Source organism: Rutidosis leptorrhynchoides, unplaced genomic scaffold, assembly GCF_046630445.1.
Source record: "Rutidosis leptorrhynchoides isolate AG116_Rl617_1_P2 unplaced genomic scaffold, CSIRO_AGI_Rlap_v1 contig355, whole genome shotgun sequence".
NCBI classification, from domain to species: Eukaryota; Viridiplantae; Streptophyta; class Magnoliopsida; order Asterales; family Asteraceae; genus Rutidosis; species Rutidosis leptorrhynchoides.
In genome coordinates, this window is record NW_027266592.1 from 1028 (window position 1) to 72937 (window position 71910).

The 71910-nt window shown below is 33.1% G+C and overlaps 7 protein-coding genes and 4 pseudogenes across 7 annotated transcripts; 9 read left to right on the forward strand and 2 right to left on the reverse strand.

Annotated features, from left to right (window-relative positions):
* Positions 1 to 939: 939 nt before the first annotated feature.
* On the forward strand, positions 940 to 2711 carry LOC139883106 (probable pectinesterase/pectinesterase inhibitor 21; annotated as a pseudogene).
* Positions 2712 to 3599: 888 nt separating this feature from the next.
* Positions 3600 to 7120, forward strand: LOC139883115 (protein SEEDLING PLASTID DEVELOPMENT 1). The gene is made up of 9 exons (XM_071867331.1): positions 3600 to 4082; positions 4411 to 4625; positions 4897 to 5047; positions 5150 to 5341; positions 5488 to 5650; positions 5759 to 6000; positions 6198 to 6374; positions 6467 to 6628; positions 6833 to 7120. The coding sequence occupies exons 1-9, from the start codon at positions 3600 to 3602 to the stop codon at positions 7118 to 7120; spliced, it is 2073 nt and encodes a 690-aa protein (XP_071723432.1).
* Positions 7121 to 7970: 850 nt separating this feature from the next.
* Positions 7971 to 11293, forward strand: LOC139883116 (glycine-rich RNA-binding protein RZ1C-like). The gene is made up of 3 exons (XM_071867332.1): positions 7971 to 8081; positions 10457 to 10959; positions 11050 to 11293. The coding sequence occupies exons 1-3, from the start codon at positions 7971 to 7973 to the stop codon at positions 11291 to 11293; spliced, it is 858 nt and encodes a 285-aa protein (XP_071723433.1).
* An 18159-nt stretch (positions 11294 to 29452) lies between these two features.
* LOC139883107 (uncharacterized) lies at positions 29453 to 31896 on the forward strand. The gene is made up of 8 exons (XM_071867326.1): positions 29453 to 29485; positions 29595 to 29854; positions 29921 to 30034; positions 30545 to 30665; positions 30767 to 30843; positions 31168 to 31288; positions 31616 to 31663; positions 31765 to 31896. Exons 1-8 carry the CDS (start codon positions 29453 to 29455, stop codon positions 31894 to 31896), a joined length of 906 nt encoding a protein of 301 aa, XP_071723427.1.
* Positions 31897 to 33233: 1337 nt separating this feature from the next.
* Positions 33234 to 35072, forward strand: LOC139883108 (protein NUCLEAR FUSION DEFECTIVE 4-like). Its single transcript, XM_071867327.1, has one exon. The coding sequence runs from the start codon at positions 33234 to 33236 to the stop codon at positions 35070 to 35072; it is 1839 nt and encodes a 612-aa protein (XP_071723428.1).
* Positions 35073 to 37804: 2732 nt separating this feature from the next.
* Positions 37805 to 39544, forward strand: LOC139883109 (probable transporter MCH1). Its single transcript, XM_071867328.1, has 2 exons — positions 37805 to 38634; positions 38749 to 39544. The coding sequence occupies exons 1-2, from the start codon at positions 37805 to 37807 to the stop codon at positions 39542 to 39544; spliced, it is 1626 nt and encodes a 541-aa protein (XP_071723429.1).
* A 326-nt stretch (positions 39545 to 39870) lies between these two features.
* Positions 39871 to 44734, forward strand: LOC139883110 (DEAD-box ATP-dependent RNA helicase 28-like; annotated as a pseudogene).
* A 2305-nt stretch (positions 44735 to 47039) lies between these two features.
* Positions 47040 to 48794, forward strand: LOC139883111 (uncharacterized; annotated as a pseudogene).
* Positions 48795 to 49526: 732 nt separating this feature from the next.
* LOC139883112 (receptor-like protein EIX1) lies at positions 49527 to 54621 on the reverse strand (annotated as a pseudogene).
* Positions 54622 to 54778: 157 nt separating this feature from the next.
* LOC139883113 (probable pectate lyase 5) lies at positions 54779 to 59253 on the reverse strand. Its single transcript, XM_071867329.1, has 5 exons — positions 59111 to 59253; positions 58205 to 58728; positions 57723 to 58102; positions 56789 to 56994; positions 54779 to 54974 (listed from the first exon to the last, which is right to left on the reverse strand). The coding sequence occupies exons 1-5, from the start codon at positions 59251 to 59253 to the stop codon at positions 54779 to 54781; spliced, it is 1449 nt and encodes a 482-aa protein (XP_071723430.1).
* A 10720-nt stretch (positions 59254 to 69973) lies between these two features.
* Positions 69974 to 71697, forward strand: LOC139883114 (SHUGOSHIN 2-like). The gene is made up of 9 exons (XM_071867330.1): positions 69974 to 70126; positions 70233 to 70270; positions 70350 to 70458; positions 70588 to 70611; positions 70712 to 70780; positions 70876 to 70914; positions 71008 to 71110; positions 71217 to 71274; positions 71403 to 71697. Exons 1-9 carry the CDS (start codon positions 69974 to 69976, stop codon positions 71695 to 71697), a joined length of 888 nt encoding a protein of 295 aa, XP_071723431.1.
* Positions 71698 to 71910: the final 213 nt, after the last annotated feature.

Sequence of the window (71910 nt, forward strand, 5' to 3'; positions counted from 1 at the left end):
AAACAGGGTTGAATTGTCTATGAAATTACTTCCATTACCCTCAACCTACTCGCCCATTAACTAACTAAACAAAGGATAGGAGGGTATGTTTGGACTTTGGATAATGACTTCTGTTCTTATTGGTAAAAGATTTCTGTCTTAAATAAAAATGCCACTACAGGTCCTTAAAATTTGTTAACTTTTAAAATGGAGTCTATTAACTTTATTTTCTTAGACTTGGTTCCTTTCATTACAGATTTTTAGCAAGAATAAAATCGATGAGATGGAAAAGAGAGCGAGCCTTGGCGTAACAAGTTTGTGGTTATGAAAACAGACTCTTTGTGATTGTAGGGGAAAAAATGGTAGCTTCACAAGATTTAGGATTTTGAGAGCTCCTCTCTACTGCCGAAATGCCACTACTCTTTGCTAACTGAAAATTTTCAATTTGTAATACGGCCGTCTGCGAGAGAATTGCGTTTCGTCATGTGCAGCCAAAGTGAATTCCTAATGACCTGTTTACTATTAAAGGCGTTTATCATTTTTAGAGATAACCACAGAATCTTATAAATGCTAATTACAAAAACTGATGATGATCCCAGATGGAATTAGAGGCTTGTAATAAAATCAGGACCTCCAAAGTATATTTCACCATCCCAAATAGGTGTTGTCAAATCAAACCTCTCATCCATTCAAACTAATGTGATGCTAAAATAAAGGTCGACGTGTATTACTACAATTTCCTAAAAATTCCTAGCAATGGAAGCATAATGTGAATAAACACATGGGATAGGGAGAAACTCTATCGTTTGATCTTTTAAATAAATAAATCTTTCTCTCCGATCATATTTCGTTCCTATAGGGAAGTGTAGGAATCTTCCGGCTATGATCCTGTGACTGGAGAGGGAAAATTGTATATTACAAAAGAAAAAAAAGGGTAAATAAAAGAAAACAAAAAAGAAAATGGTGAACAAAGTAGCCGTATCAGCTGTTTCTGTAATTCTGGATGTAGGTGTGGTGATTGGTGCCGTAACCATCTCGAAAAATGGCAGCAGCGATAGCGACAAAAAGAATCTAACGCCACAGATGAAAATGGCGACGACAATTTGCAACACGACTGTTTACCAGGACAGATGTAAGGATAGCATGAGCAATGTCTCGACGAGTGACCCTAAAGAATTCATCAAGGCTTCTATAGTTTCAACAATGGCCGCTGTCCAAAAGGCAATGAATTTACCGCAATCTCTAGTCAAGGAGGCTAATAACGATCCAATGTCGACAATGGCCTTGAATGATTGTGAGGATTTATTGAGTTACGCGGTGGAACAACTCCAAGCAATTCTTAACGACTTCGGGGATGCTAACGTATATACACTAGCAAGTAAAGGTCACGACCTTCAGAATTGGTTAACGTCCGTGATTTCCTATCAGGAATCGTGTTTGGATCAGTTTGACCCTAAAGCTCCTGTGAAGAAAAATATGAAAGACGGTATGATCGATGCTAGAGAACTTACATGCAATGCGTTGGCTATTGTTGCTCAAATACAAACGGTTCTAGGCTCATTGGGGCTCCAACTCAACATTCCTAAAGCTGGACGGAAACTCCTAGGCCACGACGGATACCCGTACTGGTTTGCTGCTTCCGATAGGAAATTGCTGGCGGAGCTACGGGGTGGCAATCTCCCGCCTAATGCAGTCGTGGCACAGGACGGCAGTGGACAGTTTAAAACGATCAGTGCCACTCTTGCCACGGTTCCAAAAAAAGAATAAAGAGCGATTCGTTATTTATGTTAAATCTGGAGTTTACGATGAGTATGTAACCGTTACAAAGGACGTGAGCAATGTATTTATGTATGGTGATGGACCCAGTAAGACTATTGTTTCTGGACGAAGGTGTAACAAAGATGGAATCACTACTCAAAATACTGCCTCCTTCAGTAAGTTTTTTGTCTTTCTTCTAACTAGTGTAAATCTAATAGCCCGTCAAACGAATACGAATATCTGACTGCAGCAGCTGAATGCATGCAGATGTTCTTGGCGACAATTTCATCAGAAAGAACATGGGATTCCGCAACACGGCTGGAGCGATAGGACACCAAGCCATCGCGCTTCGTGCACAAGCACAGGACGTGGCTTTCTTCAATTGCAGGATGGACGGTTACCAGGACACATTGTACACTCAAGGGAAGCGACAATTCTATCGAAACTGCGTCGTTTCGGGTACAGTTGACTTTATCTTCGGAGACGCGACCGTGGTGATCCAAAACTCAATGATCATCGTGAGGAGACCGATGGACGGACAGAAAAACACCATTACAGCGCATGGCAGGTCTTACAAGTATGAAACTTCCGGATTGGTGTTACAAAACTGTAAGATTGTGCCGGAACAACAACTTTTCCCCGATCGGTTCAAGATTGAGTCATACTTGGGCCGACCGTGGAAGGAATATTCTAGGACTGCGGTTATGGAGTCTTTATTGGCGGATTTCATTCAGCCGGCTGGATGGTTACCGTGGGACGGTGATTTTGCCTTGAACACATTGGAATATCGTGAGTGTGGCAATACAGGTCCTGGTTCTGATACTAAGGGAAGGGTCAAGTGGAAGGGCTATAAGGCCATTCCCAATACCGATAAAAATGAAGCATTGCAATACACCGTGGGAACTTTCCTTGACGGAAACAAATGGCTTCCGGCCACCGGAGGTGAATTCTTTGCAGGTTTCCAAAATAATTGATTAAGAAAAGAAAAATGTGTATATATTTTGTAGGTCGTCTCTTTGGAGTTTGGAAGGCGATGTCTCCCCAGACTTCGACTTAATTAAATTAAATTTTGTGTAATTTCACAAGGTGCAATGAAATAGGCGCAAGGTCTTTAAAATGGAAAAATAAAGTTGTCTGTGTGAAAATTAATTCGAATAATAAAATTATTTATACTGAATATAAACACATGATTGCACTTGGTAAAATACAAAAATAAGGGAAATCTCTGGATACATTGTTGAAAATTGAAATGCTCCAACTCTCTCCAACAGAGAAAAAAAAAAAAAGACGATTCCCAAATCAATTTAGGGATTTTAACCATCCTAGGGATTTTGACTTTTTCTGTCCAAAACACTCGCTCGTTGGTTGGCTTTGGGCCTGATAGTCTCCGAAATTATTTCATACAATTGTTTGAGTCGGTTCAGAGGACCCATCAAACCAAATTTCAACTGATTTACATTTCATGGTATGGTAGTTCTTACTAATTTTAACAGAATAAGCTAGACCTAAATGTAAATCGATTCATGACTGACAACTCAGAATTCAATAACCAGAACCGGTCCGGTCCACCCAAGATCAGACCTGGTGAGAACGAGCAAGCGTAGCGTAATAGTTTAGTACGTTAGACTTCTTGGGGGAAGAAAAATTGTGTGGACAGAAATAGACACGTGTCCTACTGGCGGTAAGACAGTCGTTAAAACTCTTTTGTTTGCGAGTGGTTACGGGTGAGCCCGCCAAATGGTAGGCCCCACTTTCCCTCCCAATCTCAGAGTACATGGAGTTGATTCCTATCGAATCTTCTTTTTCTAAACTTCTTCATAATCATCTTCTTCTTCTTCTTTCCTTCACAGAAACAATAAAAAATGACGACTTTGAGTTCGCAGTTTCTTCTGTGTGACATCATCAATTCATCGTCCCCCTCCGTGAATCTCAACCAAATCCCAATCTCCACACTCACTTACCTCCAATATTCCGTCTCTGCCTCATTTCGTCGAACCGGTCGCGTGCATAAACGAATTGCTTCTTCCAAATCGTCTGCACAGTCGATTTCGCCCTCTGAAATCCGTAGACCATCAGATCATCGCCCGTTGAAAAATGGGTTGTCGCAGGATTCTGGGAATTTGACCTCTACTTCGAGCTCAGATGTGGCTGCTGAGCTGGAGACGCTTTTAGATGTGTTGCCATTGAGTATGAGGAAGGAGCTTGGCAAGCATGGAGAAATTGGGGAGTTGATTGAGGTTGTGATGGACTTGGGAAGAAAGCCTGTGGCCAGATTTCCATCCGGGGATTGGGAGGTTTCGGAACAGGTGGTGAAACCTGAGGATCTAAAACATGCGATATCAAAGGTAGTTTCATTGAGCTCCAGTGTTTGATTTGCACCATGGTTAGTTATATAGTTGATGAAATTAGGTACTGCAATGGGATTTTATGATTATAAAAAGGCTTTCTGTCGAAAAAGTTAGTTAACTTAGTTAAATAATCCAATTAAATACTATTTTTAATGTGAAAATGCAATTATCTTTTCTTCATTAAATAAAGTAAATTTTGTTCTTTGTCGGATGATTTAATTTAATATACTTCTGTGACGTGTGTTTGCGTTATATGATTAAATTAAATGATGGGGATTTTTGGTTGATTTATTCACTAAACTGTCAAGCTACCGGTCTGCCTTAGGTTGGCGATTTTTCAGATGACAACCGTTCGGGTATTGATAAATCTTTACATCGTATTAGTGCTATTCGAAACCGTAAAACACAAATTATTGGCCTTACTTGCCGGGTGGGTAGAGCTGTGTCTGGGAGTGCTGAGATCATCCGTGACTTAGTTGAGGGAGGAGGCTCCATCTTGGTCATAGGACCACCTGGAGTTGGCAAAACTACATTAATCAGGTACAGATTTCAGTTGTTAAAACCTTTAAAGAACTTTAAAAGAACTGAGTTTAGATTCTTCTTTAGAGCTGGTTCATGTTGCTTAACATAGTGATGGTTGAAACAAAATCTTTTGAACATCTTTGTTTTCTGATCCCTATGACTCTGTGTGCCTTCTCATAATAGTACTGCTTGTTAATGGAATGAAGTCCGTGAATTTGTCTCACTCTGTAATAAAATACAGCTTATGTTTAATGTTTTTTATGTGTTTGGATACTTTTCTTTGATGCAGAGAAATAGCTAGAATGTTAGCCGATGATCACAAGAAAAGAGTCGTCATTGTAGATACATCAAATGAGATTGGAGGTGATGGCGATGTCCCTCATGCAGGAATTGGTCGTGCAAGAAGGATGCAAGTTCCTAATGTCAATATGCAACATAATGTATGTGGAATTCATTCCTTCGGTTTCAGTTTTCATAGAACCACCAAATATATACGAAAATAAATTTATTTAATCCATTTATCCTCTTTAATCTGCATGCAGGTGATGATTGAAGCTGTGGAAAATCACATGCCCGAGACTATTATCATTGATGAAATTGGAACTGAACTTGAAGCTTTAGCCGCAAGCACTATTGCACAACGAGGAGTTCAGCTTGTTGGGACTGCTCATGGAATGACCATAGACAACATTATTAAAAACCCTTCTCTGCAAATCCTCGTCGGTGGAGTAGAGGTGCCTAAAAACCTCAGTTGTCTTTCCTTTTATGCTCTTCCCTCAGGCTTAGATATATTCCATAATGACTATGAAGATTGTTGGTTGCTGTTATTTTAATGAACTGTACAAGGTTTCAAATGTGATTTATTTACTACTGAAAACAGAGTGTCACACTTGGTGATGATGAAGCAAGGAAAAGAAAAGTGCAGAAAACAATTCTTGAAAGAAAGGGCCCACCAACATTCACATGTGCTGTTGAGTTGATATCTAAGACCGAGTGTCGTGTTCATCACAGATTAGATGCAACTGTAGATGCTATTCTAGCAGGTATTTTAAATATTTTTGTCTTGTTGCATTCATCAATAATGTAGTTTTGATAAGCTTGTCTTAAAATAAGTAAAAGCAACCTTACATGATTGTTAATTTGTAAAATAGGAAAATCTCCTATGTTTGAGGTTCGTCAAGTGGCTTCTGGAAGTGATGATTCTGTTAAAACTGCTCTCATATCGAAACAAACCCGCAAAGAAGAACCTGAGAAAATTATATACAAAGAGCGACCAATGGAGGAGAAATCTGATGCTGAAAATGAAGAGTATAATCCTACTCATTCTAAGAAGTGGAGCCCTAGTAAATCAGTGGCCAAGAGGAGTTCACCAGTTTATGTGTATACTTATAACGTAAGTTCTAGAAGTTCCCATGCCATGGATTTTCTCTACAGCTTATTGACTTTGCAACTAATTTAGGGAACTTAATTAATATTCATATCTGTATTTGTTGATGATTTGATTGCTCTTCTAAGTCTTCTTCTGTGAAAAACTACTACTGTTTGTTTTGGAAAGATGTTACTTATACCATTTTGTCGAATTTTTCTTAGATCCTTGAAGTTGATCTATTACAAGTAGCAGAGGTAATGGGGCTGGAGGACGAGATAGAAGTAACCGATGACATTGCAGCAGCTGATGCAATTCTGGCAACTAGTTCCGAAATCAAGCAGATACCTTGGATCCGAAGTGTTGCTAATTTCTATCAATTGCCTGTTTTTGTCATCAAGGTATCTTTCTCTTTTGTCTCTTTCTATTTTTACCCTTATTATATGAAGGCATCCATCAATGCTCAGAATATATACACCCTGATTTTCTGCAGTCCAATACGATGGCACGAATGGTTAAAGCTGTACGTATGATTCTTGGCAGAGAATCTTTTGGGCATAGCTCAAAGAAACCACACAAAAATTCCCTTGACATAGAAATTGAAGACGATGAGCCAGAAAGAAAACCCACCCTAGAAGAGATTGATGCCTTGGAGGTACATGTCGTATTGTGTTGCATTGCATTTAGCAGTTTCTGAATGATTGTTGGTTAGAATACATAAATGAAAGTCAGAAATCCTATGATTTTGCTACATTTGATTAGAATAGCTTGTCTAACTGAAGAGAATTAACGAGTAATAACTTTTTAAAACTCTCGTTCTTATGATCTCAAGACACTAAAATCCCTTTTCTTCTTGAAGGAGGTTCGACTCGCAATCGAGTACATAGTTATTCCTGGTGGAGAGGCCGTGGAGCTTCTCCCGAGAAGATCCGAGATAGTAGCAAGACAGCTTGAACTCGTGGAAAGCTATCATTTGGCTGCTGAAAATTCCGGTACTGAGCAAAACCCACGTCTACAAATTCTTCCTACTACATTGAAAAAGAAATCTTCATCAAATTTCCCAAGGCCAACTCCAAAACAAACAGATTCACTAACTTGCAGTGATGCTGGTACTAGTGTCAACAGGCTGCCGTTGCTGCCTGAATAATTTGCCGATATCCACCACAACTGTATGTATTGTGTATCATACATTCATGAGCATTCAGTTGATTCATCATACCTTTTTGTACAGTCGTAAGATATTGTGTATCTCATCTCTTTGTAAATTGTAATTAAATCTGTTATATGAAAAGGAAAATCGGATAGTTCGTTGTTTCTGACATCGGAACTGGATCATCAGCAAGGTATACATGTATCATTTTCCTGTAACTACTAGTATTAATCATAGAAGTTGAAACCTGGTATGGGTAATTGCTTAGAATCGAACTTTTATCAGCTATAGTTTCGTTCACTTCAAGTGAGTCGATTAGTAGTAATAGTTGAAATTTTCAAATCGTGAATAAAGAAAATTATTTCCAAGGCCTGAGAGATGGGTAGCTAGACTCTGATAAGTTGATTTTTATTTTTTTCCATAACCACACTGGCACTGGCAGACTGGAATTTCCTCATTAAAAAAAATAAAATAAATAAAAAGTCGCAGCACTAAAAGTTCAAGGTCCTTAATCACGGCCCAATCTACCAAGAATATACAGTAAAAGATTAATGGGCCACAATTACCGAAAGAGTCAGCCCAGCCTATTGAGCCTTCGAGGTGAGAATACAAGCAAATTGTTCTTCTCTGATCTCTTTCTTTCTAGGGTTCGCCAATTACGTGAAAATTGAAATTCAACACATCTTTGCTAAATTTGCAGACTAAACGCAGTAAGCGCATCCCTATGCTAGCTCACCTTGATTTTCCTTTAAGCCAAACAGGATTTTTCTGTTTATTTTCACGCTTGAAAGCTTATTACTTGATTTTGTGCTGTAGCTTCGTGTATGCAAAAGAAGTCAAGGTAGATATGGCGGCCAAAGACGATTACAGGATCTTCGTAGGTGGCTTATCATGGAACGTCACTGAACGAGAGCTCGAGCATGCGTTTAATCGCTTTGGCAAAGTTGTCGACTCTCAGGTAACCATTTGGTTTTACTTCTCAAGCTTCTATTCATGGTTTTTCCAGAGATCTCTATTTGTTGTTCGTCATCTGCCTTTATTATTTAGCTGCATTTTATTTATTGCATAGTGAAAATTTTTCATTTCATGATCTTTCATTTCTCTGCCGAGGCTCCAATGCTAGAGGATTTATTTGCTGTTTTATGAAATGCTTTTTGTTTTATTTTATATTATCCTGATATATTGGGGTAATCTATATATTGATTCACAATGAATTGCTTTATTGAAAATTTTACGACTTGTTTCATGTACTTCTGTTGGTGGATTCTCTTTTACTTGCCTTTATCTCATATACCTGACTTTTCTGGGCTATTATCTTAGCAGCTTTTTTACTTAGCATCTTAGCAACTATCTTGTAGTAAGCTTAGGTTTATACTTTATTCTCGGTTATTTTATTTCTCCAAGCTATTGATTTTCCTTGTTTTTCTGCTGTTTTATGGAAAGCTGGAAATGAATTGGCTCTCTGAAGCCGTAGCTTTGTGTGATTAGAGTGATACAGTACAGTTATTTTGAATGATTATCTGGCCATGAAGTTTTAGTGGTTCCGTTTCAAGAATTTGGAAGCCGTGAAATTGTTTTAAGATATGATTGGTTAAACAAGAAGATGCATGATACAGGAAACCTTGAGAAATTGCGTTTGGCTATGAACTATACTATCTGTTTTGATTCATTTTCACAACAAGCAGTTTGTTTGGGCCAGAAAGGAAACCTGATTTTGTTTTCTAAAAGTAATGTTTGTCAATTGTCATATATCAGTTGGTCTAGACATTTTGGGGGAACAAACGATCAGTGATCTTTGAAGGTGATATGTAGATCTCTTCATGCATGTTCTTCAGAATGAATTATCTTGGCCAGCTTCATTCTCATAGGATTTTCCGTTATTTATTGATGTTACATTTGCACGCTGTTTGAAAGTGGATGGAGGTTCTAAAGGCTCTGAAGTCTGTGAAACAAGTCAAGATCCACTTTACATAGACGACACAATTTACTCTGCTCATGTTGCACAAGATTGTCTTCCATGATAGTCCACTATATGATTCCTAAGGGATAGTGTTCAATAGTCGTTTCTCACCATAAACGATACGTTGAAGGAAATGAATATATTATATAAATATCTCAATTCAAATGTATTAAGCCTAAAACACCTCAATCAACCTTCAATTTTTCCTTACATTTTGTCTATTCTTCGGACACTTGTTGCAAACCAATGAAATTTTCCTAATTCGTCAGCACCTAGCAATATTTGCTTCTGCCAGAGGTCTCAGATGCGTAATTTTATAGCTTGGACTTTCCACCAAAAAAGCTGCAAAGGGATTTCTAGAAATCGCTTTACAAGATTTGAGACCACTTTTGGCACTTTCTCAGATGAGAGCGGCTGTGCCTAGAAAATTTAGGATCAATTTTTAAGGCCGGGTACATTCTTTGGACCGCCTCTCTTGAACTCTTTGTTCTTGCTGCTTGTAGCTGCTAATTGCACATGATCTGTTATATCTTTTCTTCTTTCTTCTTTCTTCATCTTCTATGACAGTTGTGCACAAAAGACACCCAGTATGCATCTGTGACTGAGTGCTCGAAGGATTTTGAATCTAGTACAGATCATTTGAGTTCTATCCTTCCATATGTGTTTTGTGTGTGGGTTGCTGAATAACCACGGCCGTCTTTCTTTGCTGCATGTCCAACCATCTTCTTCCTGCTTGAATGGAGAATCTTGCTTAAAAATCTTCGTTCTGCTTTGGCTATTCCATTCTCTCTGTTTGTTCTGGTTTGCGGAAGGGTTGATGTTTCTGGAACTGTAGTTGCTATAAGTTCTTTTCCCTATCTTGATACTAGTAGAAGTTTAAAGTTTGACTTGAGGTGGCAACCCATTGTAAAGTGTACTTATTGCAGTAGATGTTTGTTGAGATATGACTTGAGGGGCGGGCAGAACCATTACCTTTAGGATGTCATTGCTGATAGCCAATTTAAGTGTGATTCGTTTAGTGTTGAAGAGCCATGGTCTGATTCTGTGGGATTTTATGGTCATAAGTCCTATCTGTGTTGTGAAATGAGAAATTTCGATCTTTCAGAAATCATGATCCCAATTTGTCAGTGGGCAACGCTGTTATTTTGGATTCTTCCGTTTTGTTTAAGATCTCATTGCTATATCAAATTCAATGCCTTATCACAGTAACAAAAGAAACGGTAAGTCATCTGCGATCACTTGTTTTTGTCTGTATCTTAAATTGTTGTAAGATTCTTCCACGCATTAGTATTAGTGGAACAGTCCTATGCTTCTATTGTACATGTATTCTGTACTATGTTTGACATCACCTTCCCTTGTTTCTGTTCGTGTAGATTATGTTGGAAAGGGACACTGGACGTTCACGTGGGTTTGGTTTTATCACATTTGCTGACCGCCGCGCTATGGATGATGCCATAAAGGACATGCATGGAAAAGAGCTTGGTGACAGAATCATTTCTGTGAACAAGGCGCAACCGAAGATGGGGGGAGAAGATTTAGACTCTGGTGGTTACAGAGGAGGAGGATATCCTTCTAATGGCAAGCCAAGTTATGGAGGCAGAGATAGGCCTGCTGGGCAAGATGAGTGCTTTAAGTGTGGACGCTCCGGACATTGGGCTCGTGATTGTCCTTCAGGTGGTGGTGGTGGCCGTGCCAATGGTGGTGGTCCAGATTCATTCTCTATGCGACCTAGATTCGGAGGTGCTGGTGACCGATATGGTGGAGATCGTGATCGTTTCATAGACGATCGCTATGACGGAGGACGTTATGGAGGAGAAAGGGAAAGGTTTGATAGTAGAGATAGGTATGCCAGCCGTGACCGTTATGCCACTGACAGGTAAGACTTTTTAATGTTTCCACCCCCTTTTTTCTGTCTTTGGTGCAGTGATCCACATGATTTGACGCGTGATAATGCATGCTGATACAGATACTCAGGAGGCGGAGAGCGGTTTCCGGCAGATAAGTATGGCGGTTCGGATCGATACATGCATGAGAGCTATGGAAGAGAGAGAGGTGGCTATGAGAGGGAGATTGGTCCTCGTGGTGGAGATAGGTATGGGAATGGAGGTCCAGTTGGAGGGCGTGTTGAGAGGGGCTTCAGGAATCGGCCTGCTCCTTATGACCGACCTGCCAGGGGAGGAGGAGGAGGACGTTCCTTTGATCGTTATTGAACTTATCCTTTGTTAGTCTTAGGCCGTCTTTGTTTGTTCTTTTTTTTCTAATGTTTTGAATCCTGAACTTAACTGTTTAGAGTCAGAAATTCTGAATGATCTTGATGTTATACAATATAGACCCTTGGTTTTTTATTGTTTCTTGTTCTTTGATAATTAATACAATATTAATTTTACTCCAAGCATTTCCTTATTTTATTTTGTTTAATAAAACCTTGCATCCTTGCATTCCCAATTAGAGTATACTAGTCAATGGGCCCGTCCGTTGGACGGAAAGTCCGTATATTTGAAAATTAATAATTTAAATATATCTTATAATAATTATATAATAATTATTTGTATTAAATATTATTAAATATATGTCAAATATTATATCAAAAGAAATTATTTTAACTTTATATCAATTATAATTATTTTAATTTTATTTCAAAATCTACAATCCCATTAAAATCAAAATTTTATTTTGTTTTTTAAAATAATAAAAGTAGCAAAACGTAAAAATTACATATCAAGATTTGATTAGATAATAAAATTTATAATTACATCTAATCAATTTAATTTTTTCTATTGTTTGAAATATAAGATACGCTCATTTTAATTATGAATTTAGAAAAAAATATAGTGAATTTTTATTAGGAATAATAGTTTAACAAAAACTTAGAAAAATAATAATATATTATATTTTGATTAGAATTGTTTTTTAACAATATGTCCGTTTGAATAAGAAAAAAGAAGACATGCCCGTTTTAATTATAAATAAGAAAAAGAATATAATGGATTTTAATTAGGAAAAATTATTAATTGTTTGAAAAATAAAATATGCCCATTTTAATTAAGAATAGAAAAAAAATATAATCGATTTTATTAGAAATAATAGCATAATAAAAAAATTAAAAAAAATAATATATATTGTAATTTGATTAGAAATAATTTTTTTAATAATATGTTCGTTTGAATAGGAAAAAATAATATATGCCCGTTTCAATTAATATATATAGTGTATTATAATTTTTTTAGAAATAATTTTTTAAATAATAGATAGAAAATTGATTAGGAATAAAATTATTATATTAAAAAAAAATAAGTGAAAGATAAAAGAGAATAGGAATCTCATATGATTAGGAATAAGTAATTGATAGAATTTTATTAGGAATCATTATCTTATTATTTTTGAATTCTTAATTAGAATAGAAAAAAAAATATTGACTTAAAATTATAATATAATTTGATTCCTAATTAAACTTAAAAACTTAATTCCTAAATTAAACGCCATGTGTCGGATGTTAATTTGACAATAAAATTTGCAATTGGATTGCAATTGGAACAAATTAAACAAATTGAGAAGTGTTTTTCTATTGAATATAAGATTTCTCTATTGTATATAAGATATATTTAATTTATTTATTTAACTGATATCGAATACGGTATTCTATACTTAAAATTTAAATGTAATTTATATATATAAAAAATAATGTTAATGCGCTATTGTTTTCATAGATATTCTTTGTCTGATTACTTCATATAATTACATCTTTTTAGTTTTCATTCTACATAACTACGTTAAATTAGCAAAAATGTAATTACATTTAATTTTTTTATTAAAATAATTACATTTAATTAATTAATTAATTCCTCTACATGACTACGTTTAATTGAAAGAGTAATTTAATAAAATAACATTGGTAACTGAGGAATTTCATCTAGTGATTCATGAGAGTATTAAATCTGCTCAATTACATATATATATATAGTGTCTAATGCCACGAAAATCATGACTTCTGTCACGAAACATCTCAATGATAATACAGAATCCAATTCCTACGTTTGTTTATAAACGGAAAAAACACCCTTCTTTCTTAATATTTGTTATTAGGAGGCTCTTATATTTTAATAAATCCGCTAATAACAATTTCACCAATTCCATCCATCACGAGCTTTCTTTGTTTCTCAAAGTTCAATTGAAAATTCTATGATGAATTAAACATGAAAATTGAGGTTTGACTCTCGTGTTAAACCTGAAGAATCAAACATAAAAATTACAATTAGGTTTCTAAAATATTGACAAAATAAAAATTATGGGTGTTCATTGAATTGTTGGAGGCATAGCTTCAAACAGAATCACCCACTGCTTGATCAAAGTCCCCATCCAAGGCGAGTCTGCGCCAAACACGCCGGCCATCCAATCTCTCCGCCCTCCCACGCCATCCAAACCTCCACCACCACATGTTCTCAACCACCACCATCCATCGCGCTCCCTAACGACCAGTTCCACTTGTAGATCTCGTTGCTTTCGGTGTACGTGTTTTTCAAAAAGAAGGCTTTGCCGCTCTTTTCTCCGACATCTCTGCCACCGACCTCCAACAAGCGACATGAATTTTGGGTGTTGTTGATTGGGATAGAGACAGTGGTGGAGTCAAGACCCGAGAGTAGTGGGTTCAATTTCAATGAAAGATCCTAGTATTAAGAGGTCGAAAAAAGTCGCACCGCGAAATTTTCCTAACGAAATCAAACGTAATTCTATTAAAATTTAATTAATAACTAACAAATGACTCTTATTATCTAAATAATAATATTTAATGGAGCATGAATCTATGGAAAACTTTTTTTTGACGATAGATTTTACGGAAAACTAGTTATTCAAGAGCTTTATACTTGATCTAAGAAGCTAAACAGTACTAGTTAAATATATAGAATAATTTAAAATTTTAAGCATATTTACATATTGATCCTTAATTATATTATTTTTAATAATTGTTCATTTTAAAATGATATAATGTTTTGTGGGGTCATTTTTAAGGACAAGTTTAAATTATTTTAAAATATAAAGGTTATTTATTCATTTTTTCAAAAATTGTGGTGTCATATGACACCATATTTTACTACATGGCTCCGCCACTGGATAGAGACTAAGCAGCCCAAAACCCGACAATTCAGTTCCGATCATAATTATCTATCACTATCTTCCTTCCTGTATTTATTTATTTTAAAGATATAGAATTTTAGACTATATGTCTATATGAGTATCAGCCAATTTCAAAAATGGTGAAGACGATAGGTTGTGTGGAGACTGGACAAAAAGATAATAACGTCAACAAGTAACGTTTGTCAAGTGACAAGTCATCAATATTAGTGATCATTTAACAGATTGGTTCTAAGCGGTAGATGGAATTAAAAGTTCATATCAGAAATTATAATTTATAGAACTGGTTGTTAAGTGGAGCAAAGTATATGGATATGTACATTTTAATCTCCAAAAGTTTTTGGTGGCCGCAGCCATAATTTCGTGCCATTAGACACGCCCTATAGAATTAATTATTATAATTCTTACACTCACAGCTCATTGTGATATATGGTATACGTCAGGTTTGTTCAGTTCAGTCCAGATTTGAAACTCCGTTCCGTTATTTTTCCGAGTCAGAAGCGGCCATTTGGCCCATTTGGCTGTCCATGTCTATCGAACAGACAGACACTATAATTAGCATGACAAGGACAAGGAGCTCTACTCAACTTACAGTATTTGTGAGCCACAAATGTTTTCAATGTGAGCGACTTTGTTTGCAAATGTTAGAAAAGATTAGATCCACACTCAACAGTCAAAAAGTCAACAAGTCAACTCCTCTCCTCCTCATAATATTTATATAATATACCACTACTCTAATTTCAGCCAAATTAGTCCTCTTCTTTCCTTCGGTTCGCCTTGGCATCCTTCTTTATTGCCAAGTCTTTATCTTCTTTTTTACTATTATACTTTAAAACGATTTTGTCGTCATAAGAGAATCTCTCGTGTTTAATTAATTATCGTTGTTGACAATTGACATGATGATGTGTTATACAGACTTTTTGTCTAAACAGTGCATAATCAATATGATGATAATTACTAAAACCATTCAAACATGATTACTTCATAATTAAAACTTGTCTGGACAGAAACTTTCAGGAAAACTACATACTCAAGTCTTGACTCTAGATTATAATATTTGGTATAAGTTATCCATTCAATTCCAATAAATTAGGAAAATTCAAGTTGCAGTGTCATCCCGCTTGACCAATAATTGTTATCTCCTATCACATAGACTAGAGAGGCTTAATTATAAAAATTATTTCCTGTATCGATAAATATTAAACATTTGTGCTGATAAAATAAATGTATCTCTTCCAAAAAAATAAAAAATGAATTTAAAAGATAAAATCAGAAATAAATTGCCTAATACTACCAGAAGATGCACGTGACAAAGATTAGATATGACTTTTAGAGTAAAGTTTGGTTTCTCTTTCTTCTACACTTTAAAAGTAAAAGTGTTACATTTAATATATATGAAACACAAATCAATAACATAATTATAGACGAATTATATTATAAATTTACAGTTTAAATGCGTATTTTGTTTGTTGAATAATTGTTTCAAAAAAATTTCAAATTTTTTTTAATAGGACTTATAAAATATATATTTAGAATGATTTAGAGAAATGAGAATGAAATGAAGATTATGGTGAATGACCAAATTATTTATAATGTAATGGTACATTTTCACCAAAAGGTACTTCCTACAGATAATATCTGTTTACACAATAATTATATCTTTTTACCAAAAGATATATTCCAATAATCATACATTTTCACATAAAACTTCTTACGATATCCGTTTATATCAAAAGGTGTGACCATTCATAATATTCATATCATTTCATATTTAAATTAATTAATTAATCTTATATAATAATTAAGTTGACTTGAATTGGGTTGACCATCATGTGTGGATCCGACCCTAATTCCAACATCTCTCACTCACACGTGATGGGACAACTCTTTCAATTCCTTACATAAAACGACAAACTTCATACTTTACAAATAGACCGTGTGTACCTGTTAGGATAATATAACATCTTGATAAATAGAACTTAGAGTAAATATAGTATGCAATTTCCTAGATCATTTATCACATTACATCTCTTATTATCTCTTTTTGGTAATTTTGAGTTCATAATTATATTTACTCGTTTAGAAATATAATTGACAGATCAATAAACACAATTAATATGATAATTCCATAATGATCTTTTTCGTCACATGAATCTCTTAAGGTTAATCTAATTTGTTTTTCTAGAATTGTCCCTTTAGATTGAATCATTCATAATCCTTTAGTAGCAATCTAAGATAGCAAGCATTAAATTAACTCTTGAGAAACTGATTAGAGTCATGAGGGCACTTAGTTATTTTTATTCTTCAGGGCTTCACCAACACAAAGACGAGATAAAGTTTGTATTTCCCTATTTGGATACATTTGCATGCGTGGTATGAAACACGTATCATAGTATTATCTCCTTTTTCGATGGAGCGTATGTCTAAAACTTAATACAATGCTGATGATAGTTCAGACATCCTTATGTCTAACTTTGAGTTTTCATTCTACTCTGATGTATATATGTTAAAACTCACATCAGGCATTTAAGAAAAATAAATTTAATCCTTTATGATTAATATTTAGTATCATGTGCGACATTCGTGTTGTAAACTTTGAGCTCTCTGTTATCTCTTAAGATAATATTAAGTTTACAATTGTCTTATCTTCATTATTTATTAAGGTAATGAAGGTGATTGCTTGATGAAAAAGCCAATCAATTCTTTTATTTGTCCGACATACTTCTTTAAAAAATGTATAATACTATGTTCTAAACATAATAATAATAATAATAATAATAATAATAATAATAATATATATGAGAAAAATCAAACTATTATAAATAAAACTATTATATATAATTATACTTGAAAAAAAAATATATACATATCAATAAGTATATTCTTATTAACATCTACGTAGACCTAATGACTTGACGTGCCTATTAAAATTTTTTTTTACAATAGGTTTAGTAAAAGGACCAACTGTCATTTCATGCATACAAATATATTTCATTTTTATTTTTTTCTTTGCAACCATGTTTTGACGAAATTGTATTTAATATCTATGTGTTGTCTTTCTATGATATTTGGGATCCTTGATGTAGGCTATCGCTGCTTGACTATCACAATTGATGGTTATAGGTTCAACAACGTTGTTTGATACTCCTAACCGTTCTAAAAAATATTTTAGCCATACAGTTTCTTGTACAGCTGATGAAAATGCAACAAATTTGGCTTCCATTGTTGATAAATATATGCATGACTGCTTCTTGCTGCTCCATGATATATAGCTCCATTATTTAGTAAAAAAATACATCATGTGGTAGATTTTCTTTCATCTAAATATCCTCCCAATCAGCATTTATATATCCTTTAAGTTGTAGACTCTTTCCTTGGTAACATAGTGCATAATCTGATGTGCCTTTTAGATATCTTAGTATCCTTTTAACTGCAATCCGATGTCCATTAACTGGATTAGATTGATGTCTACTTAGTAGCCCAACACCATAGCAAATATCGAGTCTCGTACACATCATGGCGTGCATCAAACTCCCGACCGCATTAGCATAAGGAACTTTTCTCATTTGTTCTTTTTCTTCTAGAATTTTGGGACACATTTTTAGGTTTAAAGAATCAGTTTTGGAAATCGGAGTGTATATTGATTTACAATCTTGCATATTAAATCATTCAAGAATCTTTTTTATATATGGTTCTTGTGAAAGAGATAATAATTTCTTAGAATGATCTCTTGAAATCTTAACTTCAAGAATATATGCCGCTTCACCCATGTCTTTCATATCAAACGTAGTTGATAACCACTCTTTAATTTCTCTTATGTAATCTTTGTCACTTCCAACTATTAGTATGTCATCCACGTATAAAGACAATATTACAAATTTGTCTTTTGATTTTTTTGTGTAAACACAATGATCTTCATCAATCATTGTAAAATTATATGACATAATTTCATTATGAAAATGAAGACACCATTATCTAGAAGATTGTTTAAGGCCATAGATAGATCTCATAAGTTTACATATTTTTTGTTCTTAACCTTTTGTTATGAAACCTATAGGCTGTTCCATATAGATTTCTTCCATAAGTTCTCCATTAAAAAATGCAGTCTTGACATTCATTTGATGTAATTTTAGATCCAAGGTAGCCATAATAGACAAGATTAATCTTATAGAAGTGAATCTCACAATCGGAGAAAAATTTTCTTCATAATAAATTCCTTCTTGTTGTGTGTATCCTTTAGCCACAAGACGAGCTTTATACCTTTCGATACTTCCATCAGCCTTACATTTAATTTTGAGAACCCATTTATTCCTAATTGCTATGCGACTCTTTGGTAAATCAACTAATTCCCAAACATGATTTGATTTCATGGAATCCATTTTTTCTTCCATTGCTTTAATTCATTTTTCCTTAGCAAGGCATGTGAGAGCCTCCTTTACGTTTCTTGGCTCTTCCTCATCATCCCGAGTAACAATAAATGCTTCCCCTTCGATCTCAAAACGACGTCGGGGAATGTGAGGACGTCTTATACGTCGTGGTTGAGATTGAGAAATTGATTCATCAATGTCAATGTTACTCCCACTAGGACCAATAATGTTATTTGGACTCTCATTAGGTTGCATTTCAGTGGAAGGAGGAACTAATTCATCATCATTTGAAATACTCCCATTAGGAAAAGAATCCATTTAAGTTGTTACAGCGGAAGAATTTTGGTCCTCTATTTCATATAGAGACAAGTCTTGACTTATTTCTCCTTGTCTTGGAAATGCTGTCTCCAAAAAAGTTGAATCTCTTGATTCAATTTAAATAATTTGTCCATTATTTTCGCCAAGAAAAACATGCCCTTTTGAATTTTTGAATACCTTATAAAGATACATTTTCTTCACCTTGGACCTAATTTTTCATATTTATGAGAAGAATTATGAACAAATGCAGTACAACCCCTAAGGTTTAAGATCATTTAGATCAGGTTTCCTTTTCGTCCATAATTCATATGGAGTTGTTGGGACTGATTTAGAAGGAATCCAGTTAAGAATATACGTAGCAGTGAGCAAAGCATCGCCCTAAAATTAATGGCCAGATTTGCTTGTGCCATCATTTCAAGCAAGGTCCTATTTCTACGTTCCGCAAGCCCATTTTGTTGTGGAGTGTAAGGCATAGTTAATTGTCTTTGTATTATTTTTTCATCACATAATTGTTTGAAGATATCGGATAAATATTCACGATCTCGATCGGTTCATAAAGTTTTGATTTTTCTATCTAATTGATTTTCGACCAAGTTCATAAACTCGATAAAACAATTTATAGCCTCAGACTTATGAGAAATTAGATATATATAACCAAAACAAGTATAGTCATCGATAAAAGTGATGAAATAACTAGCATCATGTCTTGCTTTCACGTTCATTGGACCACAAATATCTGAGTGAATTAATTGTAAACGAGTGTCGGCTTTTAAGCCTTTTCCAAATGGTTTTCTGGCCATTTTTCCAGACAATATTCACAAGAAGACAAATTAATTTAATCTAATTGTCCAAATAATCCTTCTTTGAATAATATTTTCATTCTTTGTTGGCCAATGTGACCTAATCTAAAATACCAAACATTTACGTCTTTTTCAAAATTAAGGGAAGTCGCAACGTAGGAAAAACTATTATTATTATTATTAGAAGTATATTCAACATCTAGTACAATCAAACCATCTAAAATATAACCAATACCATACTTAACTTGTTGCAGGAACAATTCAACAATATCTCCACGAAATATTAATATGAAGCCTAACTTAAGTAATTTAACTACAGAAATCAAATTTCGACGTATTGAAGGAGCATCTAATACATCATGTAGGTATAGAGTTTTTCCACCGCGCATATCTACTTTGCATGTTCCAATCCCTTTTACTTCCACTTTAAAATTATCACCAATATAGATTCACTTAGCTCCTTGTGGATTTCGCCGAAATTCCACGAACGCATCTTTATCTTTAGCTATATGATCGGTTGCTCCTGAGGCTATGGTCATTAAAGGATTAGATTCAGATAAAAAAATAGAACTAGCAACATTAATGTTGTTTTTAAACGTAGAAAGGTCTTTTACCTTCTTCGAATGCTCAGTGCAATCACGAGCATAATGGCCCCTTTTGCCAAAGTTGAAACACTTAATCTTTGAATGTTCTTTTTTTTTTCTCTTTAGGAGCTTTCCCTTTTCCGTTTTGATTAGACTTAGTCTTCTTTGAGACGCGATCCTTCTCCTTCTTTTTATAGGATCCATTATACTTGCGGTTATGCCCTTTTCCATCTTTTGAGCCCGCATCAGCCATGTACACACCTGTATTAGCCTTATTCATTCCGAGACGCTCTTCTTCAAGATCTAGATGACGCATAGCGTCTTCTAAATTCTTAATATTCACATTGTGGGTGAGATGCATCTTCATATGTTCCCAATTCTATGGTAAGGATCAAATTATAGCTTGAACTTGTTGCTCATCGGTCAATACATGGCCCGCATCCCTAAGCTCGTTCACCATATTGGACATAACTCTTAGATGCTTGTGCATGTTGTGTTCAGGGTATTTTTTATAAGTATCAAACTTGATGGTAAGACCATTGAGTTTAGCAATGGAGGTTTTTCCAAACTTTTCTTTTAATGTCACCCATATGTCTTTAGCATTCTCATATTTTCAAAATTCTCTTATGATATCATCATCCATGCTATTTAGCATAGTAATCTCAGCAAGAGAGGTCTTCTTTTTTCATGTCTCATAGGCAGCATGGTCTTGGACATTTCAAGGACATTAAGAGCCTCTTGCTCTTCCAGGATGTATTGGATCTTCATACTCCAAATTTCATAATTATCACCATTTAACTTTTTACCTTCGTGAAGTTCAACAACAATATTTTTCACAACAGATATCATATCTTGTTCGCAAAATAAAATAAAATAGAATTATAAAAAGAATAGTCAGCAAAAAATGCCTAAATTTCATATATATATATATATCCATACTAAATAATAATTAAGCTACAACTTATTACTTTTATAGAATTCTGAAATCGAAAGTTCACTAGGTTCCCAATCATCTTCTAAAATTAAATAAAGAGCAATAAATTATATCATAACTAATTATTCATGGATACAATATGTAATAACATAATATTAAAATTAAATAAATATGACCATAGTCAAAATAAAATAGATAAGATTTAATAACGTAGCTAAATCTTCGAAACCGGCAGTGATCGAATTAAATCTTCATGAAGTTTTGGTTCAAGTTTGAAACTAATTTTTGGTAGTAATAGTTTCATTAAACTCTTTCTTGAATCATATTTCATGGATAATCCTATAGAAAAGTACATAATTTTTTTTGCAATCCAATTCACATTTTCACCAACAAAATTTTGAATCAAATGCTTGTAAGATCCAAAAGTTTCCAGACGATGTATCGTTTCTCATGTCATATCATGTATACCCTTGTGATTAGGGTTTGGTAAAGTACATTTAAAAGCCTTATATCTTTCTTCATCTTTTGCCAAATTTCCATATCATATTATTTCTTGAGTCTTTCCATTAATCTTGATTATATACTTCACTAAAAAATCGAGATCATCTAATTTTTCAGTAAAATTTATTGGAAAATCAACCAATTTATCAATCATTTGACCCACACGTGATTGTTTGTTCTTGGTAAAAACATCTTAACGGCATTTTACATATAAGCACCATGATGATAAAAAAAAAAAACTCGTTTGATATGTCTTGTTTGCAAAAAAAAAAACAGAGAGAAAAAAATTTTGGAAGAAGACAATTATTTATAAAATAAACAAGAGATTCCGTTAGAATATGAAAGTGACGTTAAAAAAAATTAACCGTCTGCAACAGTGCTTTTTCTTATTTAATCAAAATTGTATTATAATTATTTTAAAAAAAATAAGAAGCAAATATATATATATATTAACAAACAATTAATATATTAATATATGTATAATTAATCCACATAAAAAAATGACAGGGAAACAAATATTACCAGTCTCTGATGTCAATGTTAGATTTAATATATATCATATTTATCATAAGATCGATTTATTTGTTTCACAAGTCGATAATATAATCACGTTATAGACGAATTATATTATAAATTTACAGTCTAAGTGCGTATTTTGTTTGCGGAATAATTGCTCCAAAAATTCTCAATAATTTTCTAATAGAAATTATAGAATATATATTTAGAGTGATTTAGAGAAATGAGAATGAAGTGAGGATTATGGTGAATGGCCAGACTAGTTATAGTGAAATGGTACATTTTTACCAAAAAATGCTACAAATAATATCTGTTTACACAATAATAATTCATTTTTACCAAAAAATATATTCTAATAATCATATATTTTTACATAAAACTTTCTACGATATATATTTATACCAAAAAATATAATCATTCATAATATTTATATCATTTCATATTTTAATTAATTAATTAATTTTATATTATAATTAAATTGACTTCAATTGGATTGAACATCATGTATGAATCCCATCAGCCATTTGAATAAAGTGGCGCCCCAGATTTTGGGTCATTGACCAACAACTTGATCTAGAAGGGTATGCAAATTAAGTACTCCAGTTTTCTCTTTTGGAGCTTTTAAATACAATTTTTTTTTTATACTAAATACAGTTTATTATGATTTGCCATTATTTGTGAAATTTCTTTTCTAAAAAAAATTAATTAATTGGGACCTTGTTGACTTTATTGAAGCCTTCTACGCCTAAATGGTGAGCCCCGGTTAATTGATTCTTGTGGGTAGGTGACATTATATATAGTACTACAACTAAATAAATGGGAATTTCATTAAAATTAAATTTTGAAAGCTTATTGTTGCCGAAGAGAAATTTAAAACTACTTGTCAATTCCAAATTCCTTCAACGACGCTTTCATATTCAATGTCTGAGAGGGAAAGATATCCATATACATGCTTGCCATTTCCTTTTATTGGCAAACATTAATTACCTAAAAAAAAAGTAATATTGGATAAAGAAATTATTTTGAAAATAAGCATATGAAGAATTTACTGTTAATATTTTTAATTAAAGAGAAGAATAAGACAACATAATATTAATTGGCTTTTATATATATATATACATATATATATATAACCCAAATATAATTTATTTTCTATCTATTTTGCTTTGTTTCTTGATCGTGACTAATAGAGACATTTTGATTCTTTAAATTTCCACAAAGATGAAGAACCGTGTAAGAACGAGTTAATTGCTACATAAGAAGTCATCATTAACTGAAGAATGTTATTTAATTCTTTAGTATATGTTTCAGATTCAGTAATTAATTGCACAACTAGCAATTACATGATCGAATTACGTACATTTTGGGATTATACTTCTTGTCATAATCTACCAGCTCATGGAAAGATAGCCCACCCAAAATGTGACAACATCCGCGGAGCATGTTATTTTAATGCAGCTTCCGTTTTTGCTTGAACTTCTATACGGATATTTTATTAACTTCCGTCTTATAATTATTTTAAAACAAAAATAGTAATAATTAAATTATCAAAATGAATCAATGGACATGAATTAATTAAATAATTAAAAATATACTGTTCCTCGAAAAAAATGTATAATCAAATATCTTGCGTTGGAGTGAACTTTTTACGCAGTGAGATATGGTCACAGCCCGGTTGCGGTTCAAAATCGGGAATTCGCAGTTTTTAAATTTATGGAAATAAACTGAAATTGTAGTTTTTATTAAGTTGACGGTTCATGTTCTGTTTTAGACAGTTTCGATTTAGTTTCGATTTTTATGATTTTGAAAATCAGAATCATAATATAACCGTTAAAGTTTTAATAGTTTCAATTTATAAACCGGAACCGTATTAACATATTTGATTTGGTTTTGATCCGAATCGTTGCAATGTGATTTAGTGGCGTAGTTAGAATATAAAGTTTCGAATATTCAATACGATTAAACATAAATTGAGGACGTTCATTTTAATTATTTAGTGCCTATTTAAATAAATTTTATTAAATTAAAGGATTATTTTATAAGAAAAATAAAAGTTGAGTAAACAGCCCTCGTGACGATGTGCCTCCCCCATGATGTGATCTATCGCAGTCTATCAAAACTGCTAACTGTAGATTGAATTAGGTTAATGATGATAACGGGAATGAAGTGCCAGCAGAATGCGTCCATGTGCTCGTCAGTCAGCGAGCCATGCATCTTTCCATCATTACTCTTTCCCCAATAATCTCTAGTTTTTTTTTTTTTTTTTTTAATCTAATAATCTTTAGGTTTATGTGAGCGGTACCTTACATATATATATTTATGTAACCGAAATTATTTAATTTATTTTATGCAACCTGGTTTGAATTTCTGGTGCATACCTCTGTCCTCGTACGTGTATGACCAACTAACTGATTAACCGATAATGCTCCCTGCGAATTATTAAATTAAATAGATTTTAAATTTTTTTTTAGAGGTGGTGAGTTTCGACTTTCTCGATAGTAGATTTCATATATTAGATTGTATTAAAAAAATAAATAAATAGATGAATAACATAATTAATTAATAAAATCAATAAATTTAATTTTATGTAATAATAGGGGAATCCAAAAAAATAAATAAATAAAAATCGATCGATGCATAATGTAGTAAGTTACGTGATCAAATGAAGAATTTGAACTGTATCAAACCGAACCTAATTATCCAGATATATATAAGGGAACACAAGACCACCAGAGCCAATAAATTATGATGATTTTCTTGTTCATTCAAATAATAAGGAGAAAGTTTGGAGCTTTCTTCTTAATTAACAAAGGCCTATATATACTTATATAAATTATATATTTATAGTCAACAAAATAAAATGAATGACGTAGTCGATCGTTTGGATGATTTGAATTTTTAGAAACATATATTAGTTAATTGACGAATCATTGAAGGACACCTTACGTGATCGATTGAGCCGTTAATTTATCGAAATATTCATAATCTTTTTCATTACGAAAGAACACTTAACTTAAGGTTATTTCTTTGACTCATTAATTAATTCTATACAACTAGTGATCAAAATATCCATTAGTTCATTCAAGATGAAAGCGTCCTCTATGAGGTAAATTAAGCCGTAAAAAGGGAGCCAGGGAGGAGAAGCACGTCCGGTGTCAATTAATGTATATACCCTAACTTGTGCCGACAAAGAACAAAACAAATTACATCTTAATTAGAAAATTACGTATTAACTTCAGCAATTATTGTTTGATCAAATTTGTCTCATCTAACCCTAAAAAATGGTCTCATCTATATCTATTATATATTAATTTATTTTATTTAATTAGTTCTCGCCAGCAGTTGTAATATTTTAGATAATAAAGAGACATTTTTTAATTTGTTCAATTTGTTCTAATTGTAATTCAATTGCAAATTTTATTGTCAAATCAACATTCGATATATGACATTTTAATTAGGAATCAAGTTTGTGTTAAATTAGGATTTAAAAACATAATAAAATAATTAAACAAATTATTATGAATAAAAAAAAAATTCAATTCATAATTAATCTCCCTACCAAATCCAATTCCTAATTATATTAGAATTTGAAAAACACAATAAAATAATTAAACAAATTATTATAAAACAATTTAAAATAATCCAAAAATAATCATATGTCATATTAGTATATAAATTTTATATATTCCAAAAAATTTCATACTAAAAATTGCAATGGCTACGTGTTATAGTCAAACCAAAATTGCCGTACATAGGTGTTATAATCACGGTATAAATTCTTTTCTATAGTATAAAATACAGTATATGTTTATTACTCCTATCATATAATAATGATCATGAATCAGGATTTAACAAATCCATTCATGGAAGAATTCTAATACCGTTCTCAACTTCTATTAAAACAAAAAGTTTTTGGTGTCAGAAAATATATTGCTTTGTTCGTTCTTCATGCTTTTGATTTTTCTCAAATTTATGTTTCGGGATTTCAGGTACTTATCTTTAACTTATATGAAAATTTTACATATCCAAATCTAATTCGAAATTTTTCATTCCGATCAGTATTAAATTTACATATAAATTAGTATTCTTAATCATATGAGATTCTTATTTTTGGCTCGGAGTATATATATAGCTATATGCAACATACTAAATTCACACTCAAATGAACAAAAATTTTCGATACAATTTTCTTTTGCTAAGCTAGCTTTGTTTTATTTCAGAAAGAAGCTTTGGGTAAGGTTTTTTTTCGCTCATCAATACAACTATCAATATAACATTCTATTGTTATGTAATCAACGAAATTATATTGAAATAATTATCTTTTCAATCTTTTGATTATGATTTCTACTAAAATTCTACCAATTAATTATTCCTAATCATATACCAATTACTTATTCCTAATCATATGAGTTTTTTATTCTCTTTTATATTTGCTTTACGAGTATATATATATAGCTATATGCACCATACTAAATTCACGCCCGTAAGAACAAAAGTTTTCCATACGATTTTTTTTTACTAAGGTAGCTTTATTTTTATTTTTTTAAGAAAAAACTTTGGTAAGGGTTTTTTTTCCTCATCAATAAACCTACTAATTATTTAATTAATTAATTAATAGAAGATTCATTTTATTTTTATTGTGATTGATGGGTTTTTTTAATTAGTAGAAGCTTTATTTTGTTTTTATTGTGATCGGTTTTTTTTCCACCATAATAACATTCTATTGTTGTGTAATCAACGAAATTATATTGAAATAATTATCTTTTCGATCTTTTGATTATAGATCGTTTTATTATAGGATGACGTCAAAATCTTATGGACAATAGCGAGACTTTTTCAATTTTAAATTTGTTTCAATTTGTTCCAATTATAAATTCAATGGCAAATTTTATTGTCAAATCAAAATTCGACACATGGCGATCTATTGATGAATAGTAATTTGACACATGTATTTTAGAATTTGAGTTTAATTCGGGTTTAAATTTCAAGGATTATTTTTTTCCTATTTTAATTAGGAAATCAAAACACAATAAAAATATAATGATTCCTAATAAAATTTCTATCAATTATTTTCTTCTAATAAAAAAATTTATTCCTAATCAATTTTCTATCTATTATTTAAAAAATTATTCCTAATAAAATTATAATATACTATATATATTTTTTTAATTTTCTTATTAAACAATTTTTGCTAATTAAAATTCGTTATATTCTTTTTTTCTAATACTAATTAAAATGAGTATGTATTCTTTTTTCCTATTCAAATGTGCATATTATTAAAAAAATTAATTCTAATCAAATTACAATATATATTATTTTCTAATTTTTTTTATTAAGCTATTATTCTTAATAAAATTGACTATATATTTTTTCTATTTTTAATTAAAATGGACATATCTTATTTTTCAAACAATTAATAATTTTTTTAATTAAAATTCATTATATTTTTTATTTATTTATAATTAAAATAGACATATCTTCTTTTTTCCTATTTCTAATCATAGTATAATATATATTATTTTCTTTCTAACTTTTATTAAACTATTATTCCTAATAAAAATCCACTATACTTTTCTCTATTCTTAATTAAAATGAGCATATCTTATATTTCAAACAATAGGAAAAACTGAATTGATTAGATGCAATTATAAATTTTATTATCAAATCGAATCTTAATATGTAATTTTTACTTTTTGCTACGTTTATTATTTTTGAAAACAAAATAAAATTTTGATTCTAATAGGATCGTAGATTTTGAAATAAAATCAAAATAATTATAATTGATATAAAGTTTAAATAATTTCCTTTTCATATAAGATTCGACATATATTTAATAATATTTAATACAAATAATTATTATATGATATATTTAAATTATTAATTTTCATAAGATATGGATTTTCCGTCCAACGGACGGGCCCATTGACTAGTTTTATAGACAATAGAGAGATTTTTTTTCAATTTGTTCCAATTACAATTCAATTGCAAATCTTATTGTCAAATCAATATCCGACACATGGCTTTTTAATTAGGAATCAAGTTTGTGTTGAATTAGTATTTAAAAACACAATAAATAAAATAATTAAACAAACTATTATGAATAGAAGACAAATCCAATTCCTAATTAATCTCCCTATCAAATCCGATTCCTAACTATATTAGGATTTCAAAAACACAATAAAATAATTAAACAATGGGATTTTATTCCTAATAGAAGACAAATTCAATTCCTAATTAATCTCCCTATCAAATCCGATTCCTAACTATATTAGGATTTCAAAAACACTATAAAATAATTGAACAAACCAATTTTTTTTTTTGGGATTTTAGACATAATTAATTAGTAAATATAATGAATTCACGCCATCTACTATATGTAGTATATATATTGTATTCTGTTTCACATTGTTGTCATACATTCATAAATATTATTCTCTATATTCTACAACATAAAAATCTTTTTTTTAATATATTTTTGTTTTAAGATAAAAATTTTATTTTTTATAATGTTTCAATGAATTATAGTTTAATTATTATGAAATAAGATCACAATTAAATATATTTATATCTTCATATATATGACAACTATCTAGACATAATCATGTAATATTACACATTAATTACATTTCTTATTCTTATTCTTATAATATTACAATATATAATATCTCATGTTTAAAGTTTCAACTTCTCTATTAAATTTAATAATTAATTTATATTCTCCATTTTGACTGATTTTTTGTAATATTACGAATATATTATAGCTTCCTAATTAATCTCTCCAAATCCAATTCCTAACTATTATATATATATTGAATTAGTATTCCTAATCATATGAGATTCTCATTTTTTGTTCGTTTTGTTTTAGGAGTATATATATAACTATATGCAACATACTAAATTCACATGCGTACGAACAAAAATTTTCGGTACGATTTTCTTTTGCTAAGTTAGCTTTGTTTTATTTCAAAAAGAAGTTTCGGGTAAGGGTTTTTTTTTCTCATGAATACAACTATCAATATAGCATTCGATTGTTGTGTAATCAACGAAATGATATTGAAATAATTATCTTTTCAATCTTTTGATTATAGATAGTTTTATTGTAGGATGGCGTCAAAATATTCTCAAATCGATGATGTTTGTCCCGGACGTATTGATTGGAAGATTAAGGCTCGCGTCTTAAATCTTTGGACAATACCAAATTTCCGTAGCCGTATAGGAGATGGAAGTAGAGATGATTTTGCTTGATGATAAGGTTTTTTTTATCCTTAGAATATTTATGATGTTGAATTTTTAGAATTTTTTGTTTTTTAATGTATCTAATAAATTTATCTTTTATAAAATATATTTTATTGTGTGTGTAGCATGGCCGCATTCAAGCAACAATAAAAAAAGATCTTCTTGCAACATATAGACAACAAATAAGTGAAGGAAAAGTATATACCTTCCAAAAAATTTTCGTCTCTGAACCTACCAACAAACTTAAAACTACTAGAAATCAATACAAATTGTTCTTCATGAAAAATACCATGGTCGAAAAGATTTCGGATGAAGGGATTTCAAAATTTGCTTTTAATTTTGTGAGTTTTGATTCAATTTTAAATAAGGAGAATGAATTGTTTATGTTTGCTAAGTTTACTTTTAACTTTTATATTTAATTTTCTTTATTTTTTTTAGTATAATCGTATAGATCTCTTAAAAATACAGATGTTATTGGGCATGTCGTGGAGAATGAAAAAATAAGGGAAATAGTCGAGCCAGACAAGATAATGAAATTGATTACCTTTGTTCTAGAGGATATGGAGTAAGTTTTTTTCTATCATTATTTAGGATATAAATTTAATTATGTCATTGATCTAATTTTGTTTTATTTATTATGACTTTTTATTTAAATGCTTATTTTTTCCATATGTTCAAGGATAAAGAGTATTAATTGCATTTTGTTGGATGCTTTTGCCAAAAAATTAAATGAAACTATATTGGATGCTACAACTTTAAAGAAATCAATAGTTGTTCTTTTACAATCGGTTGTTACGAATACTTTTAATAGTAAGTTCATCAATTTTCTGTATTAATTTTTTTTTAAAAAATCTCATAATATAATGTATACCATAATAAATTTTAAATAATTTTAAATTGCAGAAATTCTTGGAATAAGTAATAATTTTTAAGGAACAAAGATCTTCGTCAACCCGAATCTACCTGAAGATGTCGAATATAGCCAAAAGTAATTATTTTATACCATAGATTGATTTTAATTTACACTAGATATTTTTTTTACGATTTTACCTACTGATTATATGGTGTATTTTAGACTTAATGATATAGGCTCCTACGCACAAATTATAACTCAACTATCGGGACCAATTTCGATGTCGGATGAATTCCTCCTTACGAAAAGAATCATAGTTAAAGAACAATCTATATCTCCAGAGGTACTAATAATTTCATAGCCTTAATTAGTAGTTATTTATTTGGAGAATTTATTATAATCAAACCTATCAAGAAAAGTAAAATATTCAAAATTCTATTGCAGGTGGGACTTTTTACAATGCTTACACGAATAATCGAAGTCGAGTCCATCGAGAACTGGTATTATGAAGGATGTACCATGTGCAATAAAAAAGTTGAAAAGAATGGGCCAAAATGATGGTGTCCAAAGTGTCAAGACCTGGTGACCGTTGAGCCAAAGTAAGATATCGAAAATCCATATTCGTAAATTCATCCGTTTATGCTAATAGTAATGTTATTTTTTTAGCCTTATATTTTTTTAATTAATTGGTTATATTGCTGACTCTAAGCCATATCACCAAATTTAAGGACAAAGCGATATAAATTTAACAGCATTCTATATGGGCTCTAAATAAAGTGCCAACTCCGATCCGCTAATGCATATTCCAACACAAGTCAATTATTTATCATGGTTTTTTTTTCCAGATTTAAGATGCAAGTGAGAGTCCGTGATCGTATTGGAGCAACATCATTAATGCTATTTGATCGGATGGTGAAATTGTTGATCAGCAAATCTGCAACGGACCTTATAAATCCATCAAACAAGGTTGAAAATAAATTGAAGTTATATTTATATTTCTATTTAAACGTATTTGTAAACCATCTTATCTATTTTTTGATCATCATTAGAAAAAATCAAATAAAAATCTCTTAGCAGAATTTGAGGAAATTTGAAATTACCGAGGAGGATCTATTCTCGGATTGGGATGTAACTTATACCGTTAAGCGAGTGACATCAGACGAGGGTTTCATTAAACAGTTCGAGTAAATTTTTTCACATTTACCTTACACATATATATAATATTATAGTTGGGGCTCCCTTATTTATCACCCATATTTTTAACATAAAAGCTTGAATTTTTTTTCCTTCTAGACTTCTACGAAAGAAGAAGAAGAAGAAGATGTTGATGCGGATTTGGAGGTATAAACACTATCGATTGAATCTTTAGTTATAAGGCGCTTTTTTATTCCTAAAATATACACATATATAATGAACTTAATTTTTTAAAATTGGTATGATAGGATACCAATCGAGAAGATAGCGACATGACTCCGACAATTGACAAATCCAACAAAAGAAAAAGAACAATGTATATTCATCTGATGACAAGGATGATACGGGAGAAAAACCAAGCAAAGTCCGTCCCAAATTGATTAGAGTTAAAGTTGAGAAAGAAGATTAGCATCGATGAACCAAGCAAACAATTCTAGATTTCGTTAAGATTTTTTATTTTTTTCTAATTAATCTTAATGCTCATCTGGATAGTCTTACTTAAACATTCGTTTTCGTATTTATATTTTGATGATTATCGAACTTTTAAAATATAAATTATGCTATGATAATTATATATAACATCCGTTTAAATAGTTTCTGAAGGAAAATGCCCTCTCATCAACCGAACGGACCCCTGACTAGATTTTAGGTAAAATATATTTAAATTTTTATTTTTTGGTACATAATATTTTTTAGATTTATCTTTCTATTCGATGAATCCATTAATTTTGATTTGTCAAACTTTTAATTTGTATTCATATTGGGACTTGCTTAATTAGCATAACTTTTCCCCTAGCTAGGATTGATCAGAACACTACGTACAGACAATTAAACTTATTTATGCATGTAGACCGAAAAAAGAGTAGCATGTCCAAATTGGCGGCCTGGCCGGTTTTCTCTTTTTTATTTTGATAAGTACAGTCATTTATATCTAATATAATATATATAATAATAATAATAATATAAAAAATCGTTTCGAAATAATGAACATCATAATCGTCTAGACGAGTCAGGCAGATAAAACGCGTAGAACCAATAAAATTGCTTAAATATTATTGTAATTTGTACGTACATTTTTTTTTTCCTTTAAAATTTTTCCTTTTGAAGTCGGTAGCACTTTAGGAAAATGTGAAGCAAACAACCACTCAAAAGCTATTTTTAAACTTAATTTGATTGCATTAATTATGTTTCTATTTTCCTAATTAAAAGAACTGGCATACTTCCATGATATGAGAACCAATGTGAGCAATGACCCTAGAAAAATTAGGGATTTATTAACTTTTTTTACCTTCCATTTTATCAAAACCTCGCCTTGATTTGGATTATGATTGACATTTTAAAATATCTTCTCAAAGTTCGATTTGCTACGATTTTTTTCTGTTTTATATAATTAGTTTTTAACTTTTAGGGAAAAATACTCAGGAAAAAATCTTTTAAAATTAATGCCTTCTCGTTGTCTTTTATCTTTAATTTTTATTTTTTTATAATTTTTGGAAACTCTTATTTTATTTTATTTTATTTTATTTTTGAAGTAATTTTTTTGGAAACTCTTATTATCTTTAATGTTAATACCTTCGCTATTTTATTCAGTCTAAAAGTCAACACACGCTCACATTCTCTCTTTATAATAAGCTTCAGTACACTCTAATAACTCCATAAACTAACACACATAGCAAGTTGTCTAAGAGGTGAGAGTAATACAGGAAGCCAATTAACAATGGTGTTCGCCGGAGGAGATACCGGTGGCCGTGCCAGTGCCGATTTAGGGATGCTGACTGTCCGAGTCATCAAGGGCCGGTGGTTCATGGTATTTGCATCGTTCCTAATTATGTCCGCAGCAGGTGCTACTTACATGTTTGGTCTATATTCCGGCGACATAAAAGAGGCGTTAGGATATGACCAAACTACCCTCAACCTCCTCAGTTTCTTCAAAGACTTGGGAGCCAATGTCGGAGTCCTCGCCGGTCTAATCAACGAAGTAACGCCGCCGTGGGTGGTGTTAGCCATGGGAGGAGTCTTAAACTTTTTTGGCTATTTCATGATCTGGCTAGCCGTTACAAAAAAAATCACAAACACAAAAGTTTGGCAGATGTGTTTATATATTTGCATCGGAGCTAACTCTCAAACTTTTGCCAATACCGGATCTCTAGTCACGTGCGTCAAGAACTTCCCGGAGAGCCGCGGCGCCGTTTTGGGGATCTTAAAGGGTTACGTCGGCTTAAGTGGGGCCATCATTACTCAGCTGTACCATGCTTTCTACGGTACCGACTCCAAAGCCTTGATATTGCTCATCGGATGGTTTCCGGCAGCCATTTCTTTTGCTTTCTTAAGGACGATTCGGATCATGAAAGTTTGTAGACAGCCTAATGAATTGAAAGTTTTCTATAATTTTCTCTACATTTCACTCGGGCTTGCGAGTTTTCTGATGATCATAATCATAGTGGAGAAGAATCTGACATTTACTCAAACCGAGTATGGTGGTAGTGCGGCCATGGTAATTTTCTTATTATTCTTACCACTCCTTGTTGTTGTTATTGAAGAATATAAGCTCTTGAATTCAAAACTTAAAGAGTTAGATCAAAACCCAGTTAAAATCGTCTCAAGCAACAGCCAAGAGGAAAATGATCACTCCAAGAAAATCCAATCTAATTACGAAAAGACCTCTGTAATTTCTGAAACAGAGGAACAACAGAGTAACGTTTCTTGCTGGAAAACCGCTTTCCGGCCACCGAATAGAGGTGAAGACTACACGATCCTCCAAGCTTTATTCAGCATAGACATGCTAGTCCTCTTCTTAGCGACAATCTGTGGCGTCGGAGGCACGTTAACGGCTATCGACAACTTGGGCCAAATTGGATCTTCATTAGGATACCCTAAGCAAAGCATAAGCACATTTGTTTCATTAGTGAGTATTTGGAATTACTTGGGTCGGGTCACCTCCGGTTTCGGCTCGGAAATCGTCCTAGTCAAGTACAAATTCCCACGTCCTCTAATGTTAACCCTAATCCTTGCGTTATCTTGCGTCGGCCACCTCCTAATCGCGTTTAATGTTCCCGGAGGACTCTACGTGGCATCGGTGATCATCGGATTTTGCTTCGGAGCACAATGGCCTTTACTCTTCGCGATAATATCGGAAATTTTCGGGCTGAAATACTACTCGACTTTGTATAATTTCGGGTCAGTAGCAAGTCCAATCGGGTCGTATTTGCTAAATGTGAGAGTGACTGGTTATCTCTATGATGAAGAAGCTAAGAGACAAATGGCTGCTTTAGGGCGGACAAGACAGCATGGCGAAGATTTGGATTGTACAGGAGTTAACTGTTTTAAATTGTCTTTCATTATAATCACAGCGGCTACTGTGTTTGGTACTTTTGTTTCACTAATATTAGTGATCAGAACTAGGAAATTCTATCAAAGTGATATTTACAAGAAATTCCGGGAGGAGGCCAAGGCCGCGGAGATACAAATGGCGGCGGATAGTGGATCTTCCGCCGTGAATGGAGGAGGTGGTCAAGGTTTAATTTCTTCTACAGCAAGTAAAGAATCTGACAAATGAAGGACGGACACGAATTTTTAGTGTAGATCATGTATACCAATTACTAATTAACAGTTGTATGAATGAATTTATATATAATGGGTCTTGTATTGTATCATAAACATAATATATAGTTTCAATACTATATGATATTTGGTGCTCCAGAACATGGTGAAATGTATATTTTTCGGTCAACTCTAGAGATTCTCCCAATTTAAAATCTAAAATCCTTTTATTACAAGAGGTTAAGTCTTGGATTTTCTAATCGGCACGATATCTCGTTTCACTCGATTAGTCTTGTTTGTTTCTCGATGATTATAATTTAAAATTGCTAGTAGAAATATTATAAATTTCCCTCTCTTCCGTGATCGAGATAGCTTGGATTTGTGATCAAAACTTCTTTATTCTGTATTATTAATGTAATTAGAAATAATCAACTTTGACTTCCTGTATTAACTAAAGCTACTTGAACATGTAATTAATGAAAGCTCTGTTATTGAAACAGTGTGGTAGAGGAGAGTAACGTTTCTTTTTGGAATCTCCGTTCAGGTCCAAATCGTTATTTAAGATAGATAGTATACACTAGCTGATAGATATTTGTGGTAAAACTTACTTCCTGCGTGAGTATTAGACAACTAACAATCAATAAAAAACAAACATATAATCATTTTAAATTTTTTATCTTTTATTTTTACAAACGTATTTGACGTTGAGTTTTTTTTATGACATGTTTGTTAATAATTTAATATAATAATATAAAATAATAAAAATATAATATATACTTTTTAATATTCTATATTTTAAGATGGTTCGGTGAGTCTTTAGAAAAAAATATTATAAAATTTATTAAACAATTTTTTTCATAAAATTTGTCATATAAAAATATAATATATGTTATTAAAAAAAATTCCCATAAACTTGTCTCCTTCGTGCAGGAGTCCTACAACTAATTAACGATTAATAAAAAGTTGATATGCAATAATTATTATTATTTTTACTTTTACAGTCATGAATGTGTGTTTATTGTATTTTTTTTATATATTTTTCGACTAAAAGTTTATCAATCTAACTTACGATATATTATTTTTATCCATTTTATTTTTTTAATTTTTTTTGAAATTTAAAAAAAATGGATATTTAAAAAAGGAAATAGAGCATATAAATATAAAAATATATTCTAATATAACTTTTATGTGTCCCTCATATATAGAAAAATACCTTGACCATTAAGACTTAATGTATTATTGACCATTAGTTGTTAGGACTCTCAATAATGTGAAAAATAATTCATTGTCTCTTTAACAATAGCATTTTACTATTTCCATCGATTAAAAATTAATATTAAGAATTTCGGCCACATCGACGCAATCAAATGTTATAAAAGTCCATTTTAATTTTATTTGGACCAAGTACCGAGCGATCCGGGCGAATAACCTCACACATAAATAATACTCCCTCTGTCTACTAATAATAGACGTTTTGGTCAAGTACACTAATATCAATATCATTGTTTTCGAGATAAAATTTATCTTCATTTTACTGTTTTATCCTTTCTATTTATATTTAAATAATATTCTTTCATTTTTTTTTTCATAGTGAAAAGAAAGAGAAAAGGGTAAATATATAAAAATTACATTGAAATTCTCAAAACGTCATCTATTTGAAGACAAAAAAATTCTCTCAAAACGTCATCTATTTGTATACGGAGGAAGTAATATTTAAAAAGATTTTTCTTTTTGATAATAAAAGTATTTATTTTTGGTTCTCTATTTAGATTTATCTTTATAAAATTTTGCTTTTTCATCTAATTCTTGTATTAGTACAAACTTTTTGTTTTTTCCTTTTTCCTAGGATAGAAGGATATTGTCAAAAAATAGGATAGTAGGACATTTGTCAGCACTCAGCTGATATACTTAAAAAGTTTTTATGTATGTAGACTGAATGACCGGTAAGAGGAGTAGCGTGTCGAAATTGGCGGCCTGGTTTTCTCATCCCTTTTCTCTTCTTTAATAAGTATATACGTATATATATATACTACTTCCGTATACAAATTTTTATATATAATTTATATTGAAAATTTTGTATTTATTTTAGACAAAAAAATATATATTAATTTTTTTTTTCGGAAATAAATAAAACATCATCCTATATAGTATAACGAATTTCTCCATAATTAGATTTGAATAGAATTATTCATTCGAAATGATCGGAGGTCTCGGATCAATTAGGAATGAAAAAGTTTATTGTTGGACTTTATCCTACATACAATTTAATATATTTATTATTTCCTACTATTTAATATTCAAAATTTTTATTTATTTATTTATTTCCTACTATTTAATATTCAAATTTTTTTTTTCCATTGTTTTGATCCGAAGCCTCCGATCAAGGATATAAAATGTAGAACTGAAAAAATCATATATCCTATTATGTTTCGTCATTATCCATGTATTTTATTTCTTTCTCTTTTTCCTTTACAACACTTAATCCACCAACCACACAAAATCATTTTTTTAAATATTACTGTATTTATTTATTTGGATTAAAAAATAAATCCATTATCTATTTATTAATTTATTTTGATGTTAAAACCTTAAATTTCACTCTAGGGTCAACATCTCACATTTTCTCTTATTATAAATAAGCTAATTCACACTCCCATAGTTCCATAAACTGACACAAGTTGTTGTCTAAAAAGGCTTATAACTGCCATAGAGTGAGTGAGAGTCATACAGAGAGCAAAGTAATTAACAATGGTGTTCTCTAGGGGAGCAGCCGGTTTAGGGATGCTGACGGTGCAAGTCATCAAGAGCCGATGGTTCATGGTGTTTGCATCCCTCCTAATTATGGCCGCGGCCGGTGCTAGTTACATGTTCGGTATGTATTCCGAAGACATAAAAAAGGCCTTAGGATATGACCAAAGTACCCTCAACCTCCTAGGTTTCTTCAAAGATTTCGGAGGGAATGTTGGAGTCATCTCCGGTCTAATCAATGAAGTAACGGAGCCGTGGGTGGTGTTAGCCATCGGAGCAGTATTGAACTTTTTCGGCTACTTGATGATCTGGTTAGCCGTTACAAAGAAAATCCCACACCCAAAAGTTTGGCACATGTGTGCATATATTTGCATCGGTGCTAACTCTCAGACTTTTGCAAATACCGGATCTTTAGTCACCTGTGTCAAGAACTTTCCGGAGAGCCGTGGAGTCGTGCTTGGGATCTTAAAGGGTTATGTAGGATTAAGTGCGGCCATCATTACTCAGATGTACCATGCATTTTACGGGGAAGATGCCAAAGCCTTGATTCTGTTCATCGGATGGTTTCCGGCAGCCATTTCTTTTGCCTTCTTGGCTACGATTCGGGTCGTGAAAGTATCTCGACATCCAAATGAATTGAAAGTCTTCTATCATTTCCTCTACATTGCACTCGGGCTAGCGGGTTTTCTTATGATCGTAATCATAGTAGATAAGACTATGATCACATTTAATCATAACGAGTACATTGGCAGTGCATCCATATTAATCATCTTCTTGTTCTTGCCACTCCTTGTTGTTGTTATGGAAGAATATAAGCTTTTGAAAGCCAAGCTTAAGGAATTAGATCAAAACGGATCAGTTCAAGTAGTCACCAACAACCCGGATTCCAACAAAGTCGCAACCGCTGTTCCTGAATCAGACGAACCGACTGTTTCTTGCTGGAGAACCGCTTTCAAGCCACCTCCTCGTGGTGAGGACTATACAATTCTTCAAGCTGTGTGTAGCATAGACATGTTAGTCCTCCTCGCTGTGACAATTTGCGGTGTGGGCGGCACATTGACGGCTATCGACAACATGGGTCAGATCGGACATGCTTTAGGATATCCTAAGAAAAGCATAAGCACATTCGTTTCCTTAGTGAGTATTTGGAATTTCTTGGGTCGGGTCGCCTCGGGTTTCGGGTCAGAAATCCTCCTAACCAAGTACAAAGTCCCTCGCACTCTAATGTTTACGGTAATCCTAGTGGTAACTTGCGTAGGTTACGTCCTAATCGCATTTAATGTTCCTGGAGGCCTCTACGTGGCGTCGGTGATTATCGGTTTTTGCTTTGGAGCACAATGGCCTATACTTTTTGCCATAATATCAGAGCTATTCGGGCTGAAATACTACGCGACATTGTATAATTTTGGGTCGGTGGCAAGTCCTATCGGGTCGTATGTGTTTAATGTGAAAGTGACCGGTTTTCTCTATGATAAAGAGGCTCACAAGCAAATGGCTGCATTAGGCCTCACAAGGAAACATGGTGAAGACTTAACTTGCAATGGTACTCATTGCTTTAGGATGTCCTTTCTTATAATCACTGCAGCTACTCTGTTTGGTGCCGCTGTTTCACTAATTTTAGTGTGGAGAACTAAAAAGTTCTACCAGAGTGATATTTACAAGAAGTTCCGGGAGAATCCTACGCCGGCCGTCGAGACGGAAATGCCTGCCCCGAACAACACAAATGCAACAAGAACATGATTTTTCTTTTTTAGACGATTAATTTAAAATAGTTAAAATTTCCATTTCTTTCGTGATCGAGATAGCTTGGATTAATTAGAAATGAAGTCATAGTTTTATCAAATTTTTCTATTTTTGGGAATAACTTTGGATACAAGGAATCATTAAATGTTATATAAAAGCCCAATATTTATTTATCTGGTCCAAGTAGCGAACGGGCCGTGCGAATTCATTTTCTCAAACGACATCGTTTTTTGGTGTCGCATTTTACTCTCTCTCTAAGTTAAACCCTGCAAAATTCTCAAAACAAAGCCATCTTAATTTATAAACCATTCCAAGCTATAGCCATGGCTCCGAGCTTCGTTTTCGAACCTCCAAGTGACGAAGAAGTTGACAGTGACAATGAAGAGTACGGATTTGAACAAGAAGAACACGCCGACGAAGATGAACTTTCAAAACAATCATCAGCGAAAGCAAAGAAACAGTCTCCATGGGATTTCGCCTCCTTCTCAGAATCTGTCGCTGAAGAACACGCTCGACGAAGCACTACTTCCGTTGATTTCAAAATCTCCAAAATTCTCCAAGACCGCTCTCTTCCAATCCTCCCTAAGGAAAACTCCGATAATGATCAGTCCGACTCCGAGCCTGATGATAAACAGGTTGCAAAAACTAAAACTTAAATTGCCATGTTGATTTTAAGCTCACATTTTATTAATCAGGAAACGGAAACTAAAAGTTTAAATTGTTGTGTTGATTTTGAGCTCACATTTTTTTCCCCTAAACAAGTGACGAACAAAATTTAAATTGTGATGTTGATTTTGAGCTACATTTTTGCTTCTGCTGGATAAACTCTTTTCTTTTTGATTTCAGGTTGATTACAGACCCGAGGATGACGATGATGATGGAACTACATCTGTTGGTGACGGTGGTAAGCCTTTTTATGAAAAGGCTGAGGGAGCTTCTTTTCATGCTAATTCGTTCATGGAGCTCAATCTTTCTCGGTCACTGCTTCGTGCCTACCAAGCATTAGGCTACTCTAAGCCCACTCCAATTCAGGTTTTGACATTTGATTTCGACTCATTGATTTTCACCTACTATTTATGACACTTACCTGAAAAACCTTACTCTTTTTTTTGTAGGCTGCTTGTATCCCTTTAGCATTGACTGGGCGTGACATTTGTGGAAGTGCAATTACTGGTTCGGGCAAGGTAAATTTTGCTGGGTTATTTTGTTTCTGAAATTGTGTCACTTGGCTTACAATATGTAGAGATTAAGGTGTTGTTGTATTTGAGTTTTACTAATGGCATAATATTACAGACTGCTGCATTTTCTTTGCCTACTTTAGAGAGGTTGTTGTTTCGTCCAAAGCGTGTTAAAGCCATACGCGTTCTTATTCTTACTCCAGTTCGAGAGTTGGCTGTCCAGTGAGCTCTATATATTCATCTGTATATGTATGTGTGTATTTTAAGCTGGGGTAATTGTTAATTTTTATTATTAATTTTTTTTTTTGTCTTCATTGTAGAGTTCACAGTATGATAGAGAAGCTTGCTCAGTTTACTGACATTAGGTGTTGGCTAATTGTTGGCGGGCTCTCAACTAAGGTTATTAATCTTAAAATTCATAATTTTTTAAATATCTGAAACACATTGTGTCGTAACTGATATGTGCCCTATTTGCATCTCGAAGTGCCAGTTGAAAAAGGAAAAACCAACGCTTTATTTCTCATCATGTGTATGTGTGTATCCTACTAATAATTTAATAACTTACTTCAATTAACTGGATATCAGGTGCAAGAGGTAACCTTGAGATCGATGCCAGATATTGTTGTTGCTACACCAGGACGAATGATAGATCACTTGCGTAATTCCATGTCTGTAGATTTGGATGATCTTGCTGTTTTAATCCTTGATGAGGCAGATCGCCTTCTGGAACTTGGATTTAGTGCCGAAATACAGGAGCTGGTACCTAAATATACTTTGTCATTTCCTTTTCTTTTGCCTAAATGTTAACAACTCTCTATAATGGCATTTATTATAACTGGGGGTCGCCTACAGTTTATTTTATCTAAACTAGAAGTTGCTGCTTTTTAATATGCATTTCTGTGCATGTTCGCCTATGTCCCAAAAGAAGACAGACTATGCTGTTTTCAGCTACCATGACTGAAGAAGTAAACGAGCTTATCAAGATGTCTTTAACAAAACCATTACGACTTGCTGCTGACCCTTCAGCTAAACGTCCCGCAAGATTAACCGAGGAGTAACCCCTTAAAATCACTTGCTTCGCAAAATTTTCTTTCGTGCATTGACTTGTATATCTCTCTTAAATAAATTTATGATAGAATGGTTACCATCTATATTTAATCAAACTCTTGTTACTACTTGTGTTTAGGGTGGTCAGGATACGCCAAATGCGTGAACTGAACCAGGAGGCTGTTCTTCTTTCTTTGTGCTCGAAGACCTTTAAATCCAAAGTGATAATCTTCAGGTATGCTCTTAGCCACCTTGCTGATTTTTCATCTCGTGAAATGAATTTATGCCTTATTCCCTGAGGATATATTGATGGGTTAAGTTGATTTTATGAATACGTCACTTCATTCATATCGTTTTTGTTATATCTATTAGTACTAGGTAACTGTGGTCGATATCTCTGGGAAAACTATTTTGTTGAAAATGTAAAAGTAATGAAAATAATTTTACGTGTATTTGGAATACTTGGACATATGTTCAAAATGGCTATCAATTATCGATGGGCTGGTTATTGTAAGTCTTGAGTATATAGATGTTCTTGGAAACCTTGCCAGATTTGTACCCCTGTCCTATGACTAACTTATGTCTGACCTTCACATTTTAGCTTCGCGAATTTGCATCCATATGCTTCTTCTGCAGCTTAGCAAAAATTCTGAGGATTCCTAATGTTTTGCATCTTACTCGGCAGTGGGACTAAGCAGGCTGCACATAGATTGAAGATTTTATTTGGGTTGGCTGGTTTTAAAGCAGCCGAGCTACATGGAAATCCTACCCAAGCCCAGCGTCTCGATGTAAGTATATGTCACTTGGGTTACGCACTTATTTTCTTGGATTGCTTGTTATCAAGCTTGTGTTATGTTTCGAATACTGACATTCTGCCCAACTGACTTGTGTTTTTTGCCAGTCTTTGGAAGTTTTTAGGAAGGAGGAAGTTGATTTTTTGATAGCAACTGACGTGGCTGCACGAGTAAGTGAAAACTCCAAAATTTATATCCCCTATTTACTATGGCTTTATAGCATCTAATTCATTTATGCATTATAATTTTTATCTGCTGAAGCCGTGTCTTGTCATGTGTTCAGAAGTCAGAAGTTTACCATCTTGAATTGGATGATAATTAGTGCTTTATGACAATTCATACAGGGACTCGACATCATTGGTGTTCAAACAGTTATTAACTATGCATGTCCTCGTGATATTACAAGGTACGTCTTGAACTATTTTGTTTAAGACAACAGGGGATACTCTCACTTCTCACGAGTCACGTCCCTCATGCCAAATCCAATTCTGGCTCTTATTAGTAGTTTTATGATCATTATTAATGTCTATTTTATTGCTGTCTCCGCTGTTGCTTGTCTCACTGGAAGTTGTGGCTTCTGTTATTTGTGGCTTCTGTTATTTGTGGCTTCTGTTATCGTTTCTTTGTCAGCTATGTTCATCGAGTCGGTCGTACAGCAAGAGCTGGTAGGGAAGGATACGCTGTTACATTTGTGACCGACCATGATAGATCTCTCCTCAAAGCCATTGTGAGACTTACATTTCTATGATTCTAGTTATTATTTTTCTTCTTAATTACGGTCTGCTTCCTGCTCCTAAATGATAAATCCTTTTGCACGTCTTTTAGTTATAGAAGTGATTAGGTTATTTCTTCATGATTTCATCACTGTGCATCTTGCCTGATGACAGTAACGTTTAAATTGCTTTATTGAATATTGAGATGAAAGCATTTTGTGGGTTCTTGACTTCTAGTGAATTTGTCTGTTCAATGTTATTGTCAAATTCCCAGGCAAAGAGAGCTGGTTCGAAATTGAAGAGCCGAATAGTTGCTGAGCAGTCAATTACCAAATGGTCTCAAACAATTGATCAAATGGAAGACCAAGTGGCTAGCATTCTTTGAGAAGAGAGGTATTTGCTTGCTACTCTTAAATGTATATTTTCTGCATTATGTATTCTTCTTCATAATTATTTGCTATGGGTTGGTGCAGGGAAGAGAGAGCACTAAGGAAAGCTGAAATGGAAGCATCCAAGGTATAATTATTTTCTCTCAATGCTAAAAAAGTGAATTTTCCTTATGTTTCATTTTTCTCTTGATCTTGTGATGAATGATGCTTGATAACTTGATGCAGGCAGAAAATATGATTGCACATGAGGATGAAATCTTTTCACGCCCGAAGAGAACCTGGTTTATGACAGAGAAGGAGAAAAAGCTTGCAGCAAAGGATGCAAAGGTACCATCGCATTTCACAAAGTTGAGTCCGTGCCTCTCTGAGCTATCAAAATGTAGTTCTACTTACCGCAATATTTTGAACAGGCTTCTTCAGACAAACAAAAAGGTCCTTGAAATGATGTAACCAGTGCTGAACATGCCGAAGACCTTAAAATGAAGGAAAAGAGAAAACGAGAGCGTGAGGTAGTTTTCTTTAATGAGTTGTTACATCTTTCTGTCCCCAACTGTTGGCTGCAACTTGAATGCTGATAATTGTGGTATTGATTTCTCCTGGGCAGAAAAATTTGCCTCGTAAGAAGCGTCATAAGTTGGAAGCATCTCGAGAAATGTTGGAGGAAACCGAAATTGACAGAAGGGAAGAAGTATGTATCTCATCTCCATTCTGTTTTAGTTAGCTTCTTCTTGTTTTTTTTTTCCTTTACTATGGAGCAGACTCGAGATTGTGCTTATCTATCTATGTACAACAGGGTAAGAAAAACGAAAAGTCTGGGGGTGGTCTATCTTTGGTTGACTTGGCTTATAGACGTGCTAAAGCAGTGAAAGCTGTGAAGAGGGCCGTTGATTCCGGCAAGATTGTGAAGAAATTACCAAACAAAAAGTTGAAAAGTGGACAAAAAACCCAATCAAGATCTGGAGAAGTGCAGGATCTCTTCCAGAGTGATATGAGCGAGAAAAAGCAGAAGAGAAGCACGACGGCAAGGAAAGTGTCTAAGAATTCATTCAAGAGCAAGTCACGGTAAACATGGAATTATCTCTCTCTCTCAGTATTGCTTCTGTGAAATTCTTGCTTCCATTTTGAAAAAAAATTTAACTTCCCTTTCATGTGTCTTTGCAACCCAGTTATAAGCGGAGGTAGCATCGCCGCCTTCATGGGGAAGGAGGGAATGCCATCATCATTCACACAGAAAGAAAAGGATCGCAACATATTGAGTAGGACAACTCTACTGATTCATTTAAATGTCGGTAATTAAGAGGACATAACTGTCCAATTTTGTTAGAGTTTGAGGATTATGCGAGCGTAAACGGCTCGTTACGCATCACTGCGCATTTGTACGATTAATTCTAGGAATGTAACTTTATAATCTGTCTACACAAATCATTCACCTTTCTAAGCAACAAAACACCAATTAAATTCTTTTTAGAGAAAGAGATAGAAGATGGCCCTCAACCATTATTTACGTTTTATTTTTTCTTTTTCTGGTTTTAACAGTAATTTAAGGCTTTGTTAAATGCGGGATTAGTTAATATTTTGTTTAAATAAATTTTGGCTTCAAACTAGTTTATGGCTGCACATGTTGTGGTCCTATTCTTATCGGAAAACTCCGTACAGGTCACTGGGAAGAGGCGATGGCCAAACCATTCTCCAATCAGTATTTAGGATTAGATATGTTAACCGTCATTTCGACAGCTCCTGGTAACGGTATAGATTTCACATTCCAATAAGCTGAAATTCTATGATTACGCTCTTTGGATTTAACGAAGATTGCTTGGGATAAAAGCATTCATTACAAAGCATGATGCTGAAACTTCTAGCCATTTGTTGTTCTCTTTCCCCGATTTCATGGAGACTATGAGATTGAATGATTGACAAACGGCAATGACCGGAAGTTTCAGCATCATGCTTTATAAGCAAATGAGACTACGAAAACCTTTGGATAGAATCATAGAACAAACTACTACAATTTGAACAATATAAATTAGGGATAACATAAGTTAGATTATGTTTTTTCATGACTATTTGAATAATGAGAAATACTGTATACTAATAAAAAAAAAAAAATAGAAACTATTTTTTTTTTTCTTTCTAAAATTAAAATTACAGTAGGAAGATTAATCTGTCTGTCGATGCATCTTTCGTTAAACAATGGCCAAGTTGTTTATTCATTGAAAGTTTTAAACAAATCTGAACTAGTACTCCTATATTGATATTGTAGATATGTTTCAATTAAGTCCTTCATCAAGAAAATAAATGTTATTAGCAAATTGTTTGATTCAAAATTGAGAGAATCTATTGTCAAATAATGAATGAAAATAAAAATTATTTTTCTTAAAAGAAAAATTATTCCCCATTTCATAGGATTGATATACCAAGACTTTGTTTCAATATTTTTGTATTTAAGCTACGATCTTTTAAAAAAGTTTGTCAGGAACCTGTTTGTATAACTTTAAGTCCTTTCTCATTAAGAAGAATCAAAATTCAGAATTCTCTAAGCAATAAAACTGATACAGAAAATTATCTTCTTAAGTATATATCAGACGATAATTTCTGTTTCAAAATAAAATACTATAATATGAGAATGGGAGTGTCATTCCCTACAACACGACTTACATTTCAAACTGTTGTTGAGAATGGGAGTGTCAGATTACAGTCAGGTTTATATTCTAATAGTTTCTAGGCTCATTGCTTCTGCAACAAGCTTCTATATTTGTTTGGCTGGGATGGAAGTTGATTTTGGCTTGGAATAGGGATTCCCAGGATCTTGTGGGGTTGGGGAAGCATACTGTTATTTAACTAATCTTACTCATATAGATCCTAGAATTTGAACATGATAATATGATTAGTAGAGATATTATCGTTCTTAAATTTTGTCCGTTTCTATGATTCTTGGAGAAAATTATTACGATTCATTTCAGCAAGATATATAGCTCTTCCCGTATACTTACCCTGAATGACTTTCTGATCAAGTGCTCGAAAAGTTTCTTCATCTCCTTCATTGTATTATTCAATCCAAAGTCAACGCCCACATGTTTAGCATGTTTAATTTTCTTTATTTTCAATGATTGAATGCAAGCAATGCTAATGCTATTATAACTATGTTTGTGTTCATCTCTTCATTGCTTAATTTATTCAGGTAGTTGGTTTATCTACTCTAAAGTCAGGACCCACCACTTGCATCTTTATTAAGCTTCAAACGATCACACGTGACAGGCTGACGCCTCATTATTAGACTTGCATAGCTAGTTGTTAGCACTCTACTCCGAGAAACCTAGAATTTAGAGTGCGAGAAAGCTTATCACAAGCAATGGTGCTCGCCGTACTAAACAATGGTGCTCGCCCTAGGGTTTACCGGCAGTAGTCTGGCCACCACCAACATGAGTATGCTTGCTGTCCAAGTTCTAAGGGGGCGGTGGTTCATGGTATTTGCATCATTCCTAGTTATGTCATCTGCCGATGCTACTTTCTTGTTTGGCCTATACTCAGGCACATAAGTCAACTCTAGGGTATGACCAAACTACCCTCAATTACCTCAGCTTCTTCAAAGACTTGGGCGCAAATATTGGAGTCATGTCCGGTCTGATCAACGAGGTTACGCCGCCATGGGTGGTGCTAGCATTGGGAGGAGTCCTAAACTTTTTCGGCTACTTCATGATTTGGTTAGCCCTTACGAAAAGAATCTCAACCCCACAAGTTTGGCAAATGTACTTGTACAACTTCATTGGTGCTAATGCACTATCCTTTGCTAAAACTGGCGCTCTGGTCACATGCGTGAAGAGCTTCCCGGAGAGTCGAGGTGCTTTGATGGACCTCATGAAGGCCTATGATGGATTGAGTGTTGCCGTCATAACTCAGTTATACCATGCATTTTATGTTGACGATACAAAAGCCTTGATTTTGTTTATAGGATGGTTTCCTGCAGCCATTTCTTTCACTTTCCTGAGGACGATTCGGATTATGAAAGTTTCTAGACAACCAAATGAGCTCAAGGTTTACTGTAAGTTTTTCTATATTTCTCTTGGGCTTGCAAGTTTCGTTATGATCATAATCATGTTACAGAAGAAATTTGCATTTACACAATCTCAGTATGGTGGGAGTGCAGCTTTGATGATTTTCTTGTTGTTCTAGAAGAGTATAAGCTTTTGAAATCCAAACTTATGGAGATAAATGATCCTAACCCAGTTAAAATAGTCACGTGTGAAGATGATTCAACACTAACAGATTCGAAAACCACCACGAGTACTGATGAAAGCTCTGTTGTTGAAACAGAGGAAAAACATAGTGACGTTTCTTGCTGGAAAACAGTTTTCCGGCCACCAGAAAGAGGTGAGGACTACACGATCCTCCAAGCTTTTTTTAGTATAGATATGCTCATCCTCTTCTTAGCAACAATATGGGGTTTTGGCGGCACAATGACAGCCATAAACAACTTGGGTCAGATTGGATCATCACAAGGGCACCCTAAGCAAAGGATAAGCACATTTATTTCATTAATAAGTATATGGAATTAAGCTGGTCGGATAGTCTCAGGTTTTGGGTCAGAATATCTTCTAGTCAAGTATAAATTCCCTCGTCCACTCATCCTCACATTCATCCTTTTGCTATCATGCGTTAGTCACCTCTTAATAGCATTCAATGTTCCCGGAGGACTCTATGCAGCGTCGGTAATCATCGGATTTTGCAACGGAGTTCAATGGCCAATGTTGTTTGCTATAATATCTGAGTTGTTTGGGCTGAAATACTACTCAACTTTGTTTAATTTTGGGTCAACGGCAAATCCTATTGGCCTATATTTGCTCAATGTTAGAGTGGTTGGACATTTCTATGATAAAGAGGCTAGGAAGCAAATGGCTGCATTAGGGTTGACTAGTAAGCACGGAGAGGACTTGGATTGCAATGGAGCTGAATGCTTTAAGTTGTCATTTCTTTTAATATTTGGTGTGTTTGTTTCACTAATTTTGGTGATTCGGACTAGGAAGTTCTATAAGAGTGATATTTACAAGAAGTTTAGGGAGGAGGGGAAGAAGAAGGTGGCCGAGATGGAAATGGAAGCTCCGGCGCAAAAGGAGGAGGTTAAGATTTAGTATCTTGTAAAATGAATGAAAGAAAGAATAGGAATTCTGGCCAATAGAGAAGGAGAATGTTTCTCTGGCTTTAATATGATCTCATCTCTTTTTTCTTCTATAGAAGGATGTGTTCTTGCTAAGGCTTGTGCTACTTTTGGAAGTAACTTTCAACTATGTTGCTTTGCACTTGGTCTGTATTAATAAACCAAACTAGTTGTATGATAAAGATGTGGGTGAAAAATATACTTTGAATTGTGATATTGTTAATAGGCTTACATATTGCCCAGCTTAAAAAGTGAAAAAACTACAAAACTCTATTGATTTAATTTTAAAGTACTACATATAAAATAGAGCATGCTTTTCAGCAACTGTATCATTTTAGTATTAGCTCTAGCAGTCCGCTTCGACTTTCTTCGGACCCACAGCGACGTTGACATTTTTCAGTCAAGTAGAAGGAGTTATCTGATGGAGTTGGAGATGTCCCTTCCTCCAGGAATTATAAATATGACAAGTAAATTTTTAAAAATGTCACAAGATGATATCTTCATTTGCTAGATGGTTGTAAGTTAATGTTGGAGCTTTAGAATAAGCATGCATGTAGATAAATCTAATTCAAATAAGCTAATTATAGCTATTTTAAACCACCATTCGAGCAAATCTTTGGAAGTTGGAAGTCACTTCTATTTATTGCAATTAATTACATAAACAGTCAAACAGGAGGCAAGTTTTTCCCATCAAACAAATGGCTAACTATTTTCTACTAGAATTACGCCTGTTTCTTCTGCCAGCCACCCTCGACCTGTCACTGAAAAGTCTATCAACCACTTTATCAACGACATTGAAGTAGGCATTGCTCCAAGGTCTTCGGATTGCGAAAATAACAACAGGAACCAGAATTCCGACAGTAAATCCCAGCCCCACACTCAAGTAAAACCACGTGTCAATAAACGCGCTATCATCATTCTTTGCATTATCTCCTTCGTCTTCATCACATGTACAATTCATGCAAAGCGGGGGTCCACAGAGTCCTTGATTCCCAACATAAGAAGATGCATCAAAAGTTGTCATGTGTCCGGCGTAAGGTATTGCGCCTGAAAAGTTATTGTTCGAGAGGTTCATGTATCCCAGAGACGATAACAAAGCCAAGCTAGCAGGAATTGAGCCAGAAAGCCTGTTAGTTGACAAGTCAAGAGATGACAATTCTAGAAGACTCGAAATGTTTGTAGGAATATGCCCTGCAAGTTCGTTTCTAGACAAGTTCAACACCACCAAGTGGGATAGTTTCATTATTTCTTCAGGGATCGTGCCATCAAGCTTGTTTCCTGAGAGGTCTAAACTAGTAACGAGAGACAGAGTTTTTGTATACTTTTGAGACTGTCCTTTCAAGTTGACAATGAAGCTCTCTTCATAGTAAGTGCCTCTATACTTTCCATACAGTAGATATTCAACATTACCCTCCACGCGAGCCATGGCCTTGAGATCACCTAAGCTAGTAGGAATTTTTCCAGTCAAATCATTTTCGGAAAGGTCCAGGACTTGCAAAGAGCTTAGATTTGAAATGATCGAGGGAATTCCTCCATAAAATTTATTAGTTCGTAAGCTAAGTATCCTTAGAACTCCAAAGCCATCTCCAATCCAGGACGGAATGCTACCAGTTAATTCATTAGTTCCGATATCCAAAGTTTCCAAGCTGGACAGATTCCGAAATGCTGGAGGAATGCCGCCTATTAGCTTGTTGTTGCTCAGGTGCAATGACTGGAGCTGTTTTAATTGACCGAAAGAGTCAGGAATCTCCATGGAAGATTGTTATTTGCAAGGTCAAGAGCTTTTAAGAGAGAACAATTGCCAACGCTTGATGGAATGCTTCCTGTTAAATTGTTGTTAGAAAGATCGATGACTTGAAGATAAAGCATCTCTCCTATAGAGCTTGGAACTTCTCCTGTTAGATAATTATGTGAAAGGGAGAGAAATATCAATTCTGGCATGGGTTTTGCCGATGTCCTGCGGAATCTGACCAGAAAACTGGTTGTTGGAGAGATCTACAAGTCAATCCCAACATTTGGGAAGGAATAATTCCTTTTAAGCCGTTGTTGCTTAAATCAACATATGAGTAAGGAGCTAGGTTTAGAGGATTCGGTAATTGACCTTGAAGCTGATTGAATGAAGCATTTAACAAACTTAGGTTCCCTGAAATATCCCAAAACCAGGTGGGTATGGAATCTGAGATGCTAGCATTTGAGATGTCTAGATATTGGATCTCCTTCTGAAACCTGAGCCATTGTGGAAATCCAGGACCTAAATGACATGAGCTTGTCTCAAGCCTCCGAACTTGAAATGTGGGGAGCCATTTGGAGCTAACGTTCAAGAAAAGAGAATTAGAAGAAAAGAGCAAGATTTTTAGCTTAGTTAGCTTCGAGAAGTGCTCTTCAGAGACGATGCCAGACAAATGATTAGAAGAAATATCTAATAGAGAAAGTTCGGCAAGTTGGCCGACTGTATCCGGAAGACTTCCATTTAATCCATTCCCTGCAAGACCTAAGTTTGTGAGGTTTTTCAAATTTCCTAGAGCAGCAGGGATAGGACCTTGGAGGGAGTTGTACTCTAGGGAGAGCTCAACAAGATTTTTTAGCTCACCGAGCCAATCTGGCAATATTCCTACCAAATGATTGCTAGATAGTCTCATGTACATCAAAGTAGGAAATGGCCTTTTCGCGACACAATTCTCAGTTCCTTCCAGAAACTCAGGAAGGCTGCCTGTCAAGTTATTTCCGGACATATCAAAATAAGTTAAGCTACAAAGTTTTCCGATAGTGCTTGGAAGTCCACCATCGATGTTATTATCAGACAGGTCGAAACTTCTAAGGGATTTCATATTTCCAATGGAAGCAGGGATTCGACCATGTAATCTGTTTGATGCTAAACTAAGAATTTCAATCTTTTTCCATGATCCTAGAAACAGTTTAGAGCAACTTGCGGAAAGATTATTCCCAGTCAGATCCAAGTACTTCAAATTCGGAAGTTCGCCAAAAGAAATTGGGATTCTTCCATACAAGTAAGTATCACTTAAGTCTACATAGACAAGGGTGCTCATGTTCCCCAGCCAATCAGGAAATTTGGAATTGAAGTTGTTAGAACTGAGATCTATGACATACAGTGATGTAAAATTAAGAGTCGAAATGGATCCGTTAATCCACAGGAATATAGATGTAGCTCAGACAGATAAGGAATTCCGTTAAGAACCCGAATCCAGTCTAATCCTACAGCTGAAAGGTCAACTCTATCCATCGCTAGGAATTTCAAAGAACCTAGTTTACTTAACCAATCTAGATTTGTGATGCTTAAACTGAAAAGCTCTGAAGAGACATCAAGATATTGCAATCTAGAGAGGTTTTGGAAACTTGAAGGAATAGTTCCAATAAAACCAGCATTAGACAGGTTCAAATACTGCAAATTTTTAAGAGATCCGATGAAGTCAGGAATTGGAATGCCATTAAATGTGTTGAGACTCAAATCTATATGTTGTAATGATTTGATTTGAAGCAGTGAAGGACTAATCTCTCCGCTCAAGTTCCAGAATCCATACCTGCTGGTAGTAGGAGACTCTAAACTTATAGGATACGGGTTATGGAGATCAATGGAAATGACAGAACCTGTTTCATTGTCACAATCAATTCCTCTCCATTCGCAACAGCTGATTCCTTTCCACGAAGAGAGCCGGCTTTCGGGATCTTCCAGGCCATTTTTAAAATCTATTAAAGCTTTCCTATCAGATTCTGAAACAATTCAGAGTCTTTGCTTTAACTTGACATCCAAGGAAACAAAGAGCTGCAACAAACAAGGTAACAACTGAATAACTCTCCATTAATATGGAGTAACTATGAAGCTTAATTTCTGTGAATTGCCAAATGTGTGAACATTAGCAAGTTATTTAATGCCCTGGATTTCTTGATCAGCAAGAATAAAAAAACACTTGGACTAGTGGAAAAACGACAAGACGGAAATCTCAAGCAAAAAGGTTTCAGAAAGTCAATGATCTTACAGTTTTTTTTAATTAGAAACCGATAACTATGTGAGAAAATGAAGGCAATATTTTATTTGCATTGCTTTATCAGTTGTGAACAGAGACCAACCTGTGACTCATTACAGAATGTAAATAAAATAGTTTTATACCACATGTAAGATTTATCAGGATCTCGAACTCATGATCTTCATAATACTAATCGGAAAAACATACTTACAGACGGCGCGAGCCATAATGGACGGTACGATAAATTAATTTCTCCTCTTGACCTTTATTTTGACATTACAAATGCGACCAATTTATATCTAAAAATATATTTTAATTAATACGTCCATCAAATAACCAATTAAAAAAATTTAAATTTAATTATTTCATTTAGACCACAAAATAAATATAATATAAGATATACATTTAGTCTCATACCAATAATTCAATAAATATATAATCTCTTATTCAACATTGACTTTATTGTTTCTTTTTATTTCATTTAAACGAAGAGGATAGGCCTAATGACCTCTTAAGAATTAGAATAGAAGAAATAATTATACGGGCTGGTCTTACAGGCTTTTTAGCTGGTAAATAGACTAACCTATATTACTATCTGCTTTCTATTAGAATGGGCTTCTATGTAGACATGCGAGCTCAGATACTATAGTTCAACAAATCTTTACGTTTATTTTGAAGAAAGACAGACAAGACAACATGTGGAAATAAAAAAACAAAATAAGATGTTACGTACATTCCATAATTAACAATAGCAGGGCTGTGTGATGAGGGTAAAAACCTAGCATTACTGTCCTATTCTTGTTGTTTACTAACTTTATATAGTCTTTTTTTATGGAGTTTACAACTTCTTTTATATAAAATAAAATAAAAAGATGCTTCTTCACAACATGGTCCATAGGAAGTGTCTTTTGGACGGTCTAAATCCATAAAATTTAGGGGACCTATTAATGTTTCTTTTCTTCTATATGGGCAACTATAGTTAGCGTCACCAGCCAATAGAAACTTTAATTCAATTCATATATGCAAAAGCTAGCTTAGATCAGATCCAAATCTTCAGTTTCCATGATAGTGACAGTTCGTTTGGAGAGAGTAGGAGGCAAATCATGATAACAAAAAACCTCGCATGTTTTCACAACTATTTATTTGAATGAGATGATTTGATAGTTGAAAAGTTCGTTTTTTATTAAAGTCCGGTAAATACTAATGATAAAGGACTCATCATCCCTCAAACTCATCGAAAAATATAAGAATAAATGTGTCAATTACCCCTACATTTTGTCTAATGATGAGTTTCAAGGATGATGAGTTTCTCTTTATCATGCCTCGTATATAATTGATATCTTCATTTATATGATGTGATTTCAAAAGGATTTGAGCATATAAGATTCGGGAATGTATTTAATCGAATGAAATTGTCATTGTAGACTAAATAGCATGGTGGTAGAGTACTTAAGAAGTGAAGAATCGTATGAATAAATGAATTCCTCGGACGGTTTGGCAATTTCCTCCAACAAGAGACATGCCATGTTTAATTATATTACATATTAAATGAGGATAAAACACAACATTTGAAAATAGAAAAAATAGATAGATCAGAAAAGGAGTGCTTTAATTAATACACACCGAAATTGTATTGTATTATTTTATTAGCCACCAATATCTTATCTTCCCAATTTATTCCTTTTAGACTACAGAAAAAGATATTTAATCCAAATAGACACTATACTGTATTTTCAACACCTTCCTTGGTAAAATCATATTATATACACCATCTTTTTTTTGCTTCGACTTTGGTGGGTATACAATGGCCCGCTCCATCTTAGGTGGGTCACAATTGAAATAACAAACTATTTTCGTTGATCTATAAAACATATACTGTAATTGAATTAATTTCTATTGAAATACTATAACGATGGCAATGATAATAATTCTTGAGCATAATAGTTGTTGGTGCTAGAGTACATGACCAAAATAATTAGAAGAGACAAAACGCTGAGATAAACAATGTTGGTGGTGTGGCCGTTGGCGCGCCATTGCCACTACCACCACCAAATATCATTCCAAAGAAGTCTCCGTCACCATCACCACCACCGCTACTGCCGGACCCACTATTATAGGCGCTCGACCCACCGCCGCTGAATCCTGGGTAAGATACGCTCTCACTGCTGCCCCTGTAATTGTTGAAGAATCAATCAGTCCAATGGACAATCATCATTCAATATATATATATTATATAATGCAATTGCAAGAATATGAGTAATATGTTGAAATATTCCTTCCGTCTGCTAATATATATTTTTTTAGTTTTTCTTTATATATTCAAAAGAAAATGTATTTAGTCAATACTAGTGAATTTGTACATCTATTTTTGAACGTATCTAGAAAAGTTAAAAAAATATGTATTAGCAGACGGAGGGAGTATTAATAAGACTAAACATAAAAGTCGGCTTCACTAAAATTGAGTTCAATGTACATAATCATACAATACAAGTTAGCTGACATAAGAGTGTTTAATACTACCATCTTATAAAGATTCACATTGAAGGCACTTGAAAACTTATTCAATCCTAATAAGAATACATCATTTTAATAGGAGTAATAAACGAGCACTAGTTATAAAATGCAGACTATTCATACACGTCGTCATGAAAATTAACCTAGTAAGAATTTTCCAACTTGACAACTAAAGGGGTGTGATGGTGACAAATCCAATGTAGGAAGTTATTATAAGTAAATTAAAGATTCTAATTCTGTTGCCCGAAGTAGTTGTGCAAACAAATGTGAGAAAGTCATTCTACGTTGGAGCTTTTTATTGGATGTTGAAAGAGTTTCAAAGAACTTCAGGGCGTACCATTTTTGGCATAAAAAAATGTAGGAAGAGCAACATTAAAATGAAAAGGAAGCGAAGAGGGGCTGAAATCTTTTTCAGGGAATCACAAGTTTTAGAACAATGCTGATGCAATAAATATACTTTACTTCCAATATTTCCTTTAAGATAGATCAGACCCGAAAGAGCAAAGTATAAAGAAAAGAAAGATGCTTAGCATGCACATCATTTTTGAAGACAGTATGGATTTTGGATTGCATAACAAGAATCTAAACCTCTGCAATTAGTTAAATTCAATCTAAAACAGTATTCCTAGTCCTAAAATTGAAAACATTGTTAGCAAAACTTGCACTGGTGGATTTCTAAAGAATATGAATGTGAAGCAAACGACTTAAGAGAAAAAATAGGTTAATTTTGTGATTGTAAGAATTGAAACGGGTATTTTTGGTAATCTACAGGGGACGAGAAATGTATGCGGAAAGCGCTGCTTTTTAACATGCAAAGATGCAGATATATAAACTGTCCATGCCCAGTTGATATCAGGAAAAACAGGGGTAGGGCCCAATCCTGCCTGGGACCCACAAGTTGAAGGCTGGAAAGCAAGTTCATTGTGAGAAGAATATAAAACTGAGTCAGCCAGCCACACCCACATCCCAATCCACACAACAAACCACCAAACATGACCTGGGATAGTGGCCACCCTTTTAGCCACTAAATTCATCTTAATCAAAACAAAATAAAAAAAAGCACCCTTTTAGCCAGCGTAGGTTAATTAGAGGCTTTGATCAGAAGAATAATAACACAATTAGCTTGGTAATGAAAAGGGCTACTATGATGTGGTCCAAAAGATACAGGACTTTGTGGGGTAAAAAGGCCAGGCACATAAGAGCTGTTATGCACTTTAATCTAATATTAGTACAAGGTAAAAAATCCACGATAAATAAATTAAAAAAAAAGGACTTTTTTTTGCATGAAGAACTGGAAAAGGTCATGGAATAACAGAGAGAAAGAGTAAAGACAAATGAACTGTAAGGCTGTTTCAGTCAGTTTAGATTGCCAATACGCGCAATATAATGTGCAAGCTCTCCTAGGGATGAAAAAGACAAAACTACACCGAATAAGGGGCAAAGTGGGAAAAAAGAAATTGTTTTTCTTTACCTGGGACTGCCAAAGACACCAGAGTTGAGAGTGAGCTGGTTAATGAGAGCGGCAGATTTGGGCTCATAACTTGCTGCCTTGACGTACTGAGCGCCCATCCCTTGACCTGACGGCACAAAGAAAGCTCCATTTACCATTAAGTCCCCGTCCGTCCTCCAGTTCCAATCCGTCCATTGTCCCTCATCTGTATCCACGCGCTTCGTCACCTGTCAGTGGAAAAAGTTCCGTTGTCATACGGTGTTTAAACACGCGCTACAATGGCCGCGTCCAGCTAATATCACACAGATCATAGTAAAAATATTTTAAGATTGCATTCTGGCAAGCAATAGACTAAAACACTATTTTATCCCACAGCAGCTTAGCTTGGTCAAGACAAATGTTTGTAACTAGACTAGGAGTATTATTATTATATTATAGTATTAATTTCGGTTAAAGTAATTTTGGGTAAATAAAAAAAAAAATCTTAAAGGCAATATTGGGACAGGTTGCCCCATATTGGGGGTACTTTTTTATAATCATGTCACCTTCGTACCCGAAAAAGACCATATCAAAATGTAATATACTACTCCACTCTTTATGAATTTGATGTAATTATACAGTTTGACAGACGATCTAAAGGACATTTTTAGTTTTCAAAGGCGCGTGTTCCGCACCTCGCAAACTGAAAATGGGGATATCACCCAGTATCCAACTGCCATCAGCAGAAATATCCTAAATCTCAATCACCGAGTAAAAGAAGTTCACGAGAGACGCTACAGAAACTATCATCATTAAGCAATCATATTAACGCAAAATTGACTTTTAGCTTCTCTTGATTCAGTGTTAAAAGGCAATCTTAATCCGTATTAGTTAGTACTGTAACTTTCTTAATCCATATTAAACCTTGAAGTAAATACAATTACAAGTACTACCTCCGTCCCAAAATAGAGCGTACCTCTTTGGCATCAGGATTTGTCGGGGCAGTGTAACGGTTCCCTTGACTGTTAATAGTCGGATTAGCGCTACCGCCGATGGCATACATCTCCCACGCCGTGAAGTCGTTATTAACGACGTGAATGTAACCGCGTCTACACCTTGGCATACGCTGTACTAGCGCCTCACCGAAATGATTGAACGCTAAAGTCACTTGCATACCGGAATCCAACACATACCTATCATCGTGACCCAACAACATCACCTCATTGTGATGTGAAAAATAGCTGTTCGAAACAGTTATCCCGGTCGAACCCATTATCGCATCGATCAGACCATCCGTACAATAGCTTAAATCGCAATGGTCGATCCATATCTTCGACGCACCGAAAATCGATATCCCTGCTATGCACAATTGAAATTGAAAATGCTATTATTATTATGCAGTGAACCGAACCGAACCGGTTCGATGACTAAATTCTAGTACTAAATTATTTTACATACCGTCGCCGTCGGACATTCCTCTCCAGCCGACATGCGTAGGGCTGGCGGCAATGTTAGCTTTTCCAGAAGGCTTGCAATGGTGAATGTGGACATTGTGAATGATAATATGGGAAACATATTGGATAGTGAGACATCCATTGCCGGTTATATGAACTTGAGCGCCCCGGCCGTCGATCGTCTTAAAGCTGTTAATGATTAGCTCGTGTTTCAACTTGATTCCCATGTCGGCTGAGAATATGATCCATAGTGGCTCCTCTTGAATCACGGCGTGCCGTAGAGTGCCCGGTGTGGGATTTGCCGGGTCCCGGTCCGATGAATCGGTGACCACATAGATCTGACCTCCTTTTCCGCCCAATGAGCCGGCGCCGAATCCAATTGCACAGTCAGCTAGTCGTTGCCGGTTAGACGCCCAATTTTGATCGCACCGCCAGCAATCGTCTATTGGGTTTCCGCTCAGACACGAGGATTGGTCGTTTTGCGACAAGGAAATCAGATGTCTTCTTGATAAAGATGCATTTACTTTACTGCAGGGAAAAAAAAAGTTCAATTCAGAAAACCCAAGTAAATTAAGTATAATGGGAAGCAGAGGATGCTCTGTTCCTTTTCTAAAAAAGGCCGGAAAAATAAAAAGGGTTTTCTTTCCTCGGAAATTCTCAGTTCCGAGCGAAAAATTAGGACAATGAGGAGATGCCGTCATCAAATAATTATCAAATGAGCAAAACCCAGATGGGATTTTAACTATTTTTGGTCAGAATCTTGACCTTGTGACATCAAAGATTGGGCTTTTTCTATTTTTGTCAATGAGAAAAGCTAAGCAAAATCAAAACCACAAAATAAGCAAAACCCAGGTGAACAACAGCTAATTTTGCTTCTAATTTGAAGGAGGAGTTTTGAATAGTGACTTACCTCTGTACTTCTTGAGCTACAGAATCAGGTTCAGGGTGTTGATGAGGAAGAGAGAGGTTGAATGTGGAAGCTCTTACAAGCTGTGTGAGAGAGCTGAAGAAGTAAAACAAGAGAATGCAGGTGGAGTTTTTAAGAAACGACATTGAATGAGCAATAATGGTAGCTTATGCTTGGATTCTTATATGTAAATCTAATGGTGTACTATTAACTACTGGTGCTCTTGAATGCACACAACAATAAACTCCAAGAAGAGCTGGAGAAATTAGGAAGCTGGAGAAAAAATTGGGGAAAACTAGATGTGTTTATATAATAAAACAAGAATATTATAATAATAACAATAATTATCGATTAATTTCTGTTTAGAATGTGAAACTGGTTAACTTTTGGAATAGGGTTTTTTGAGGGTTCGTTTAATAATGAAGGAAAGAACTAAGCAAAGAAAGTTTTGGGTTTAGGAGGCTGTGATGTAGACAGTAGACACCATGGGAGGCTGTGATGTTGAGAATGGAGAAGGGGGAGAGAGAGAGAGTGTGTCTCTGTGTGTGTTTTTTTGTTTGTTTCTCTCTCCTCAAATTCTCCAGCTCCTTGAGGTTGCAGCCTCTCTCAGTTAAGTTAATCACATTCCTACCTTGCTAAATAATCATTCTATAACGAAAATATAAATTTTCCATTCAAAAAAAAAGGATAATATAAATTTCAATCTAAAAAAAGATCAAAAATCTTTTAAACGAAAGAGGAAAAGGGGAAGAAAATATTCCTTCTCATTTGGCACTGGCGCTAGCGGTGGTCGAGGGTCGGTTCAGATATTAAATCGAATCGATACCGATTCGCATCAATTTGATCAGGATATTCTCGATTCACGAATTCGCTAGAAATTGATAATTCGATAGTTCAGGATTGAATCATAGGTTTTTCTGAATGACGGTTATATTGATTGAATCAACGAGATTCACACAATTGAGAGGAGGAAAAGAGAGGAGGATATTAATAATTTTGAAATATGTCAAACAACTTAACATGAAGTCTATTATTGTCCGGTTAGTTTTCTTATGATCGGTTTCTCTGCGTACAATATTCATGTTTGCTGTCGAAAAGGTTGTGATTAGCTTGTTTGTGCGGAAGATGATAATGTAGTGTTTTTATATAATTCTTCGGGGACTCTTGCCCTGCTTTGATTTTTAACAATACTCACGCTTGTATGATATTTAGCGGCATTGTATTATTATGCTCGATTGAACCGAAACTCGTTTTTGATTATTGTTGATATGAAAATTGATGATGAATCAATACAATACCCATCTATTTGCAAACAATAGATATGGACGACATGAAACGTAAAGATAGTATAAGGAATAAAGTAAAGTCGATCACATACCTAAGGGACTAAAGGATATAATCCTAACATGTATGTTGAATATTCAAACTTTCATGTAATTTGTCATGATAATCGAATTGTGGACGATGTTATCGACAATACCCACAATTTTTATGTTTCAACCCCTAACTTGGAGATTAGGTTTTCCATCCGAGAATTGTCTTGACACAATTCGATTCGGCAACAAATTAACTTATAATTAATCAAATTCATATATATATACTGAAGTCTATAATCAATTTTTGCAACTCAACTTTGTTCGTAATCTCAAAAGAAATGAAATTGACGGTCCATAAATTGAAATAAAATGAGCTTCATAAATGATAAAATCAGTTCTCAGTTCTATTATATTCTTATATAGACAATAGAGAGGCTTTGATGACAATTCGGATCAAGAAAAGGCGATTTCTGATCAAAATTGAAGCGAGAAACATAAACTCGAAAATTTCTCTTGCGGGCAGAAACTAGGGCTACTTTGTAACGACGAGAACGGGATCAATACTGGTTGGAATTGAGTAAAATAAAATGTAAAATCGAAGCTCAGGATGTCTAGTTTCCAACGAAATTGGAATCACTCAATTCGGAATTGTAACGAAATGAAAAACAGTTGACGACCGTCAGTAGGTCAAATTGTGCGTGAATCCGAAAAAACGGATGATTGACAATTCTTATAGATGAATTGACAAACTGGTGATAATTTTCAGAGAAAATAGTCAAACTCAAGATGATTTAGAGTTTTTTCCCAAAACTAAAAGCAATCCATCTTTCTATTCTTTCTCAAATTCAACTCTATCTGATTTTATTTCATTCTTGAAACAATTTAAATAAGAAAACAAAGTTCTAAACGGAAAAGGAAAGAATAACGTAACATGAAAAATAAAGTCCTGGAGAAAATAAAAGGTCAGCCCAAATAAATTCAACACAAAGTGGACGGAAAGACCAACAAGCAAACCAATTAAAAATTTAAAGCGATTCAAATTAATTCAATCATCCTGCAATTGGTTCAATTGATTAATTTAAAACCGGTGGCAGACTTGAATAAGGGACGACCCAATCCTTGAGCGTTCTTCCTTGTTCATTCACATCCTCAACTTCATTTCTTGTAGCTTTGTAGTATCTTTCTTGTGCAGCAAGAATAGAAGGGAAATCTTCTTCGATGACAAGGAAACTAGGACTCTCCTTCTTGACAAACAAGTCTCGGCCATACAATTTTTTTTGAGGGGATGGTCCTCCATCAGACTTTTTCTATTTTTTTCAGTTGTAAATTCAATTGTAAATTTTATTGTCAAATCAAAATTAGACACATGATATTTTAATGATGAATAGTAATTTGACACGTGTATTTTAGAACTTCGAGTTTAATTAGGTTTCAAGTTACGATTTTAAGTCAATGATTTTATTTTTTTTACACAATAAAAACATAATAATTCCTAATAAAATTCTACCAATTAATTTTTTCTAATATAATAATTTTATTCCTAATCAATTTCCTATCCTATGTTTAAAAATTATTCCTAATAAAATTATAACATACTATTTATCATTAAACAAATTTTCCTAATTAAAATTCATTATATTTTTTTCCTATATCTAATTAAAACAGACATGTCTTCTTTCTCCTATTCAAATTGACATATTATAAAAAAAATTATTTCTAATCAAATTATAATATACATTATTTTTTCTAATTTTTTATTAAATTATTATTCCTATTCTTAATTAAAACGATTATATCTTATTTAAATTAATAATTTTCCTTAATTAAAATTTATTATATTATTTTCTTTAATTTCTAATTAAAATGAACATATCTTCTTTTTTGAATATTCAAATAAAGATATTATTAAAAAATTATTTTCAATCAAAGTATAATGCATATTATTTTTTTCTAATTTTTTTATTAACTATTATTTTTTATAAAAGTTCGCTATATTTTTTTCCTATTCTTAATTAAAATGGACATATCTTTTTTTTTTTTAAATAATAAAAATAACTAAATTAATTAGATATAATTATAAATTTTATTATGAAATCAAATCTTGATATGTAACTTTTACTTTATTATTTTTAGAAATAAAATAAATTTTAATTTTAAAATTATAGATTTTAAAATAAAATAATTACATTTTATATAATATTTGATATAAATTTAATAATTATTATATAAATTTTATATGATATATTTAAATTATTAATTTTTAAAAATATAGATTTTCGTCCCATGAATTGATCCACTGACTTATATATTATAATTTCATAAACAAATAGTACAAACCTTTACCATATCTGTTCTTCTGAGTCGAAATCAGTTATAAAACTCTGACTCTATTATTATGATGAAAATACCATAAACAAATAAAAAAATTGTACAATCCTATTATGATTTTTTTTTTTTTTTTTGTAATGCTTAATTTGACATCAAAAAAGAAAGATAATCAAAGTCCACTCTCTTAGAAATTGAACATATAATTTTATATAAGAAAAAACGTCTTAATTATGAGGTCACATTTTGGTTGGACACTTTAGGCTCTAGGATGATTTTTTTTTTTTAATGAATTTGCATATAGGGAAACTTATTTTTATATAGATTCTTCTATAGAATCAAAACAAGTAACAATAGTGTCCAAAATCTTTTTTATTTTTCTCAGGACGATAAATGTAATCAAAATGGTTCGATAACTTGTAGTTAGGTTTTTATATATGGAGGAGGTAAAATTAATATTTTTTTATAATTTTTTTTTTATTTGAATTCTACTTTATAATGTTTTGTATATAATCATGTCATGATATTTGTACGCGCTAATTAGCTTAATGTTAACCAACATCATGGCAATAATGATTCTACTAACAACCATACATCCCTATTCCCTTATGAAGGTGCTAACATAATTTCAAATTACACTTTTATAATGCATTAAATTATATATACATTTTTTTTAACTTCAAATTATATGCATTGCTAACGACAACAACAACAAAAAATTATATACTTTGCGATCATGATAGATAATTAATACTGTAAATCTTGCAATTAAAGGGAAAGATTAATAAAAAGCAAAAGAATTTGAGATCAGCTGCCATGGTACGTATAAACATCAAATATTCGACAAAGTTTAATGTGAGGGTCGAACTCAGGCATGCAAGGTTAAAACAGTTCCATTCCTAAACTACAAATCCAACCGAGCTACATCGTGTCATAAAAGTCTGATGCACACAATTTAATTTATACTAAAACCGCATTACAGCCTAAATAAAATTTTTTCACTGACAAGAAGGTTGCCGTGGCACACCTTGATCCCTTGTCTTCGCCACTATTTATAGTAATATTTACGGAGTATTAATTAATTAATGTACATGAAAAATGCTGGAGGGAAAGAACAAAAAGAACTAATAGAAAGAATAATAAAAAAATTAATATGTGTCTTAATTATACTGCTTTAATTTTTTTAAATCAAATGTTGTCCTTATCCCTCCTCTAAACTCCATCTCTTTTTGTCTCTCACTCTTCCCTCCTCCATCTCTATAATTTTTATTTTCATAAATATAAAATAAAATAGAAATTTAATTATATTCTCATGAAATTATCTCGATTCATTATGTGTTCCATCAATTTTTTTAACATATTATACTTATAATTTTAGCTTTCAAAATAAAATTAAAATTGATTCACATGGAAGAGGCAAGGAGTGGCTGTGGCGGAGTGATATGTATTTTTTTTTTATTTTTTTTTTCTTTTCTTCTTATGCTGATTATTTTCAAATAAATAGGAAGCATACAATAATTTGATGAATGAACGTGAAAGTAGAAGTAAATAAGTTTTCTGATAGTAGTGGAATAAGGTATGAGGGCATAAATGAAGTTAAAATTATAAAATAAAAATATTTATTATTGTGACTCATGTCAATTTTCTAACGTTGTTTCTATTTCTTCTCCCCAGCATTACTCAATTTACATATAATACTCCTATCCAGTGTAAGATTAATGGACCGACCATTGGCAACTTGACGCTGTTTGCATGAGACTTAATTTGACTCGCGAGGCATCAAGGAAAAAGGTCGGTGGGCCACAATCGTAAATTATTGTATTTATGCAGTACTGCTCTGTATCGGAATATTTTATGAAATTATATTTTTTTAGTTTTTTATGTTAATATTCTTTTAGTTAGTATACGATCGCCTCCAACTGTAAAATTATTCGACATTCTTCTTTGTATTTGTCTTGTGAGATATATATATATATGTATTATATATATAATATACTGCTTCCATTCATTATCCATTTTATGTGCCACATACATACTTCATTTTTATCCATTTATATTCTTAATTCCCAAACATTATTACATCTTACTAGCTAACTATATAAGCATTATAAATTAAAATTCTCAAAAATAACGGACATATATGATCATTTTATCTTCTCGTTTCTAATGCGTTGCAGCTTGTAAGCCATCTTTGCAAATTGAAATCAGATCACCTCGTATAGAATTGCAATGGTACATTACTACGGGCACGGATGATTTATCTTGCTTTACAAGTAAACAATTCCAAAACTAAGTTATGTTACAAACATACTAAAATATTAATAGTTCTACGTACATTGCTCTTTACGAAGTAAGTTATGTTACAAACATACTAAAATATTAATAGTTCTACGTACATTGCTCTTTACGAAGTTTATGACGCTAGCAAAACTTCAAAAAAAAGAAAAAAAGTTTATGACGCTGGGCAAGTAGCAATGAAATTAGAATGATCTATAGGATTAATAGATTCGAGGCTGTAAAATTATTTTACTAGTGATAAAGTTCGACAGATATTGCCCACATAGCTTATCAAAAAATCTTATAGACAGTAGAAAGACTTTTTTAATTTGTCCCAATTACAATTTAATTGTAAATTTTATTGTCAAATCAACATTCGACACATGACGTTTTATTAACGAATAGTAATTTGACACATATATATAAGAACTTTGAGTTTAATTAGATTTCAAGTTACAATTTTAAGTTAATAATATTATTTTTTTTCCTTTTCTAATTAGAAAATAAAAATACAATAAAAACATAATGATTCCTAATAAAATTCTACCAATTACTTTTTTTTAATATAATAGTTTTATTTCTAATCAATTTCCTATCCATTATTTTAAAAAATTCTAATAAAATTCTAATATACTATAATTTTTTTCTATTTTTTTATTAAATAATTTTTCCTAATAAAAATTTATTATATTCTTTTTTCTTATTTCTAATTAAAATAGACACATTTTTTTTCCTATCCAAACGGACATATTGTTAGAAAAATTATTCCTAATCAAATAATAATATATAATTTTTTTTTAATTTTTTTATTAAATTATATTTCTCATTTAGAACTTTAAGTTTAATTAGATTTCAAATTATAATTACAAGTCTATGATTTTTCCTATTCTAATTAGGAAATCAAAACACAATAAAAATATATTCCTAATAAAATTATAATACACTATATTTTTTTCCTAATCTTTTTATTTAACAATTTTTTCTAATAAAATTTATTATATTACTTTTTTTTTATTCCTAATTAAAACGGGCACATTTTATTTTTTACCTATTCAAACGGACATATTGCTAAAAAAAAAAATTATTCCTAATCAAATTAAAATATATATATTATTTTTTTAATTTTTTGTAATATATAATTAAATTATTTATTTTTAAAGGTATAGACTTTCCATCCAACGAACGGGAACACATGTATTTAAGAACTTTGAGTTTAATTAGAAATCAAGTTATAATTTTAAATCAATCATATTATTTTTTTTTCTTTTCTAATTAGGAAATCAAAATACAATAAAAACGTACTGATTCCTAATAAAATTCTACCAATTACTTTTTTCTTAATATAATAATTTTATTCCTAATCAATTTCATCTATTATTTTAAAAAATATTTCTAATAAAATTCATATTATTTTTTCATATTCCTAATTAAAACGAGTACATCTACCATTTTCCTATTCAAACGGGCATATTATGGAAAAAAAATCATTCCTAATTAAATTATAATAAATATTATTTTTGGTTAAACTATTATTCCTCATAAAAGTCCGTTTTATATATTTTTTCATTCTTAATTAAAACGGACACATGTTATTTTTCAAACAATCGGAATGACTAAATTGATTAGATGAAATTATAAATTTTATTATGAAATCTTGATCCATAGCTCTTACTTTTTATTATGTTTATTATTTTTGAAAAAAAATAAATTTTAAATTTAATAGGATTTTATATTTTGAAATCAAATCAAAATAATTATCATTGATATAAAGTTAAAAAAAAAATTGATAGACTTAATAATTTTAATATAAATAATTATTATATAATATTTTAAATAATATATATTTTAATTTTTAAAAGTACTGACTTTTCGTCCAACGGACGGACACATTAACTAGTTGGGGTAAATTACAGAAGGTTGAGATTTTGTCATTTCCTAGCTAGTTCTGTATGTTAGGTCGTGCAAACCTTCTTAAATTTGTTTTGAGGTATAATATCCTTTCCTTGATATTTGAGAAATGGTTTGATCACTTTCGTATTATACGTTCGCTTTTTTGTTTTTTCTCCTCTCCATTTTCAAGCTAGCGTCAACTTGTTAGAAGCAAACAGGTTAGTTTGCGGCTGCATTGCCCTTTATAATAAAGCTAAAACGAATAATTTATAATATCCTAAAACCCATATTATAAAAAGCTTTAAATATTAATCTTAACTAACCATCGAGAGATCGATTTCTATAAAAACCCATTTTGTAAATTATATTAAGGAAAATCACTTTACCACCAAAGTGTATATATAGAGGGAGTAATACACATTTTTACATAAATGTAAATGTTAAGAATTAAGATACATAGAGTCATAGACAAAATATAGTGCTGATTAATCATTTTCATCTATAATTCCTTTCATGCACTTCCTAGCTAGGAAAGAAAAAAGGAGCAGCACTAGATTATAATACAAATTAAAGGAGCAGCACTGATTATAATACAAATTAAGTCTGAATAAATGGGAAAATAAAATAAAAATCATTCACTTTTTTTTTTTTTATGAATAAAAATGATTGGCATTAAGAAGGATAATCAACTGCCTGAAACGTCCGAGTTTTGGCCCCCACGATGAGATCAACATTGAATTTTGTGCAAAGTATATGTATTAAGTACTATGAGAATATCATTCCAAGCCATAGCTTAAGCCTCAAACCAAACTGATTCTAATTCCATCTTTTCTCCATTTTGTCTAATTATCCATTTGCTCGTTTTTGTCCGAGACACCCACCAACCACCATTGCTGAAATCGCGCTGATTTTTCATATACGTACATGTAAAGTGCTGGAGCAAGCGTATGCATAATAATAATTCAGCAGAAAGATATCAATTTGTTTTCTTGAGTGTATTTGTTAATCAAATTAGCAATGACTTTCAAAACTCAAATGTATTTTTGATAAGTTTAAAATCGATTAACTTATTTATACGAAATATTCAATTCATACATATATTTATGAATAATTTAGATATCATTTTATTTCACACCTGTCTCTGTTTGAGAAACGAGGGAATGTAGCGAACACACAAGTTTGATTGGACTCTTGTCGGAATATGAAACAAAGAGAGAGATCCGACGACAATTTAAACATCTACGACCGTAAGACTCATATGCAAGACTCGCTCAAGATCGTGGATCAGTGACGTATAGTAATTAGAGAAAGACCTATTTCCCTATCAACATATTGATTGTGTTTTAAAAGAGCTAGCTTGATCGATATATATGGCCTAAGCGCTTCCAACCCAGAGTCTGCTCGGTACAAATTATTAAGACAGGTTGTTCCTCTATTTTAAGAAGTAATTGAATTCCTACGCTTCTATAATTCTATTTACTCTAAAATCTATCAATTCTAAGTTCACATAGACTATTATCCTCAGAAATCAAGAAAAGGAGTCGCCATTTTCCTAAATATGACAAAAAAAAAATTTTTTAAAAATTATATGGATTAAAACGGAGCATGCTCCAAACACATAATGAATATATTTAAAATAATTCAGGAAACCGGGTGTTGCATAATGCAAATACCCTAGTCAAAATTGACAAGGACCTTAAGCCAACCACTAACTTTTGACATACATAATTTGTGTAAAATAAAACCATACTACATATATTTTTGTAGGCTAGGGATTTAAAGAAGGAAGAATGTGAATACGGTTGTGTTTGGACAACGAATCTTAGACCACTTTCTGATGCATAATCTATCTATGCCTATTTAGTTTTTTCTGGGACATCCTACCAAAGCAGAAAAGGCTTCGATTCATTACCTCGAGCCATCAAATTAAAAAAGTTTACATAAAAAACAAATATCTGCGATCCATCCAATTAACTTTTACATTAATATTAAAAGTTTTTTTTTTTCTTTCATAATAAAATGCTAGGTATCCATCGTATTTTCGAAAATAGAGTAAGAATGTATTTAGCAGATATACGGACTTAAAATTATTTTATCATTTAAGACCTCAAACTATTAAAATACTTATCTAAATATGCATAATACGTGTAACTTTATTTTATTTTTAAACCATATTCCTGTTTCCCACATCAATAGATTTACTAATGAAACGTAACAAATACTAGTTCACTCTCTATTTAACATCAAAAAGAAAAAAATTGTCCTCTCTACATCAACAAGCATGTCAGCATGGTCAAGGCAAGGCTATATATATAAATAGATATTACTGGGTTGGGCTTTTTGGTTTAATATATGATTGGACTGGGCCTAAGATAAGAAAGAATTACTTAAATCGAATTAGTCAGACTTTTCCTTTGCGCATCGATATTCGGTCAGTCTAACTCAAACACTCCGTCGCGTCGACAACCATTCGCCCGCCAAAGAGTTATAAATTTCAAGGTTCGGTTCCATTTTAAATTAGGTTCGGCATTTGCTTCGGAGATCCGTACAAAGAAGAATACCCAAATTGCCATAAGTAATCAGTCCAATTTATCTGTCTAAGGAGTCTCGCGCGCCATAGCCAACGAATGAAGGTTTAGATTAGAGAGATAGAGATTAGGGTTCAAACTTCAACGGATTTTGAAGATGGACACCAGTAGTCCAGTATTTCGCGACGCCGGCGTTCCAGGTACTTTGTAAATTCTCTTTTCTTGTTTTCAATTTCAATCTTGTGAGACAACGATTTGTAGCTCATTTTAAATAAAATTATCGTATTTAGAGTCTAAATCTCCGAAATGATAAATGTTTTTGCTATGCATGTATATTGTTAGATCTTGGTGACCAATTGGACTAACAATTGTGACATTGAGCTCGTTGCATCTTACTTTACTGTTGTTTGCTTCGTCATTTTCAAAATTGAAGGATTTTTTTTTTTTTTTTTCTTGGGCTACTTCTTGTTGAATGATGGCGTTAATTTGATTTGGAGTGATCAAAAGGTAATGAACTGAAGGGGGAGAAAATGGCCAAGGCGCACGCACTTGGGACCAATCCAAGGAAAAGGCTAGCCGACATAAGTAACTTGGCACACCAGACAAGGCTAAGTATCCAAGAGAACAAACCATGTCAGAACACTACAATTACGGCAAAAGAGTATATCGATAAGCTTCAAAAGGTACAGTTGTTAATTTTCAGTCTCTTTGCCTCTTTTTTACTTTATTACTTAATGCATCTGCTGTTTTTGTAATCAGTTTTTCTCAGCATTTATATTTCTTGTCCAGGATAATGCATCGTTGATGAAACTACTTGCAGATAGAAAGTATCCTCTCCGATCCAAATTTCCATCCTCTCATCATAATTTGTCTAGTACTCATCATGTTGTCTAACTCTTTTTGCAGTAAACTAATTGAATTGAGCGGGGTTGAATTGCAAAAGCTAAAAATGAACTTGCAAAAAGTTCAGCTGCAAAATTTGCAGCTTGCACAGTCAAATACCCAGATGTTGTCTGTATGTTCCCAATTTTTAATCTTCTCCGTCACGAAATTTTCATTTGTTCCTCCGTAACTTTCATTGTGATTCTACAATATAAGTTCATGGAGCACTGATGAGTTTATATCTGTTTCTATGTTTTTACAGGAGCTCAATGCAGGTAAAGACAAGGTAAAATTTTGTCCATGCCTAAGTTGGTTGATCCTGTTTATTGTGAAGGTTTTGGATTCGAGATGTTCATTTTTATTCATTCCGCTCTGTCTCTTTTCAGCTGAAGGCAATTCAGCATGAACTAGGATGCAAAAACAGCTTACTAAAGTCAATGAAGTTTGTTTCGCAGGTCTATTCAGTTTTTACTATTGAACTGATTTTGTGAGTTTATTATCTTTGATAATCATCTTGACTGATAAAGTTCTCCTCTGCCTTGCACGTCAGGAGAAAGCATGTGTACCATGTCAAGTTTCTGTCAATGAGGTAACTCACCATTAGCTTATCATAGTGATGTTAGAATTTTACTTTTTTGGCATTCTGTGTTATACTTAAACCTTTTCTTCATCTAACTTTAAGGTCGGTTCAACCAAGTCAGACGAGGTGGGTGAATCCTTGCCAGCAGAGAAGGAGGACAATGAAATGTGCAAGACTAACAGAAGAAGACAGACAAGAAGTCAATGTAAGTTGTTTCATGATCATTCCTCCAGATATTAGTTACTTGTTTCCTTTCTAGCATACTTTTTAATGGGACTTTCAAGCAATTTTACTTGCATATTGCTATACAGCTTTGGGCCCGTCTACAACTAAGCCATGCAGAACTAAAGAGACTATCGACAACAAGAGGTTACTTACTTTTTATTAATCCTCAAGCAGTTCAGTTTGTCATTGAAGCATAATATCGGATTTTAGTAAGAAAAAGAAAAGGAAGAATAAAGGCTTCCATATACTGACTCTATTACTTTTTGTTTCAGGAGAAGGCAATCTGCCCGCTTTACACCTGTTGTACAACCTGAAACCGAAAATTTGTTCGAAATTGATGATGCTAAAATGCCTGTTTCCCTTCAAAATGATGAAGTGAATCATGAAAATGACCCAAAGTTGTTGAATTCGTCTACCAAGATAGAACATGAAACATCAGAGAATGTCTCTGGAGAAAAGTCCGAAGACTCCCGAAGATCGTCTGTTGGAAGGCCTTCACGTCGAGCTGCTGGAAAGGTTCTATCATACAAAGAACGCCCTATTAATGTGAAATTGCGAAGAGACTGAGAGGATCCCTTTTTCTTTCCATCTATCTAACCCTTGCATCATATGAGGAGCAGAGACAGAAAGTGGAGTTTGAAATTTCCAGGTTTCCTATGCCACATTCCTTTTGTGCCTTTTGGGATATGCTATTTTTGCATTTCCTTTTTGAGATACATGCCTGTGTAATTTGTTTTGTTAGTTATCATCTCACTAGCTGATGATCTCATTGAACTCGTT

Bases quoted from the DNA above. Each gene is read 5' to 3' on its own strand.
- LOC139883115 (XM_071867331.1), top strand. From the start codon at position 3,600: ATGACGACTTTGAGTTCGCAGTTTCTTCTGTGTGACATCATCAATTCA. The intron at 4,083-4,410 runs GTAGTTTCATTG...GGTCTGCCTTAG, and splicing joins TAAAACATGCGATATCAAAG to GTTGGCGATTTTTCAGATGA. The intron at 6,001-6,197 runs GTAAGTTCTAGA...AATTTTTCTTAG, and splicing joins TTTATGTGTATACTTATAAC to ATCCTTGAAGTTGATCTATT.
- LOC139883116 (XM_071867332.1), top strand. From the start codon at position 7,971: ATGGCGGCCAAAGACGATTACAGGATCTTCGTAGGTGGCTTATCATGG. The intron at 8,082-10,456 runs GTAACCATTTGG...CTGTTCGTGTAG, and splicing joins GCAAAGTTGTCGACTCTCAG to ATTATGTTGGAAAGGGACAC. The intron at 10,960-11,049 runs GTAAGACTTTTT...ATGCTGATACAG, and splicing joins GACCGTTATGCCACTGACAG to ATACTCAGGAGGCGGAGAGC.
- LOC139883107 (XM_071867326.1), top strand. From the start codon at position 29,453: ATGGAAGTAGAGATGATTTTGCTTGATGATAAG. The intron at 30,844-31,167 runs GTGCAATAAAAA...TTTTTTTTCCAG, and splicing joins TATTATGAAGGATGTACCAT to ATTTAAGATGCAAGTGAGAG. The intron at 31,664-31,764 runs GTATAAACACTA...TTGGTATGATAG, and splicing joins ATGTTGATGCGGATTTGGAG to GATACCAATCGAGAAGATAG.
- LOC139883108 (XM_071867327.1), top strand. From the start codon at position 33,234: ATGGTGTTCGCCGGAGGAGATACCGGTGGCCGTGCCAGTGCCGATTTA.
- LOC139883109 (XM_071867328.1), top strand. From the start codon at position 37,805: ATGGTGTTCTCTAGGGGAGCAGCCGGTTTAGGGATGCTGACGGTGCAA. The intron at 38,635-38,748 runs GCTTAAGGAATT...TTCTTGCTGGAG, and splicing joins TATAAGCTTTTGAAAGCCAA to AACCGCTTTCAAGCCACCTC.
- LOC139883113 (XM_071867329.1), bottom strand. From the start codon at position 59,253: ATGTCGTTTCTTAAAAACTCCACCTGCATTCTCTTGTTTTACTTCTTC. The intron at 58,103-58,204 runs GTATGTAAAATA...TGTGCATAGCAG, and splicing joins AGGAATGTCCGACGGCGACG to GGATATCGATTTTCGGTGCG. The intron at 56,995-57,722 runs GTACGCTCTATT...TTCCACTGACAG, and splicing joins CAAATCCTGATGCCAAAGAG to GTGACGAAGCGCGTGGATAC.
- LOC139883114 (XM_071867330.1), top strand. From the start codon at position 69,974: ATGGCCAAGGCGCACGCACTTGGGACCAATCCAAGGAAAAGGCTAGCC. The intron at 70,612-70,711 runs GTAAAATTTTGT...GTCTCTTTTCAG, and splicing joins TCAATGCAGGTAAAGACAAG to CTGAAGGCAATTCAGCATGA. The intron at 70,915-71,007 runs GTAACTCACCAT...TCTAACTTTAAG, and splicing joins GTCAAGTTTCTGTCAATGAG to GTCGGTTCAACCAAGTCAGA.